We start from the raw sequence: 72,089 nt of genomic DNA on the forward strand, positions 1-72,089 counted from the left end.
GGGTCCCTATAGAATCGGGTTCCTGCTTGCCCTCTGAGCACAGCACCCGGCCAGCCCTTTCTCCTCACAGCCCTGGCCTCCACCCTCCCAGACCCCCCCGATTTGCACTCCCTCCCTCAGTGCGGTCCCCCATCTAACCGCCACAGCCCTTGCCTTGTTCCATAGCACTTACCTGGCACTTACAGCCATTCCTGGTTCATGATCAGTGTCTCCATGAAAACGTAAGCTCCACAAGGCAGGGCTTCTTGTTCACTGCCAATTTGTTAATGGCTTACAATAGTGACTGCTAGATGGTAAGAAATATGTGTTGATTGAACGAGCAAACCGAGAAAATGATTTTTTTTTTTAAAAACGACACTCCAGGGCTTCCCTGATGGCACAGTGGTTGGGAGTCCGCCTGCTGATGCAGGGGACGCGGGTTCGTGCCCCGGTCGGGGAGGATCCCACGTGCCGCGGAGTGGCTGGGCCCGTGAGCCATGGCCGCTGAGCCTGCGCGTCCGGAGCCTGTGCTCCGCAACGGGAGAGGCCATAACGGTGAGAGGCCGGCGTACCGCAAAAAAAAAAAAAAAAAAAACCGACACTCCAGCCCAGTCATTCTTACATCAAGTATTTGGAGAATGCTTTGTATGCACCCAGAAAGACACACTTGCTGGCCTGGAAGCCTGACATCTAAGGGTGAGGCCAGCAAGATGTTTCACTCATTAAAACAATTGAGACTACAGTGTGGCCGGTGATGTCCAAGGGTGCAGAAAAGGCGGGGGGCAGGGGGGGCCAGTGAGGGCAGGTCATGAAGAGTCAGGCCAGCTTCCCCTGCCCCTTCCACACCCCACCCCCAAAAGGTGGCACTCCAAAGAAGCAGAAAGGACACAGTTAGTGAGTCTGCTCCATGGGTCAAGCACTCAATCTTTTTTTTTTTTTTTTAGCTATCATTATTAATGTAAATTTACAAGTAAGGCAACTGAAACATAAAGAAGTTTTATCATACGGTTGGGAAATGGCAGAGGTGGGGTTTCAGTCTAAGATGATTACCAAAGCTCTCTTAAACATTACAATCTGCGGACTCCCGTTCATTCGGTTTATTGAGTGCTTACTATGTGCCTAACGTGAAGGATCCATCAGTGAATGAAACAGACTAAATCCATGCCCACCTGGAGCTGACAGTCTAGAGGGAGGAGAAAGACAAAGACAAACATAATGGATGATGAAATTATACAGTAAGTTCGAAGGTGAAAGTGGTCTGGAGAAAAAGAAAGGAGGGTAAAGTGGTTTGGAGATGCTGCGGGGAGGAGGGTGCTGCAATTTAAGTGGATGGTCAAGGAAGGCATTTCAGCAAAGACTTGTAGGAGGCGAGGGAGGGAGCCACGTGGATCTGGGAGAAAGACACGCGCAGCTGAGAGGGGAGCTGGACAAGCCTGGCATTTCTAAAGACACGAAGGCAGTGAGGTGACTGGAGGGGAAGGAGGAAGGTCAGGGAGGGAGGAGGGCTTGCAAAAGCTCAGTCTTTACAATCCCCAAGCAACCCTGTGCAGCAGGTGTTATCCACGTTTGCTAGAGAACAGTCTAAAGCCCGCTGTCCTTTGGACAGTGGCAGAGCTGATGCAAACCGGTCCGACTCCAGAGCCCAGGTCCTGTCCATCACATGACCCTCGGCGGTGCCACCACAGAGAGGCAGTGAAACCTCATCTCTCAGGGAGCTGCACGTGGTGGGGGTGAGGAATGAGAAATAAGGTGGGATGGAGAAGTTAAGACTGGAATCAAGGCAGAGGGCGTGGAAGTTCTGGATCAGGGCAGTAGGTGATGAGAGCAAAACCGTAGGAAGTTGCTCTGGATATTGACGCCGAAAGCTCAGCTTCTCTGTATACGAATCGGTGCCAAATCAAACCTCAGAAACCGTTTTGGGTGAAGCAGAAAAGGATAGCTTTATTGCTTTGCCAGGCAAAGGGGGACACAGAAGGCTACTGCCTCAGAAAACCGTATGTCCCAACCCGGGAGGATGTGATGAGGAGTTTTATAACAATACTTCCCAAGGGCGGGGTTGCTGACAAGATGGGGGTGTGTGCAGGGTCTCAGGTGGTCCATCTCCTAATCTTGATGAGCTTCTCTGGTCCCTTTAATCTTGCTCAGGTGGTTTCTTGGCTGCTCCTCCCTTGATTAGCAACTGTTCGAATCTGCCCTTTGGAACTCAGGGAAGGTCATGGAGGCTGGAGTCTTGCCTACAAGAAACGGGGGACAAAATGGCCTCCAGGGCCGGGAGCCCCACAGGGCCCCGCTCGGTTTCAGTATCGCATGCATTGGACCGAGGAGGGATGGGGCCTGGGAGATCAGTTGATTAGCTGGCTAAGCAAACCATCAAGGGAAAGGAAGGCTTAGACTAAGGATATTAATAGTTGGTTTTACCCTGTGGAGAGCACGAAGAAGTGAAGGGCAGGAGAGAGGAACTCCCTTAAGTGTGGTTCGGAGAGCAGCCTGGAGCCCAGCTGCCTGGCTTCATGCTTTGCCTCTGCCACTTCCTTGTGAGTTCTGTGACCGGGTTACCTAACTGCAAGTCAAGTTACTTAACATCGCTATGCCTCAGTTCTTCCCTCTCTAAAATGGGGTGATAGCAGTACCTGTATCACATGGCTGTTTGTGAGATAAATGAATAACCTAAACATTTAAAACTGCCTTTAAACTTGACCTGTATGTATCTTTGTAGAATCTCTCCCACACCAGCCACTGGAGGATTCTCTGAGTTGATTTGATTAGTTAGAAAATCCATTTATGTATCTGAAGAGACTATTTCCTTTCTTCTCTGAAGAAAATAAGACAAAACCTGTGATGTAGAAGAGGCAGACACTGTGAGTGGTCCACCCAACTCTCTTCTCCTTTCTTCCTTTCTGGGAGAATCCCAGCTTCGTTCAGCCCCTCCACCCTTCCCCACACAGGAGTAAGCTTCCCTCAGGTAATCATGGAGCCCCCATGGCCCTGCAACGGATCGGTCTAGGTTTCCTCCATGGTAGAGACCAAACAAGAGATTTTCCTTTTCACCCACTAGATGTTGCCAAATCTGGCTGTGATGTCTGCAACTGTGACACCCATGTTGTGACCGTGAGGTCAACTGGTCCCTAAGGGCAAACCGAACCTGCTAAGAATTGCAAAGCAGAAAGATAGAAAGTTGGTTAGGATTAACCAACTCCAGGGTCACTCAACACTTCTTGTTATGTGAAATAGTAAATCTTTATTGCTTCAGCTATATTGAGGCAGGTTTTTAGGCTTCTTGAAGCTGGAAGCATTCTGATACTTGCAATATCAGAATGATACTGATCCTTGCAAAATCTGATACTTGCCAATAAAAATTTGGTAGCAATCGAGATGGAGCCATTCATCTTTTTCTATGTACAACATAAGAAGTGAAGCTCTAAATTCAAAACCATGGCTTTTGGTTTTAACAAAGAAACAAAACTTTAAGAGAAACACATACCAGCGTGTTGCAGGGAAGTTTGCATCATCTTTTTATATAAAAGGCAACAGCTGTTTTCTAAAATAATTTGGGGGCAAAACTTTCTAGTTGAACAACCCCAAACCAGTCAGATGCATAAAATCCTTCTGAATGATTGTTATCTAATTCTAATTCTAGAAATGAATAATTTCTGAAATAATTTTAAGTCTAGTGTGAATTAGCAGGCTAAATGGTCTAGAACATTAAAACCCAAAGGCAGTTATTTAGTAAGAAGTATATGTGGGACGAGTATTGAGACTAGAACAATTTGGTCTCAATCTTCCTCACAATCCCTTTTGCTACAACACTTGAGCCTACATCCATCTTAATCCACAAAAAGTTGCCTGTTAGAGAACAAACGTATGGACACCAAGAGGGGAAAGGCGGGGTAGGATGCACTGGGAGATTGGGATTGACATATATACACTAATACGTATAAAATCGACAACTAATGAGAACCTGCTGTATAGCACAGGGAACTCTACTCAATGCTCTGTGGTGACCTAAATGGGAAGGAAACCCCCAAAAGAGGGGATATATGTATTCATAGAGCTGATTCACTTCTCTGTACAGCAGAAACTAACACAACATTGTAAAGCAACTGTACTCCAGTAAAAACAAACAAAAAATGTTGCCTGATCATTCATTTTGGAGAGTTGAGCTTCTTAGACTTGCCCCAGTTTCATTCGATTTTTAATCTCACACCCCTCTCCCACACAACGAGGAAGAATATTAATATCGTGTGTTAGTGGGTGAAACTCTGCCTTAAAGATCCAGCGTATGGATGTGTCTTCATCCAAGTGGGGAAACCGATCTAGCCCGGTTTGGACTGAGTCATCTCGCTTGCTTCAATGGAAGGAAGTGGGATAAGATCAAAGAATGGGCAACCAAGGAGGGTAAGATAAAGCAGGCGGGCTCACGGGCTGCTTCAGTTTGACACCCAGCTTACCGGAATTCACTCCTTTGGGACCATGGGTAGATGGCCCAGCTGACAGCAAAGTACTATTTTTACCTCCTTTGTCACTGGCCTTTGTGCTCTGAGAATGTTATAGGGGAGAGTTTGGGAACGTTGACAGTGATTGGCCAGAAATAAGGGGTTTCTGGCTTCCTTGGCTCAAAGCTGTCCTAAGATCACCAAGATCTACCACAACATCTGACAACGTTCCTGTATCTTCAACCACAAGTTGAAGTTTCCCATTCTTCAGATATTTTCCCTGATCTTCTGATCTACGTTCAATATCCTTAACATTTATGGAGTCCATCAGATACGTTTGGCTGATGTCGCTAATTTTTCTGGATTCATGGGTGTATGGGGTGCCATGCCAAATACGCAGCAGGCTCCTCACCTTTCCATACCCCTCCGTCAGGTCTTACTATGATGCTTTGAAAATGGTAAAAGGTTAGTACAGTAAGTCCCCCACTACGAACCTTCAAGTTGCGAACTTTCAAAGATGCGAACGTGCGTTTCATCAGCGTCAGGCGTGAGTGAAATGGCAGCTTGCCCTCCTCCGTCTCCTGTTGCTGACGATCCTTCAGCTCTTCCATCTCCCACCTCCTCCCCCTCCTGCAGTCAGTAACTCTTCTGCCTGTTCACTCGATGCCAGCCCCTGTGTGCCAGCTGTTGTACTGTACTATTGTACTTTTCAAGGTACTGTACTGTAAGGTTAAAAATATTTTCTTTGTTGTTTGCGTTTGTTTTTTATGTACTGTGTGAAAGTATTATAAACCTATTACAGTGCAGTACTATATAGCTGATTGTGTTAGCTGGGTACCTAGGCTAACTTTGTTGGACTTACGAACAAAGTGGACTTAACAAACACGCTCTCGGAACAGAACTCGTTCGTATGTAGGGGACTTACTGTAACATTTTAAACAACTCCAAATGTAAAGTTTGCTTAGTAATTTAAATGTACAGGAAGACATGGCAGAGAAATACGTCACTGCCTTCCTGCCCCAGGCAACCAAAGAAAGACAATGACAGGCGATTGTATATTTTGTTTAATACTTGCATTGTTTCTATAGCGCGATTATAGCAATCTTTAAATTTACTTTTCATTACAAATATTTGTCAAGTTTTGTTTCAGAAACATTTTTCCTACTCTCTTGCACATGCACCCAGACACACTACAAAAAACTCATTCATAACACAGTAAGGGCAAACATTATTCATGTAAACATCTTTCATTAATTTCCCATAATTTAAAAAAATCATAGAATTATAGATATTGAATAAGGCTCATAGATTTAGTTCAAATTCCACAAAAGACCAATCAAAGATGCTCGTTAACTGTGATGAGGTTAACTTTTGGTTGCAATAAATGCCGAAAGCATTCCCCTGGCTTCCAATCCTTAAACATACGTCACAACCTAATCAATGCATTTCAGGATATAAAGAGAACACAGAAAACCCAGGAGGAAAAACTTTTGAAGTAGGGAGCTCAGAACCATGAACCCAACTTTCCTCTATGATAAGCAGACATCATGTAGTCCCTGTAGTTTCCCAGTACATGACTTGAGATGAATGACAGTCATCCAAAACGTAACCAAGTTGTATGTTAAGATACATTGGTATGTGTGTACATATTGCTAGTATACACAGTGAAAATTTGTCATCATATTTATCATTTCATTATATCCAGGACTAAAGCGGAAAAAAAAACCCCACTCAAGTTGAATATCATTATAAAGGAGCATCCTAGTAAGAGTCAGGGGAGTTGGGAGGTATGTCCTATAGGGAGGTGATTGGTCTTGATGTTAAAACGACTTCTAACAACGGTGTGTAAAGTCACAGACAGAGGAAGCAAGGATCTGCATTATCCGAGGATGTCTCTCTCTGGTTGGAAGTTTGGTGCTTGGGTGCATAGTTTCCCAGAGCTGAGACGGGAAGTGTACTGTGCTGAGAAATGGGCCCCTTGCCAGCAGGACCCTCCTCCGTCCTCTCTCGAGGCGGAGGCTCAGAGGCAGGGACTGCTGGCAAAACCGTGAGGTCCCACCCGGGGGTCTGAACCCCAGCTCCACTGAGGGCAGCCTCCCTGACGTGTGTGACTAGGCAGTAAGGAAAGCGGTGGATGGCGGCCAGAAAACCCGGTTCCGAGGTTCCCATGGCCACGTCTGGCTTCTGATTCTGCTGCCCTGCAAAGAAATTGTGCTCCGGATAACTGCACCGGTGTCTCTAATGCCTCTGAGTCACTCACGGGCCCCCAAAGGCCCGCAGTGATGTCACTAAGGGTGGACATACCTCCACGAGCACCTAACTTCCACCAGGAAGCGGCTGAGGCACTGGGGACGCCTACGAGCTCTCTCCACGTCAGATGCAACAACGCCGGGAAGTTGCCATGAGTCAGAGTTTTTGTAGGCTTTTTAATTTTGTAAAAATCAAAACTGATCTGCATTATATCTCAATAGACTCAGAATTCTCACCAAAAATTTTTGCAATTTGTTTAAATAGCACTGGAATAATTCAACTTCACTTAAATATATTCATTCTACCATGAAAATAGTTCATACAAACATCTATTTACATACAAACACGTTAAAATTTGTGAAAAGGGTTTCCATCCCTGTGGTTGTATGGCTTGAAATAGTTTTCATTGCTTTGAGTATGTCTGCACCCATTTGGCAAAATAAAACGATTACAATTTAGTATTTTAAAAATCAAACTGGACACTGAGGCTCCAAATTCCTGAAGGGAAAGATCAAAGACCAAAAAAAAAAAACCAGTCTATCAAGGTACCTCAAGTAGATGTAAATTCAATATATTTTGTGAACCTTTGATCTGCGGCAAATAAACATTACGACTATCAGTCTTGCAACATGGTTTTGCTTGTTTTTCTAAAACAAAAGATGTCTGGATTCTAAATCACTACTCTTAAGACAGAAACTTGAGGCAACTGTTTTAAAACAAAGCACAACAGAAAACAATACCTTCCTGGAAGATCTTAAATGCATTTTGCAGTGAGTGATTTAAAATTTCATATAGTAAAGGAAATTTACTAAAGTGCCACATACGACTCACTGAGAAGACAACCCTTGAACTCACTGTTCACAGTTACTGCAATTTTACCATTACAATTAAATGTTGTCAATGGTTACACCCGGCCTTCACTTTGGCCTTTTCAGGTTGTTGGTGATAAGGAAATTGTTTTTCAAGTGTGAAGAACCCCCAGAAGGCAAATAAGTTTAACGACAGCCCCAGACGGGTTCAAAGGGGTCTTGAACAACAAATTTCCTTCTCAGTTTCTCAGGTAGACCAGGGGTGAAGCCGGTTAAAATAAGAATAGGTACTGCAAAACTCAAGTCTTCCTTGCCTGTAGCTTTAAAATCTCATCATTCCTTTGTGTCAGAAATTCAGTCCTTACGGTTGTTTTTTGTGAGTCCTTTCAAATGCCCATTTGGGGACATACTCCTACAGATTAGTTCCTATTCCTAACTCTAACACAAGATAATATTTTGTCACAGAAAAGCCGCTAAGGAAAGATCTAGTCATGCAGGAGTTGGACTGAGACGGCTCTGAGTGAATCTGATGGGAACCACGGCATCAGGCACCTTCCTTGGCACTGGCCCTTTTGGAGGAGAGCAGAAAGTTCCTCCTTTATCCCCACCACCTGGACTCTTCCACATTTCTGTTACGATGCTGATGAAACTACCTGCTTCCTGACATATTTCCTTCCACAGCGGACGTCAAGATTCAGTAGAAAAATACATCCCAAGGCTTCCCCCTCAGCTTTGGCTCAAACAGGGAACAAACCCTATTCCCTCACCAGTTAATTCCTCACGGGACCCCAACCCCCTGGACTGTTGTATCTACCTACAGAACACAGTGAATCTCAAGGCCCCCTACGACCCCACCGTGTGGACAAAGCCTTCCATTGGGGTGGGGTGGGGTGTCAGGGGGACAACAGGAGCAGCAGAACCAGACGTGGACACAGAGTGATGGAGAGAGGTACTCCCAGAAGGAAAGACAGACAGACAGGGTCCAATGGGCCAGAGAGACTGGAGGAGAGAAGGGAGAGAGGGAGCCGGCCGGAGGGATCAGCTGGCACGTAATTATGTACAAACACCAGCCATTCTCACAGACAACAGAGAGAGAGAGAGGAAAGGGTAGGGCAGGAGAAAGAAGAGCCAGAGAACAAGGGAGACAGGAGAGAGGACGTGGAGAGGCTCAGCTTGGATGTACTGCTTCCTCTGATTTGTCTGAATGTCACACACAGACACACTGCTGGGCTTTAAACTCAGAGAGTTATTCACTATCTTATTTGAAAAATGGATTCGCTGGTTAATCACTATTTCCCACTCTTCAGCCACTTTTGTCAAAAGAAAAGAAAAATTCCACTGGAATGGGGTAGCCCATTGGGACAGAAATTACACCCCATGGCAGCCGGCAGCCTCAAGTCCTTGCTTTGGAGTCCTGCGCCATCCTCCCCCCGACTGCACTCCCTGATCTCGCTCCACAACCCAACTCACTGGGGTTGATTAAAGCCATCTTTCTCCTGAAGACAGTCACTTACTTTGGGACGCGCTTGAATGAAAGCACCTATCGGAATACAAGTCCCAAGGCTCTGCCCATCTGCCAGTTTATGGAACGGTCTCTTTCTACAGAATAGAAGCGATCCTATCCTGGTGCCTTTTAATCTAAAAACTCTATTCAGTTCACTTCGTGGAAGATCTTCCTGGCAGCCTCAGAACTTCTCACGAGTGAACCAGCAGCTTAGCTCCCTGAAACCATGGCCACCTAGCTGCACTGCTGGGGACAGGGGAGCTCTGGAAAGTCTGGACTTACCAAGGGAAAGGGCCACTTCTGTCACTGTCTAGAAGGCTGAATCCTGCGCCCAGGAGCTGCCAGAACTGAAAGTTGTGAGCAGCCTTGGATGAAGCACTTTTGTTAAATTCTTCCCAAGAGCAATGTGTAACTGACATGAAATAGCAAACTTCCTCCCACCTGTTTCTTTTCTCTTTTCCTGCTCCCAGCAAGCCTTCCCTACTAGCCAGAGCTACAGTGTGGAAGGCTTCAGCTTTCAAGACCAAACTGACTCGGTGACAGGTGCCCCAGCTGACAGTTGCAACTTGTAGCAACTGCTGCTTTCCAGACCTCCCAGCTCCTCAGCTGGGCATCTGAGGAGGACACAGCTATGGCATGTGGTGAGGGCACTTACAAAAACCCAAACTCCCAGAATTCCCCCAGAGTAATCCCAGTCAGGTTACATACCTAATTAGCTAAACTAAAAAAACAGGGGCTTTTCTCCTTATTTCTGCAGTTGTGATTGCACAAGGCTAGCAAAAATGGCTGAAATGCTATTGATACCGTTGCTTCTAAACTATACAGGTGTTAGTCTTAATTCACAAGGCTGTGAAGCAGGTAAGTGCTTTGAAATTACAATGATGAAGAGTTTTAGCATTAAGGTTTGATTTGTACCTAGTGATCAGTACGTCTCTCTTAACAGTAGCGATTAAAAAAAAAAAACCAAAAAACAAAAAAGCCTTTTGAATTCTGTGTTATAATTCAAGTTTGCTATTAGACTTTTGAATTCAATGCACTGTGCCACAAGCCAGACTGCTCTGTTATGTACATTTAATGTGTACCCAAGGAGAAAAAAAATTACTAGCACTATTGAAGATATTGCAAAATTGCCACGTCTACTGCTTAGAAATACTAATTTCCCTCTCCTCTTTCTTAAAGTATATGTTACAACTCTTCCATAACTTAATGCAAACAAAGTAAATTCATTTCTTCTCACATCTTAAAGCAAAGATATCTTTGTTTACATGCGAGAATAATAATTCTATAATAATAGCCTGGCCCTAGGAGCCAGGTCTTTATATTAGGACATAATAATGAAACAGTGATATAGAGAGAGCCAGAGAGACCTACACACTGGCACTGAAACGAAATCCATTTGGAAGTTTTCTCTTGTGAAGGATACCTAAGAGAAGAGGACTAAGGGGTGAAGTGACTCAAAAAGTGGGCTTCTGTTCGCTAGGGAGAAAACAAAGCCATTCTATTGCAAGAACAGATCAAAGGTTAAAAGGCAAATGATACTACATTTAGAGAATAAAAATGTAGTAATTCTCTGTCCTCCATATGGCGCATATGCAAGTGTGATAACGCAATTTGCACTGGCCATAGAAATAAACCTCATGGAAAAGCCACTGACTAAAAATGACTGAAAAACCCCCTTTTTCCCTTTTTTCAGTCTAATCGTTTGGCATCTCTGAATGTGGTACAGATTTAGTCTCGAACCACCCAAGAACATCACGCTGTCTTCTGTCAAGTGCTCAACAGTACCTCTCAGGAGGGCGTTGTTGCTAGCTAATTTTAAATCTGGTATGAGTAATACAGTCAGACCTAGTTAGTATTCGAGAAAGTTGTAGCGAACGCAGAGTGAGAGGATGTGATGTCACAGCATGAGCAGTCCCTGGTTGTCCCGTTGTCGGATAAACGTAGTGCATAGATCCAAGTTTCTATTCCAGGTCTCTGAAGCCCAGAGCCAGGCCTTTCACTTCTGCTGGGTGGCCTGGAAGGCCTTCAGCTCCACCTGGTACCACTCGGGGGCTTCAGGCCCGCTCTTCCCCGGGGGGCTGTGGTCGTAGCCATAGGCAACGGTGAGTTCCTCGTCGGCCTCCACGGCTCGGAGCGTGCGAATGCACTTGATGGGTCCAAAACGGGGGTGGACAAACCTAGACATCAAGATGCACATGGTCATTCCCGGGCCGGACCGGGAGGTCAGATGCAAAGGCTACAAGAGCTGAGGCAGGAATCACCCGTGTGCTCGCCGCGCCCTGGACACCACCGGCAGGTCCTGAGTGTGCGGGCCACAGAGGAGCCGGCATCAGCTTCCCCTGGGAGCCTGGGTGCTTCCCCTGGGTGCTCACGGGGATACTCGGGGCTTCCCCACCCAGACCTGGTAGTGGGATCTGCATTCTAACACCCGGCCACCCTCCCCCTCCCAGGTGACTCCTACGTACATTAAGGTTTAAAAAGCACGGCCCTATCTTCCTTGCTGAGCCTATTTGCCACTCTGTATTTGTAAATCAACAATCAGGATCTTCAACTAAAGTCTGTCTTTAATGAGAAATCAGATGCAATGCGGCCTGCCAGCATTTCGGCTCCTCTGGCCTGTTGCAACAGGTTAACCTGGCTGTACCTCGGGGAAAGGCTTTGCCAGGGCACTTCTGGAGTTGTAAGAGAGAGCCCTGTGGATTTTCAAAAGCAGAAAACTCTGTTTTCCATCCTGTACCTATAGAGGAAGAGTCATTTTCTAGCATAAAAGTAAATGAAGATTTTTTTTCCCCCGAGAGGGAAGCGCAGACCGCTCTGCCATCCTGCTTCTTGCAGATTTCCCTCTGATGCACCCGGTGATGGGAGAGGCCGGGCTAAAGCTAGGATTATGCTCCTCTGCCACAGGCTCCCAGCCTGGCTCCCTGCAGGGGAACGGGAGCTAAATAAGTACTAAGAGACTCATCTCCAACAGCTGCTGAAACCCAACACGGATACCTGGAACGCAGGCCAGCAAGAAATTAACTTTGTTCTCCTATGCATCTGGTCAAATGCATTCATTTATAGTTAACGTTTTGAACAAACACCAAAGGAGGAGGTTCCAGGCCCGAAGGCAGAGGTACACGGGGCTTGATGGCAAGCGCTTGGTGGGAGAGGAGTGTGTCTGCAGTGTATGGACATATTTTGTGGGGAGTAAAAAGGAACAACCGCACCCTCACTCCAAGTGGGCCTCTATGTCCACCCCCTTTGGCTGCCCTGTTTCTTGGAAAGCACGCTTGATTTGGGCCCGAAGACTTTGGTGTAAGTCCTGGTGCCACACGTTATTACTGCCTCCTTCTGGAAAGCTCACCTCTGTGTCTCTGAATCTCACTTTCCTCACCTGCCAAATCATGATAACACCAGTAATCCTTATCCTTCAAGAGTCATTGTGGTGACAAAATAGGGTCACATAAATAAAGCACCACATGCAGTGCCTGGCACAACTGAAGACTCGTATCAGTTGTGACATGTGTAAGCGAGCACGTGGGTATATGAGAGCACGCACGTGCACAGAAGTCTCAGACTGTGCTCCAGTATGGAGGACATCCCTGGATCAGGGATTGGGGAATTCCTTATTAAAATCACAACTCTTTGTCTCTAAATTAAAATATTTCATTAAAAAATAGGGCTTCCCTGGTGGCGCAGTGGTTGAGAGTCCGCCTGCCGATGCAGGGGACGCGGGTTCGTTCCCCGGTCCGGGAAGATCCCACATGCCGCAGAGCGGCTGGGCCCGTGAGCCATGGCTGCTGGGCCTGTGCGTCCGGAGCCTGTGCTCCGCAACGGGAGAGGCCACAACAGTGAGAGGCCCGCGTACCGCAAAAAAAAAAAAAAAAAAAAAAAAAGAATGAAATAATGCCATTTGCAGCAACATGGATGGACCTAAAGATTGTCATACTAAGAGAAGTCAGACAAAGAAAAATATCATATGATATCACATGGGGAATCTTAAAAAAATGATACAAATGAATTTATTTACAAAACAAACAGACTCGCAGACATAGAAAGCAAAGATGTTTAAGGGGAAAGGGGAAAGGTGGGAGAGGGGGAGGGATAAATTAAGAGTATGGGATTAACAGATACACAATACTATATATAAAATAGATAAACAACAAGGACCTACTGTATAGCACAGGGAACTATATTCAATATCTTGTAATAACCTATGACAGAAGAGCATCTGAAAATGAATATATGTATATCCAAATCACTTTGCTGTACACCTGAAACTAACACAGTATCGTAAATCAGTGATACTTCAATAAAAAAAAATACTCCTGAAATGGAGCTCTAGTTAACCTTCTGGTACACCGAAAAAAATCGCACAAGAAGCCTAAGATTTCTCTTATCGTCCTCTTGTATTTTAATTTTCTTGCTCATCATCGTTCTTCTCAGGGAGTAGAAAATGGACACACTGAAAAGACAGAACTCAATCTCAGGTGCTGATTCTTCAAAGCAGCCCTAAGGCACGATGGTTAAGAGCACTTCTCCACTTTGACAAGAGCCCTGCATTTCTTGTCGCTGATCTGCGATCAGCAGTAATTACTAGGGGCCCCACGAAGTTACTGGGAGGATCGAATGACAACGTGCACAGAAGGCTTTAGCACAGCCCCGACCTAAAGGAAGTGCTCAGGAAACACTGGCTGCACGATTGGCACTCAGACCCAACCTCGGGGCCACACTCTTCAGTCCCTTGTCGACAAATAACCTATGTTTACAACGAGAAAAGTAGTTCCTGCCTATCTGTCCATTTGGCATGCTGTACCAGACTACAGTTAAAACAGCTTACGGAAGTGCTGTTCTGTTTTAAGTTACAGTGTGCATAACAGCACCAATGACTTTAGAAACAAATGAATGCCATGGATTGGTATCTGAATGTTATATTTGATTATTATTCAGCTAGTCTCCCCATGACCCCAAATAATTCATCATTCACATTGGGCTTGGAAAAAAAAGACTCTGAGGAGGGACTTGATTTTGCACAAATGGTTCCTTCTCTTGTCTCCTGTGCTCTCTTCTTTTTGATGAGAAAAATCATGTTCTTGCCATGAAATCACAGGACTCATTTGTTTTAAGGGGCAGCCTAAGTAGCATTTGTTATCCTTAGTTACCACTGCTTCAAAGGGTTGTTGTTCAGCTGTGTGCAGCCTGCAACGTTGCTTTGGCCTAATTCACACTGGCCGTGAAAGCCTTCGAGTTAATAACAGTGTCAGTTTCATTTCACATGACACATGTCCTTTGCCATTTCCACCCGCCCTTTAAACAGAAGTTGTAGCTTCAGTACTTGGTACTGGCTGCCAAGGAGAGAGCAAGTCAGTGCCGGAACAAATTTAAAGCCATCTCAGGGATGCAAGAAGGGACATTCAAATCCTGGCAATTTTCCTACAGATTTAAATGCACATGATCAGATCCTGCTTACGTTAACAAGCTAGAGGACTAAGTGACAGCAAACTACAGCTGAGCAGAAAAGGTTGCACACAGCTGCCTAACTCCTAGACTCCTAGCCTGTCCTCAGGCTGAGTTAAGGACAGCAGCAACATGGAATCTCAGCTGTATCCTTTAAGGCACAGTCGGAGATGCTGGCCTTTTGGAAGAGAGGGTTCAGGGGGCACATGAAAACTACTAAGATATTTGTAGGACTACTATGTAGAAGAGAGATTGACACTGTACACAAGAAGAAAAGGGAGGTGATTAAGGGTCAAGGGCTGAATATTACAGAGAAACCCATATGGGCTCAACAGAAGGAACTTTCTAATCATCAGAGCCCAACAGCTATTCCATGATATGTATTTGTTTGTGCAGACAGCTGCCTTTGTGGATAATGGTAAGGTTCTCATCAATGGAGGTTTCCAAGAGGTTCAATGCACCGTTGGAAGGGGAAGTAGGATTATTTGATTTTTTAAAATAATGATTTTGTTGAGATATAATTCATGTCTCATAAAATTCATCCATTTCAAGTGTACAATTCGGTGGTTTTCAGTTGTGCAACCATCGCCACTAATTTTGGAAGCTTTCATCAGCCTCAAAAGGAACCTCCACGCTCATTAGCCATCAACTTCTACTCCGCCCACCCCCGGCCCCAGCTCCAGGCAACCACTGGTCTGCATTCTGTCTCTGTGGCTATAGTGGACTGTTCATATACATGGAAATCATACACTACATGCTCTTGTGACTGGCTTCTTTTTAAATATTTATTTATTTATTTTGGCTACACTGGGTCTTCGTTGCAGCACGTGGGGTCTTTAGTTGCGGCATGCGGGATCTTTAGTTGCGGCATGCAAGCTGTTAGTTGCGGCATGCATGCGGGATCTAGTTCCTCCACCAGGGCTCGAACCCAGGCCCCTTGCACTGGGAGCGTGGAGTCTTAACCACTGGACCACCAGGGAAGTCCCCATGACTGGCTTCTTGCACTTAGCATGTCTTCAAGGCTCATCCATGTTGTAGCATGTGTTCAGTATTTCATTCCTCTTGATTGTTAAATGATAGGGACTCTGATTTTACAGGGTTTTTTTTCCAATACTGAGAGCTCATGCCCTAGGCTTAGGATCTTTTGGTTCTCCTTGCTTTCACATAATAAAAGGATTCCCTAATCTCCACTGTGCAGAGTCATTTCAATTTGTACTATTACTTCAAATGACACTACCCTTAATTTTCCAGAATGAGACAACTAAAGGACAAAAAAGCCACAATAAAACAGCAACCACTAAGTACAGCATTTCCACAGCATTTCTACTCTTCGAAGCACTTTTCCATTTCTGAGTTTCAAGTTATAACCATGAGGCCCCTGGCCAGAGGACCCTCGAATATTCTGAGGAAGCCACCTTCCTTGAGGCAGGATGACACCTTTGAGGTGCCCTCCTCATTCTCAGGGCCCCAGCCACTGGCCGCTTGGTATCCTACTCACATGTCGTAGATGCAGTTCGGAGTGAAGGAGTGATTTGCCTTGTGTCCCAAGGAGGCACAGTACTTGGATACACGGTTGTAGGGCTCAGGCACATCAATGACCGTTTCTTCATCGAGGGAGAGGGTGTTCCCATTCAGAGCCCAGTCCCTGCTGTCAACCTGCAGAAAACAAGAAAGCGAACATTAGAAAGGCCCCTCCTCCCAGGAGTTCAAAGGACACCGGAGATATTAACTCATTTATCCTTAAACTTCACAGTTTGAGTGCCACATACATGGAAAGAGCCTAAGGCATCCCTTGCTCCTCGATGGTGCAAACGCTGCACACTGATGGTGCAAAAGGTGTATGTGGGCAGCCGGGCGGCTCAACTTAGCATTTATTGATTTCCCCCTATCTTATATGAAAAAAAGGATTTAAAGTCCCTTTACAAAGACACACACACAAAACAGATTTTTTTAACATCTTTATTGGAGTATAATTGCTTTACAATGGTGTGTTCGTTTCTGCTTTATAACAAAGTGAATCAGCTATACATATACACATATCCCCATATCTCTTCCCTCTCGCATCTCCCTCCCTCCCACCCGCCCTATCCCACCCCTCTAGCTGGTCACAAAGCACCGAGCTGATCTCCCCGTGCTATGCGGCTGCTTCCCACTAGTTATCTATTTTACATTTGGTAGTGCATATACGTCCATGCTACTCTCTCACTTCGTCCCAGCTTACCCTTCCCCCTCCCCATGTGCTCAAGTCCATTCTCTACGTCTGCATCTTTACTCCTGTCTTGCCCCTAGGTTCTTCAGAACCTTTTTTTTTTTTTGATTCCATATATATGTGTTAGCATACGGTATTTGTTTTTCTCTTTCCGACTTACTTCACTCTGTATGACAGACTCTAGGTCCATCCACCTCACTACAAATAACTCAATTTTGTTTCTTTTTATGGCTGAGTAATATTCCATTGTATATATGTGCCACATCTTCTTTATCCATTCATCTGTCGATGGACACTTAGGTTGCCTACATGTCCTGGCTATTGTAAATAGAGCTGCAATGAACATCGTGGTAAGTGACTCTTTTTGAATTATGGTTTTCTCAGGGTATATGCCCAGTAGTGGGATTGCTGGGTCCTATGGTAGTTCTATTTTTAGTTTTTTAAGGAACCTCCATACTGTTCTCCATAGTGGCTGTATCAATTTACATTCGCACCAAGAGTGCAAGAGGGTTCCCTTTTCTCCACACCCTCTCCAGCATTTATTATTTGTAGACTTTTTGATGATGGCCATTCTGACCGGTGTGAGATGATATCTCATTGTAGTTTTGATTTGCATTTCTTTAATGATTAGTGATGTTGCATCCTTTCATGTGTTTGTTGGCAATCTGTATATCTTCTTTGGAGAAATGTCTATTTAGGTCTTCTGCCCATTTTTGGACTGGGTTGTTTGTTTGTTTTTAATATATATATATATTTATTCATTTATTTATTTTTGGCTGTGTTGGGTCTTCGTTGCTGTGCACGGGCTTTCTCTAATTGCGGCGTGAGTGGGGGCTACTCCTCATTGCAGTGAGCGGGATTTTCATTGCAGTGGCTTCTCTTGTTGCAGAGCACGGGCTCTAGGCACGGAGGCTTCAGTAGTTGTGGCGCACGGGCTTAGTTGCTCTGCGGCATGTGGGATCCTCCCGGACCAGGGCTCAAACCCGTGTCTCCTGCACTGGCAGGCAGATTTTTTGTTTGTTTGTTTGTTTGCGGTATGCGGGCCTCTCACTGCTGTGGCCTCTCCCGTTGCGGAGCACAGGCTCCGGACGCTCAGGCTCAGCGGCCATGGCTCACAGGCCCAGCAGCTCCACAGCACGTGGTATCTTCCCGGACCGGGGCACGAACCTGCGTCCCCTGCATCGGCAGGCGGACTCTCAACCACTGCGCCACCAGGGAAGCCCGGGCAGGCAGATTCTTAACTACTGTGCCACCAGGTAAGTCTCTGGTTGTTTGTTTTTTTGATATTGAGCTGCATGAGCTGCTTGTAAACTTTGGAGATTAATCCTTTGTCAGTTGCTTCATTTGCAAATATTTTCTCCCATTCTGAGGGTTGTCTTTTCATCTTGTTTATGGTTTCCTTTCCCGTGCAAAAGCTTTTAAGTTTCATTAGGTCCCATTTGTTTATTTTTGTTTTTATTTCCATTTCTCTAGGAGGTGGGTCAATAAGGATCTTGCTGTGATTGATGTCATAAGGTGTTCTGCCTATGTTTTCCTCTAAGAGTTTGATAGTGTCGGGCCTGACATTTTAAACCAGCTGTCTTGAATTAAAAGCAGGTAAGTGTTATGTCAACGAGTCAAAGATGGCCTCTGTGTATGGGCCCCTAGGTTGTTTATTTCTTCACTGCTGGCTGAGACCTGTTACCTTAAAAACCCATCACCACCAACCTTAAATTTTTATATACCCCACTGTTATTTTAAATAGCCCAAACAGAGCAGAGTTTTAGCCATTCAGAGTTTGCTTTATCCACAAAACCTCACCCCACATCTGCTAGGAGCAGATAGATAAACCCAGGACCATAAAGACGCCAGACTGTAGCTGTCCTTTGGAGTTCTTTGGCCCAGAGACCCTCCCAGGCTACACATCACCTAGACATGTCAACCCCCTCTCCAGTCCCTCTCTTTCCCAGGGAGTTCCCTTGCCCTGCTCCCCTCTGGACCTTGGCCCCTGTGCCATAAGCCTCTGAACGGCCTCATGCTGGGAGGACACCCCCTCTCCCGCAGCCCCGCCCAATCACCACCCAATATCTATAAAGCTTGTTGTGTGCTGCTGTCTCTTGTGGTCTTTTTCTTTAATCAGCCCTCAAATCCCTTGAACCTCTACAGAGAGAAGGATGAAGCCAAAGAAAAATGAAAGTGAGAACATCAAACAGAACCAGAAACCTAAGGAATGCAAAACTGAGCGCCAGAAAAGTCCTACACCTGTGCTGCAGGTGGGCAATCGCTGTGACCAGCAGAGTCACAGACAACCACCTGCCGTGGGTGTGCTTTCTCACCCACAGCAGGACTCACTATCCGCTATGCAAGCAGCAGGCATCCCTTCTCCCACCCCGTCCTGACCGACATGCCCCAGCATCCGTGCATGCCAGCAAGGACAGCATTTTGGAACCAACAGCATCACACTTTCATTCATTCAAGAACTGTGGACACTCAGAGGTATACCACCTTTCCTGTCTGTAAGCTACAATTATGCTTTTATTTGTATCTGATATTCATTCAACAGATACTGACTGAGCATCTACCATATGGTAGGCACTGTTCTAGGTGCAGGGGATCCAGCAGTGATGAAAGTGAAAAAATCTTCATGGATCTTTTTTTTTTTTTTTTTTTTTGTGATACACGGGCCTCTCACTGTTGTGGCCTCTCCCGTTGCGGAGCACAGGCTCCGGACGCGCAGGCTCAGCGGCCATGGCTCACCGGCCCAGCCGCTCCGCGGCATGTGGGATCCTCCCGGACCGGGGTACGAACCCGTGTCCCCTGCATCGGCAGGCGGACTCTCAACCACTGCGCCACCACGGAAGCCCTTCATGGATCTTAATATTCCAGACCTGTTATGTGATTTGATATATGACACTCAGTACCATCTTCCTTATGTTGCCACTAGTTGTGTATTTTTCTCATCTAAACTTCATGAAGGCAAGGAGGCACCCTCATTCGTTTATATAGTGAGTTTCAGCACAGAGCCAGATTCTGCTGTTTGAAACCTTGCTTGAATTCTGCAGTTACTATATTTGTGACCTTAGGCAAATTGCTTAACCTCTCTTCGCTTCAGTTTCCTTAGATGTAAAACGTTTGAATAAATTATGTATCAATATCCTGAGCCACCGTCCATAGGCTGAATTTCTTGGACTTTCTGGATTGACCATCACAAGGGGACACTGCAAGGCAGATCACAGCTCGGTTTGTGGACTGACATCTTTGTCTGGGTAGCTACTTTGAATGTACAGCGACTTGATTATTTCTCGGCCTTTCGTTTTTTTATCATTCCATAGGAACAAATGAAAAATGAGGAGGTGAAGGTGGGATGTGAGTGATCGGCTTAAGTCCCACCCAGCTTCACACAAGTGAGACCGGGATGGACAGAGCCCTAGCTGTGCTCAAAGCAACAAGCTTTCGCCCTTAAGCAGACACTTAAGGAAGCTAGTTGTGAAGTAAAGAAACAAAACCAAAAAAACATATATGAAATCTGAGAAGTGTATCAAAGATTGTGGCTTAAAGGCAAGAGGTGATTCAACTCTTTAACTTTTAATTTTTAATTTTTGGGGGCAATAGAACCCTTCCAGGTAAGACGTAGGCTATTGCATGGCTTTTGCACCAACAGAAGTAGGGGCCCTTCCTGTAAAGCACCCCACCCAAGGTCATAAATTAATTATTGACAGAGTCCAGTTGGATCTCAATTTTTCAGATACTGGGTGTAGTCCAATACAAAGCAATTACTGTCTCCCTGATGGCACCAGCCCACTTTCTATAAAATAGCTGTGGAATGTAAAAAAAAAAAAAATCATACTAAGGCTCAAAATAAAGAGGAAAATTGGTACTTCCCTGGCCGTCCAGTGGTTAAGATTCCACGTTTCCACTGCAGGGGCTGTGGGTTCAAATCCCTGGTCGGGGAACTAAGATCCCACATGCCGTGCAGTGTGGCCAAATAAATAAAAATAAATTTTTAAAAAAAGATGAATAGACTTGATTTCACAACAATTTTTTTTTTTTTTTTTTTTTTTTTGCGGTACGCGGGCCTCTCACTGTTGTGGCCTCTCCCGTTGCGGAGCACAGGCTCCGGACGTGCAGGCCCAGCGGCCATGGCTCACGGGCTTAGTTGCTCCGCGGCACGTGGGATCTTCCCGGACCGGGGCACGAACCCGTGTCTCCTGCATCGGCAGGCGGATTCTCAACCACTGCGCCACCAAGGAAGCCCCACAACAACTTTTTTTTAAAAAGAGGAAAATATCTGCTATAGACTGAATGTTAATGTCCCCGCTTCAAACATATGTTGAAATCTCATCCCCAAGGTCCGGGTATCCGGAGGTGGAGTCTTTGGGAGGCGTTTAGGTCATGACAGCAAGCAGAGCCCTCATGAATGGGATTAGTGTCTTATAAAAGAGGCCCCAGAGAGCTCCCGCATCCCTCCTGCCATATGAAGTTACAGCAAAAAGGGGGACATCTATGAACCAGGAAGCAGGCTCTCACCAGACACTGAATCTGTTGGCACCTTGATCTTGGACTTCCCAGCCTCCAGAACTGTGAGAAATCAATTTCTGTTGTTCATAAGCTACAAAATCTATGGTGTCTTTGCTAAAGCAGTCTGAGGCTGGCTATAAGACAATATACAAGCATTTTACAAAAATCCCTAGTTTTAGGCTTCCCTGGTGGCGCAGTGATTGAGAGTCCGCCTGCCAATGCAGGGGACACGGGTTTGTGCCCCAGTCCGGAAGGATCACGCGTGCCGCGGAGCGGCTGGGCCCGTGAGCCACGGCCAGTGAGCCTGCGCGTCCGGAGCCTGTGCTCCGCAACGGGAGAGGCGACAGCAGTGAGAGGCCCATGTACCGCAAAAAAGAGAAACAACCCTAGCTTTTTGTTCCTTTATATTCCTAGTGAATATTAAAGTAAAAGGACTAATGAGAAAATTAATAAGGGTGTTTGAAACAAAACCCTTTAACCAATCACGCTGATTTTCCACTTCTACCCCGCTCACCTCTTGGTGTGTAATTCGGACTCCATTATAAAAAGACATAACAGTATTGGGTCCCACTGCTACCTTTGAAAACAGTCCTTCTCCAGCACTGGAAATGAGAGATTCCGCAACATAAACCCTAAACAGAAAAAAGGGGCAAATAATGATTTATTTTTAGTTTGATATGTCATCCCTTATACATCAACCACCAAAACATTCTTATAGCTACGGAATCCAAAATGTCAGTTCATAATAATCCAATGAGGAAGTAAGAAACAGTGAAACCACGTATTTTGGCATTAGAAACTGGTTACTTATTTCTCTCACTGCTCTCTAATAAAGGGATTATTAGTATATATTCACAAGGTAACTCAGTGCTTGATATAAGGTTTTAAAAAATTTGTCTGTTTTAATTAATGACAATGTCCACTGTCTTCCTAGACAAGGCAAACATTTCCCAAAGCTAATTAAAGCTATACCTAAGTTTCCCAGTGCCAAATAGGAGGGAAAGACTGTTTTAATGGCGCCCCAAGATGAATCTTTTACATGAAAGAGTGATAAATAGTTAATAAAATATATCCAATAAGCACTTCCCAACAAAGGAATTTATAGCAGATCGGCTCAAAGACCAAATCTGGCTCTGTCCATTTTTGTAAATAAAGTTTTATTGGGACCCAGCCACGCCTATTTGTTCACTATTATCTATGACTGCTTTAGCATTACAAAGGTAGACTTAAGTAGTTGCCGTAGAGACCCACAAAGCCTAAAATACTGACCACATGGCCCTTTATAGGACAAGTTTGCCAACCACTGGTTTATAAGAAAACAGCACTCATGATTACTGGATTTAGTAACTGGATTTAGTAAGTAAGTACATGCCCCATCCACACTATTTCAGTTCTTCTGTCCCCTGTGATGTAATGACTCTGGTGGAACTGGTCATCTGGGATTTTTGTTATGTAGATCTTCTGCTTACTTGATGGGCTGGAAGGCTGAATGACTGCTTTTACCTCTTGACTCTCTCCCTGGGACAGAATTATACATCCTGCTGCTTGGCCGCATGACTGCCCTTCAGCTTGGGCTGAGGATACGTCCCTGCCTGACTGACTTTGGTCTTGGCCATGTGATCGGCTTTGCGACTAGGCAGAAGTGACCGCAAAGCTAGGTCTTGGATGTTAAGAAGCATGGCAAGTTTCTGCCAGCTTCCTTGAGTTTCCACTCATCTCCACAAGAAGAAGATGCCCCGGGGGGGCTGTTGCTCCCTTAGCCTGAGTCTTGGAATGAAGGCATGTGAAACAGACTGGAACCCAACTTGAAACCTGGAGTGTAGCCTAGTCCAGCTGAGCCGAGTTGAGCCCAGTCGAAAGTGGCTGGACGTCAGCCAATCTACAGAAGCATAAGCGTAAAAGAAAATGTTTGCTTTCATAAATCACTGATAGTCTCAGGGTGTTGTTACGTGGCATCATCACAATGACAGTAACAAAAAATGACTGATGCATACGGTTATGGTACTGTTGTGTTTTGGGGGCTAACAAGAGACCAAACCTTTCTCCCTGCAAACAGGCCAGAGCCTCGTGTCAAGAAAGAGGCCATTCATTCATTGTGACATTGTGGTGTCGGCCCTGTCAGTTAAACCAGGGAAGAGGCCTTTTCTCAGATGGGGACGGAACAGAAACTGAATAGAAGCCACGCTTACAGAATGAGGCCAAGAGAAAGCCAACTGCAGATGGCACCCTTACCCACAAACAGGCCAGTCGCTGGGGAATAAGAACCCCAGGCAGGGGACCAGAGAAAACCATACCAGGAATCAAGGCTTAGAGTTTAGATAGGGTATGAAATGGACACTCTGGGAGGGAGCTTATAGAATCAGAAACTTGTAATTTATAAGCTGGAATGTTTTTATGCTTCTTGTATTTTCTTTGTTTCACTCCTGTCTTCCCTTAGTGAATCAAGAAATTATCTCACATTCCAGACCCCCTCAGCTGGGCTAAGTAGAAAAGGAGGCATTTGGTCCCTGCCTCGGCTAGAGCTTTCAAGAGTGTGAAATGCTGCCTAGGGGCCAGCAGGGGCTAAGGCACAAACTGTGGCACCAGAGCCCCAAGAAAGGGGACACTTGAGCAGGGCATAGCTGGCTGCCTGGCCCAACTGCTGTCTTTGTAGAAGTTTCATTTCTGGGACTGACACACAAGCTGTTCTGTGCTTTATGGGTGGAAAAACTTCCTTACAGGGGCAGATTCTATATGACAATAAAAACACTCTTCCTCAGAATATATGAATATTTTTTTCTGCTCAAGAACTCGGCCTGAGCAGAGGGCCACCGAGGAGCAGTAATTCCTACCACAAGGGTTATTTAAACTCACATAAACGGTGCCGTTTAAACCACATGGAAAAAATTACCTCTCTGATTCATATGGATCTGGAAGAAGAGCATTGGTAGAAATGCAAGATGAAGTTGACTTATCAAAGTGGTACACCGAACCTAAAAAGCAAACAAAAATCTCAGTACAAGGCCCAGAGTTAGGGAAGAGCGTTCTCTCTATTCACAGGACCAGAAAGAGTTAAATAATGAAAAATGTTATTCAAGTTAGACCAAGCTAGAATGAAATTCTTCCATATAAATGGATAGTTTTTTTTAATGATAATAGGGTTTTATGGTAAGAAAGTTTACTGAAGCGGGTTAGGGAAAAAAAAGTTTACTTATGCTGAGTAAATGTGCAAACATAAATTTCTTAGCTTCATTCTCCATCATATTCATCATGAATCTCTTGGTGATTAAAATAACATTCATTATATTTAAGAGAATTTATGATTGTGAATAGATAAACCCCAACTCCTCATCATTTTGTTACCTAGTAAAAGATACACATATGGGTTTTATTTCTTTTCCCAAATATCTAAGTGGAAAAAATACATACAGATAATCAGGAAAAAGTTAATCTAAAGAAATAATTTTTATATTACTCCTGAAATGCTTTCACTTTACTCAAGAATATAATAATGAAGATGGATACCATGTTATACAGCATAATTTACTTTCTCTCTTTCATTCTACAAATATCTGGAATTACCTGGGTGGTCTACATCTAAGCATCATCCACACCATTTGGTACAACTGATGTTATACCTCTAAGATCATTTATGATTGGAGAATCATAAGTATAACAAATATTGCCATAACATCAAATATTCTTATACAAGGGGATTAAAATTTGCTGTTTTGTTTGTTGAACTTTGTGATGTTGAAATGAGTTGCTAAAAGATATTTTTAGGTTATTATTGAATACAGCAATTGGATGCTTAGTAGATGGGAATGGTAACATGTGGTAATATTAGTTCTAATTAAAATATGTGATAGAGGGACTTCCTTGGTGGCACAGTAGTTAAGAATCCGCCTGCCAATGCAGGGGACATGGGTTTGATCCCTGGTCCGGGAAGAACCCACATGCCGTGGACCATGCACCACAACTGCTGAGACTGCATGCTGCAACTACTGAAGCCCGTGTGCCTAGAGCCTGTGCTCTGCAACCAGAGAAGCCACCGCAATGAGAAGCCCGCGCACCGCAATGAAGAGTAGACCCCGCTCGCCGCAACTAGAGAAAGCCCGCGCGCAGCAACAAAGACTCAATGCAGCCAAAAATAAAAAAATTAAATGTAATTTAATTTTAAAATGTTTAATGCCGAGGGAATATTGTGTAAAAAAAAATATGTGATAGAATGAAAGAGTCGCTGACTGGCTAGATAACATACTTCCTATAGGCAGGTTTACACCAGTAATTACAGATTGCTGTGCAAGATATAAACGGATAGTTTTTAGGTTTGTTCTGGAGTTTCGCTCTCAGGTCTTAATAAACAGCCATCAGAAGTAGCTCTTAAAATCCCATTTTTGCTTTGGAATTTTCTTTATTCATACGGTTTAAAAGCTGCTTGTGTAATTACAATTTTTAATCAAGAAAAAGCTTTGTCATGAAAATTTGAGATCTCTCTGGTCAGATCAGATTGGATAATAGTTTTAAATTTTTCTTGTGGTTTTCTTCATACTAGACACAGTCTATAGAATCCAACCACCCACCCTTGGCAATTGTCTCCTTCACTAAAAATAAATTCAGCCTCAGCAGAATTACGGAGAACAGACTGCTTTTGATAAAGCATTAACAAAGTCATCTTATTTCTATTAAAGTGGTTCAGAAGTCAATTAGTAATTTATTCCAGAAACAAAGGTACACAACCGTCCTAGAATTAACGTTCGTTCTCTGCAAAGAATTAGCTTCATAGCATTCTCCCAGAGCACAAGGAAGACATACGGTGTTCCAAAGGCTAATAAGTAAAGAAACAAGTTTTGGAACTGGAGGGCTTACTCCAGCAAAGTCAATTATTTTAGGTACTAAGGCAACACAAATTATTCCATTAAGCAATTCCTAAGTGGTTACCAATGGCTACCAGGTCCTCTTTCTGTTTCCTTTTTTTATACAGTCAAAACCCAAATTAACGGGCTTCCCTAGTGGCACAGTGGTTAAGAATCCACCTGCCACTGCAGGGGACACGGGTTCGAGCCCTGGTCCGGGAAGATTCCCACGTGCCGCGGAGCAACTAAGCCCGTGCGCCACAACTACTGAGCCTGCCCTCTAGGGCCCATGAGCCACAACTACTGAGCCTGCATGCCACAACTACTGAAGCCCACACTCCTGGAGCCCCTGCTCCGCAACAAGAGAAGCCACCGCAATGAGAAGCCTGCACACCGCAACAACGAGTAGCCCCCTGCTCACTGCAACTAGAGAAAGCCCACGTGCAGCAACGAAGACCCAACGCAGCCAAAACTAAAATAAATAAATAAAATAAAACCCAAATTAATGTCTCAAACTAAAAGTCAGAAAACAATCCAGAACAGTCAGTGTCTAACCAGGAAACAGACCATTTGAGTGTTTCAGAGAGAGAGAATTTAATACAGGGAATTGGTTACACAGAGGATGGAAGAGCTGGGAAGCCAAACAGGGGAGTGAAGAGCCCAGAAACTGGCAAGAGCAGGAGGCCAAAACCCTGAGCTACAGGGACAGAGGTAGAGGCATTCCTGGAGCTCTAGAGCTCGGGGAGTCCAGGGAAGCTGGACTGGTGGGGGACTGTCCTGCTGGGAGATGGAATCAGGAGACAGGCCACTGCTGGGGACTCTGCTGGACACAGAGAGGGCTTCTCCCTAATCCTGTCCCTCTCTGTGTCCCCAGCTTGTGGCCAAACCCAGACAGAAGCCAGAGGCACGAGAGCCTGGGACATGCAGCCTGCAAGGGGCAGAAACCCCATGCAGTTAAGCAGGGCAGGGAAAGGCTGAAGAATGCATCTGGACCAGCACACAGCCCATTCAAGGAAGTCAGTTCAAAAAATGAAGAAAAAACCACTTTCGAACCAAACAGTTCTGTGGAATACACATTCTATTGTGCAGAAATTCTCCTGTGAATGTCCATCTCCCTTCCTGAGACTAATACTTTCCTCACAAATGTACTATGTGCCAACCACACGCAAAGCACTGCGTTAGGGGCTGTGCAGATACAAGTGGGAGTCACATCTCTTCTTGCCCTCAAGGAGCTGATGCATCTTCTTCAACGCATACTGTCCCTCCCTCTACTCCCTTAGACAGGCCTGTGCTCCAGGCAAACAGAAGCCACCCTTTCCTTTTCCTTCTTTCCCCTATCGTTGGTACTATGACCTGTGATTAGAATTCATCCATTCACTTGACAAATGTTACTTCTAAGAGGTGAGCCAAGCTGTAAAGATGGAACAGGCAGGGATTATGTGGTTGGGACTCCTCCCTTTCACTGCTAGGGCCCAGGTTCAATCCCTGGTCGGGGAACTAAGATCCCACAAAAAAAACAAAACTAATAAGGACCTACTGTATAGCACAGGGAACTCTACTCAGTGCTCTGTAAAGGCCTATATGGGAAAAGAATCTAAAAAAGAGTAGATATATGTATATGTATAACTGATTCACTTTGCTGTACACCTGAAACTAACACAATATTGTAGATCAACTATACTCCAATAAAAAAACTTTTTTAATCAAATTTTAAAATATGGGAATTCTGATTTAATAGTGCCAAAGTGGGCCTGACAGCCTGCATTTCTAAGAAACACCCAGGTGATGCTGATAATTGTGTTTAAAAAAAAAAAAGATGGAATAGACATTAGCCAGGGAATGGAATTCCTATGGAAAGAGGCAAAGAGAGGAGAAAAGAAATTCCAGGCAGAGGCACAAGGAGAAGCTCAGCAAGAAGTAAGCAGAGACAGAGAAGCAGTTTGTGGATCTAAAAGCACAGAGAAAAAGGAGGAGAAGGCAGTTGTAGGAGGATTTTAGGTGAGACACTCGATTTCTGTTTCCCTCCTCCCCTCCGTCAACCACTGCACCAGAGGCCACATGACCCGAAAGCCCTCATCTGTCAGCCACTCAGTGGTTCAATCACTGTAACTGGAAGAGGAAGGAGAGAGAAAGAAAAGGCGCAGAACAGAGTAAAGACTGTGCCTGGTGCCTCCCAGTCACCCAGAGCAGCTATGGTTCCTGACCCTTCTGAGACCCAAATTGTTCACCCTATCCTTAAAAGAACTGAGGCCTGCAGCAATCTTGCCGATAAAGCCACCCCCCTCCTTTTCTTGGCCTTGAGTTTGTCTGAAGAGGGTGTTTGCTATTTGCAACCAGGAGTTCTAAGAAAAAACATCATTCCTCTGGGAATGATCACTCTCACTTCCCAAAATGTGTTTCGTACTTATACCAAGAAGAATGTAATAACCACAGTCACTTTCCCGATGGGGGCTTTATGGTGGGTGCCACTATCTGTATTTTATCCTGAAAAAAACGGGCTCTGAAAGGATAACTAGCCTGCCCCAAACCCTAATACAGTAAATGTTGGCACCGAGACTCAAACGAGGTGAGTCTTAAGTCCAAGACGCTTGCCACTTCCAAAGGCTGCCACTTTAAAAATCTGCATCACCAAGTGCGATCCTCCCCTAGCTGGAGTCTCCTCATTTCTAAACATTATAACACTGTCTCCTTTGGGAATGGATGTGAAGAGTGCAGATATTAGAGTTTGAAGTTCAAAGATGACTGTTACACTTAAAAAACCCTTCGTTTTGGAATGATTTTCAATTTACAGAAAAGTTGCAAACGTAGTACAGAGAGCTCCCAATGCCCTCACTGCTTCTCCTAATGTTAATTTCTTGTGTTACATGGTACATTTGTCCAAATTAAGAAACCAACATAGCTGCGTTAGTATTGACTGAACTCCAGACTTTATTCAGATTTCACCAGTTTTTCCACGAATGTCCTTTTTCTGTTCCAGGATCCAATCCAGAATCCCATATTGCATTTAAAATGCCTCAATTTTTAACTTAAAAAAACAAAACCGGAGACATTTATAACAACCCAAGTTGGACCTAAATGTAAAGTGCTAGGCTTCCTATTTTTGGACTACCACCCTTTGGAGAATCTCCTTCCAATCCAAACAGCTAAATATTAGTTAGGCCTACCAATGCCTAGATATATTATCTTTTCTTTTTTTTAAAAAAATATTTATTTATTTATCTGGCTGCGCCAGGTCTTAGTTGCGGCATGCAGGATCTTTAGCTGAGGCACTCGGGATCTTTAGTTGCAGCGCTTGGGATCTTTAGTTGCGGCATGTGGGATCTAGTTCCCGGACCAGAGATTGAACCCAGGCCCCTTGCATTGACAGTGTGGAGTCTTAACCACTAGACCACCAGGGAAGTTCCTGTATTATCTTTTCTACTTTATTCTCCTTATACCTTAACTTGGATTGGAAATACATATACACATATTTCAAGGAATCAGACCAATTTAGCTTTCTTAATATTGTGCCACTGAAAATACAAAATCTTGATTTTTTTTCTCTGTATATTTTCCAGATTTTCTACAAGAAATAATTTTATACTCAGAAAAAAGGTTTGGTGTGCCATCCTGTACTTCTAAAAGGAAATAGGATTTTTTTCTATCATTGATTCCAATAGGCACATTCATGTATGGAATATGTCCTCCAAGAAGATGCTAGACTTTGAAGAGGGCCTGGGTGCCAATGTACATTTATCTTTCCCAGTCAGAGCTCAGGCTGAATCAGCATTACAATCTGTACCAACTTGGAGATCTACCTAATTTGATTCTTTATCAGTTAAATCATTAAACTGTAAGTTTTTTCCCTGAGATATAATATTTAAAACTGATTAAATTACTGCTGTCATCTCTTCACTCCTTCTGTGCGTTAGAATTATACAGCTATGCCCTTGTCAGATGACGTTTTAGCATCTGCCACTAAAGTGCACGGTGTATATTACCCTGTCTCACTGATATCCGCCTTGGCCATGTGACTTGCTTTGACCAATGAAGAGTGGGTGAAAGGGACTTTGTGTCAGTTCCAAGCTGAGGCTTGAAGAGGCATCAAGGTGTCAGCTCATGCTCTGTCTTCCTGTGACCACCTGAGAAAACTGACCCAGGCCAACACTGTCCCTTTAGATTGGCCCCAGAATTAAGACATAGAACAGACTCAGAGCTGACTAGAAGCCTCAGGTCCAGCCTGGCCTGGCCACGCCCCACCTGGACCAGTTGAGTACAGTTGCTTAGCAGACCTGTGTTTGCTGTTGTAAACCACTGAGATGCTGAGGTATCTGCTATGCAGCCAAGCTAACACACCAGACTTAACAAAGAAATTAACTTCTCTTAAGCTACAACAACCTGTTTTGGAATTAGAGCAACCCTTCTGAAGCAGATTCAACTTACTTCCAGGCATCAGTTCAAAGTGAGGCCTTCCTTCTTCAGTGGACAGAAGAACAGCCAGTTTCCCTTCTATCATCTCTCCATCAATGAATTTTCCATACAGGGCAGTCCTCTCATCAGGGTACAAATATGCTATCTTCTCTCCAGTCATCTCCCCATCTTCATTTACTTCTCCTACAAGGCTGCCTCCATCCTGATGGGAGAAACCCAAAACCAGAAAATATTATATATAGTATTTATCTATATGACGTGAGTTCAAGACATTTCTCTTGTGCACTGCCTTTGTTAACAGCACTAATATGGATCATAACAGTTTCAGAACAGAGCTTTTCACATAAGCATGAAAAGCATGATGCACCTCTCCCCTCCCCATCCAGTCCCCTGTAAATTATATGCACAGGGGGCATACAGCCTGGTTTAGAGAGTCAAAGACGGAGCTGTACTTTATAATCCTTGGACAAGCTACTGGTACTCTAACTTGGCTTGTTATCTAAGAAACAAACATGTTGTATTTGTGATATAAGTTACAATCATTGAAAGGAAAGGTAACTACGGATTACTTTGGAGCAATATCAAATGTGATGAGGAACTGTAGCAGGACAGTCTTACTATTCCTATGATTTCACTTCTGAAATATTGAATTCTGGATTTCTGGTCTATTAAGAAAATCTTTAGTTCAAAGGTACTTAAGAATAAGTTCAGTATACATGAGTAATGAGAGTTATCTGCACTTTTTAAGGGATAAACTAAAGGAGTTCTGGATACTGCCTTTCTGAGAATTCTATACCATCACTGTTTTTGGAGTTAGAAGGAAAAGTGAAAAAAGATCAACTAAATTCTACTCCCTTCCCCATCACTTCTTTCTTCCCACTTGTCTTTATTTACTTCTCCGTTCTCCCTCCTTCCAGGAGAGGAGTCAGCTGTGCTTCCTCTTTAACTGTCATTTGCTTTATTCCAAAGGGTCATTAAATGCTTTAGGGCAGAGGCCATCAGAGAATTCTGTATCCTGGTACCAGTGCTAGGGATACAGTAGGTGATATAAATATTTTTAATACTGAATTGGGATACTAAAACCAATAAATAATTAAAAAAATCTAATCTAGGGTGCAAGAGATGTTCCCCCCCCCCTTTTTTTCCCCATCCAGAAGGTCCTTATGGTATAACTGAAAAATCTAAGACCTTTGTGGGTTTGACACAAGACTAGTAAGCCCATGACATCTTCTAAAAGCTTGGATATTCCCCCAACTGAAAGGTTCTAGAAGCAGCTACTCAAAGTCAGTGACGTGGGACGACTTTTAAGTGATTCCAAATGCTGTTTACAGAGAGACAGCAGGAAGAAATACCACCAGGTACAGGATTTCTACAGTTCATCGTAGTCCAATTGCTCTTTGGAGAAAAAAGGTTATCAATTAAAACACGAATCACAGCACTTCCATAGAAAGAAAAATACTTGGAAGCATTTTTCACGCATAGAAAGTGCATTAGGGACGTATGATTGCCCTTTCTCCCCCCCTCCCCCGAGTTAATTCTTAATAACCCAGCCTGAACGGGGATGATACTTTTTGCAAGATCTGCCTTCAGGCTTTCAGTGACTGAGCTGAATGGTGTTAGAGTATTTATGCTTCTTATATGCCGTAACTAACATAAGCCATCAACATGACTATTTCTTCAGAACAGGATTCTGTTTTTCTAGGGTCTCACGTTTTTCTTCCCCCTTACATGCTTTAAACTTCCAGGTTTGGGGGCAAATGATTTTATCTGTCTAGAATGATAAAGCAGAGATTCTTTCTTTTTTTTTTCCAAAAGGAGTTATGGGTTTTTAATTAAAAACTTTCCATCCCTGTTTCAAGGTCAGATTTTGAAAGAAATAAACTGTCCTTAGAGTGAGCTTACACATCCTGTAGGAGGATCATTAGTTTGGCCTCCCCTTGTTCCTGCTTTGACTTCCTGTCACAAACACTTCCTTGTTGGCTGTGTCAGGGGTGCTGGGGAAGAAACGGCTCCTTTTTCTCCTCTGCTCAGTGGCTCCCCCTCATGGGAGGAGAAATCGTTCACTTGATTAGTGAAAGGCAGGATCTGACACCCACTGACACCCAACTCTACTGGGTAGGGGTTAACAGCCTAAAGCTGCTGCTCTCATGTGTTCTGCATTTTCGCTCACCTGTCCTGGGAACTGGCGGTGCCCACAGGCTGCACCTGCTCGCCTCTCAGTCCTCTCCTCTCCTTGGGGAAGCTCGCCCAGGCAGCCCTACTGCCCAAGGGAAACCTGCAGCTTTCTAGCTGCTCTGTGGGCAGCTGGCCCGTCCGTTTAGTTCAGAGGGGCAAGAGTAGAAGCCTACACCACATCTCCAGTCCAACTCCGCCATAATGAAACCAACATCCCGATCCCTGACACCTATGTCTATTTCTTAATTGATTCCCAATCCAGAGAGCACAGGAGTGGGGTGTGATTACCAGCCTCGCCCAGCCCTGATCCCAAATGCCAACAGATACTATAGACAACGTTTTATCAACCAGGTTGGTTTTTAAAGCTTGTAACTCCCGAGTGCTTCTTCCTTCCTAAGGCAGAGTCTTCTCTTGGTGCTTTAAAAGACAGTGATTAAGGCTAAATGCAGCTGCGCATTTTAGTTTTCAAAATGCAACTACATTGAACCAATTGGATCCATTCACCTTAGTTCATCGTTGATCTCCTCTAGGGACTTAATTGATCATACTCACAAGTAAAATGACAGGTCGTGCGAGAATCGGGTAATCCATTACCTCTTTCCTAGACCCACCCTCATGAGGAATTCCACTTTCTCAGGCTTCAAGATTCACTGTCGGGCTTCCCTGGTGGCGCAGTGGTTGAGAGTCCGCCTGCCGATGCAGGGGACACGGGTTCGTGCCCTGGTCTGGGAGGATCCCACATGCCGCGGAGCGGCTGGGCCCGTGAGCCATGGCCGCTGAGCCTGCGCGTCCGGAGCCTGTGCTCCGCAACGGGAGAGGCCACAACAGTGAGAGGCCCGTGTACCACAAAAAAAAAAAAAAAAAAAATTCACTGTCATATCGGCAGCTCCCCAGCATTGGGCTGCAGGAAGCTTATCCTGCCTACTGATGCAGCAACAAAAGTTTCAGGCTTCCTAACTGGTAAGTACCTCCATCTCTCTTCTCCCTCTGTAACTGAAAGGACTTGTGAGCTATTGCAGATCCTACCAAAAGAATGTGTAAATGCTTTAGGAATTATTTTTTTAAATGTTTTACAATATTTTTTTCTTATGCCTAGAGTATAACTTATTTTTTAGGAACAATAACGTGTAAATAGATTAGCTGGGACTACTTTTCTTGTTATACATGTTTTTATTAATACTTTTAAATCATAAGAGGATACGGTTAAGAGTTAAAGAGAAAACATTTTGACTTAAGCTCTGGACAAAATAAAATATTAGATAAGATATTTCCTCAGGTTTATTTTCTGAAACATTTTCTGGAAATTCACTACAAACAAATGGGGTATTTGAAATGCAAACAAAAACTACAGCATTAATTCCCAGCCATGGGTTTTGCCATGTCTTTTTGCTCTAGTCAGCTCCAGAAAAGATCATAAAATGTTATCATCAAATACTCAAAGGCAAGTTAATTTTAATCACCTTGATTTAAGCAAGATAAACCAGAAAGCAGGGAGCAGGATTGTAAAATCAGGTAACAATAGTGTAGTAAGTCCAAAAAGATGGGAAATTGCTGGATTCGTTCTTACATATGAGAAAGAATAACATTAATTGCAACGATGAGACATTCCGCCATCTCCTTCTATATCCCAAAGGAATATTTTTAAAAAGCAATATATCTTTGTCTTTATTAGTGGTACAATCAAACCAGTTTGTCCCAGTTTGTTTTCATCATGACTAATCATTCCTTTCCAAAGCCACCCTGAGGAGGAATTCATAGTAGATCGGAGCACAACAATCTAAGTCAATAGTGAAACAGTGAGCGGATATCCCCCTAAGTTGTTGGCTTCAGCTACTGACTCTCAAGTTTCACAGCCTCACATTTTCTGAGATAGAGAATACATTTTGTTATTCATTGGGAAGACTCGAAGCATTGTCTTAAAACTTGTTACTTTCCAGCAAAATGAACAGTCGTGAGGCTTACTGGGTAATATATCCAGCACACTCCATGCCGAATGTTATCTTTATATTGTCCCTTGAAGATCAGTCTTCCATCGGTGTCGTACTCCTGGGCGGGTCCATTCAGCTCTCCGTCTACATATGTGCCCTGGAGAACTCCTCCATCCTCATAAGTGTAAACTCCCTGGCCCTGCAGGGCATCATCCACATAATATCCCTCCAGGGTGCTGTGAGAGAAGGGAGAACAAAAGAGAAGAGTCAGACAGTGACTCAACTCTCTAAAAAGAAAGGATCACACCACGCCCAGCTCTGTTCCAATGCTGGCCTGTATTCAGTACATCCTCCTGAAATCTCCGAGATGGCTAGGAAAAATACTCCCAAGATATGGGTAGGATTAGAAACTGAGAGGGAGATTTAATTCCTAATCTCCTGGTTCCTATTAATCCAATTTCTCTACTGGAGGAAATACAGAAGAAAGAAGCCACAGGTGGGAAAGAACAAGCCTCATCTAAGTGTGTTTCCAAGGCTAGGTGCCAGCCAATACCGGGCAATAGAAATTCTGGTGTTACCCTTTCCACACATAAACCACTCATGTTTAATTTCCCTCAAGAGTGGTCCAGAATTCACTGGGAGTTCTCAAGGGTCTTTCAGATGGCTTGTATATAGTGGTCTCTCATAATACAAATGTGGCTTAGAACGTGCAGATGTCTGCCTATCTGTCTTAAGCCCTTAAGGCATTACTTATCGGTGACAACCATAACTGATATCCAATCAAAAGTATCCCCATCCATCTCTTTGGAAGATATATGGGGATTTACTTGTGTGTGCGTGTGATCACGGGAAATAGGGGCAAGTAAGGAAGACGGCCCGCTAAAACCTTGCTAATATCATTAGCAGCCTGATAAAGTCTGAGGCCCATCGTCCTAGAACAGAAGACAGCTCACAACAAGGGTGTTCATGGTGATTTTACAAGAACCTTTTTCTCTCCTCATCAAACACTTTTGGAATTTCAATACATGTTTTCAGTGTCAGCCTCGCAAAGGCCATTATGCAATGAAACTAACTTTATCCAAAAATTCCCTTCATGAACTGAAATCTGGAATGAGGGGAAAGACCAGCTCAAATTATTTTTTACAACTAAAAAGTAAGATGTTTAGCAACAAAGACAGTTTGATTATTTTAACATGTGCAGATAACACTCATTCATTAATTCAACTAACAGACATTTACAGGGCGCCTTCAAGTAGTGAGCGTCGTGTGAGGCTCTAGAACGCATGATGAACAAGACGAACACAAAACCAGGAGACAGGTACTGGGGACAGGTGGGACCCAAAGGGGGCCATGGGGACCGAGATGGCCGCACCTGAGTCTGCCTGGAAAAGTGTTGTCTTGCTCTAATGAATGACAGAATGATCTGTAATTATTAAATGGAAAACACAGTCTAAATAACAATAGCCTCTGATTACACTGTAATTATACTATTTGTAGTCTCCCAAGGAGATAAATCGTTCTCTTTCCGTTTTGTTTGTACTATCAATGATAAACAGGCCTAGTAAATTCATGAAGAGAAAAAGGTGCACTTTAGCACAGCCCTTGCATCAATAATCAAAATTCTATGTCAGTGAGGTCGGAATTAAGGGGATTCGACTGTCATTAGACTCCCGCCATGAAAAAAAAGAACCTTGGTAAAAGATGAGTAATCAACGGACGTAATGATGCAAGAGACAGGGCAAAAAACTATTTAATCATCTGTCTTCAGTTCGCGGATTGCCAGATAAAACAGAATATGCTCAGTTAAGTTTGAATTTCAGATAAACAACAAATAATTTTTTAGCATAAGTATGTCCCAAATATTGAACTGGATATAGTTTTACTAAAATATTTTTCGTTGCTTATCTGAACCATTATAACCGGGTGCCCTGGATTTTTATTTGCTAAACCTGGTGACCCTATTGACTTTGAGTTCTCAGTAGCATTCAAAATGTTACTGTGTATGTTTGGGCAGAATTATCCCCTGACAGACTATCTGCCAATGTTTCTTAGGTTTATGATGAAATCTACAAGGCATGGGTCTCACGAATCAGTTAACCAGTCATGTGGGTTTGCACGTATTTCCCCCAGGTCATGTCCAGTAGTTTGTCCCGCCCTCCCTCAGAGCAGAACCTACCCTTATTAGTATCATAATCCTAAGAACAAACTGCTCTTTCCCTTAGCTCAACGAACATAAGATTCCCAAATGCAAATTCTTAGGTATTGGAGAGCAAAACTTGCTGCATTGTTTTCCAGCCCCTGCCTGAGGAAACAGCTTAGCTTCCTTGGTACATTTTTTTGGTAGCTTGGATGGAACCTGATAACAAAAAGGGGGCACGTTATCACATGAACTGGGGTCTCCAGGGCAATAAAAAATGATAAGGCTTTGAAATCCTTTTATTTCAAAGGAAATAAAAGCTTCTTAGTCTGGTGTTAAAGGCACCACCTTTCTTTCTAACTTTTTCCTCCAGAGGAGGCTGGCAAACCATGGCCGGCTGCCTGTTTTTGTAAATACAGTTTTACTGGAACACAGCCATGAACATTCCTTTCCGGATCCTCTGTGGCTGCTTTCATATGACAACAGCAGAGTTGAATAGTTGCAACAGAGGCCGAATGTGGCCCAAGAAGCCTAAAATATTTACTATCTCACCCCAGGCAGAAAAAGTTTGCTGACTCCCGCTCTAGAATCCTCTGCTCACATTAGTTTATTCACTGGCCCCAAGCACACATCTATGTATCTCAGCTCCTATACTCTGTTTTCCCTGCCTCTTCCCTTACAACATATGTAACCAACCTTTTAAAATCCCTGAGGACACACTCAGGAAAAAAAAGTTATGGGTCACATTTTCCTTTTTTAAAATTCAAAACAAAAATGACTTTGGGAAAAGAATGAATATTCTCCAACCTCTGGTCTTTTTCTATTTCAGAAAGAAATCGACTATGAGAAAATGGCACTATTTTGTAGCAACTCAATCATTAATATCTGGTCATATCTGAGAAGTAGCTATGGAGGAATAACTTTCTAATCTTTCTTGCTGAAACTGGATTGGGAGCTGTGTTGTGGAGGAAGGTGTGCTCATCACTGGCCTCCCCAGAGCCTACCCATCCTCCATATGGAGCCCTACTTCCCACAGAGTCTACCTTGACCTCTGCAACCACAGTCACTAAAGCCTAGTCATGGACTAGTACAGGATGTCCACGTGCTTTATCCATGATCAGCTTACGGGTCCTATTTCTCTAAATAGACTGTAAGCCCTTTACGGGAACAAATTAGGCATTATGTATTCCTCCCTAACATATAAACACAGCATATCTTCAAGTGATATTTCCTAAATGAAAGAGTAGAACTGGGATAATCTTGCTTCAAGAAGAGAAAATTGAGAGGGAGCATAAGCATGTTAAGAGTATTTCTCAAGTGCAGGGAGGATTCTTTATATGAAGTGTATGTGCATACAGTCTGCAAGTTAGGAAAGTTTCTTAAACGCTATGCTTTATTTCTCTATTTGTAAACTGCAGCTCCTAATAGGGTTATTAAAAATTACATGGGTTAATACCTATTAAGTGCTTAGAAGATGATCTGGGACATAATGATTGCTTGAATAAATAACAGCTATTATTATTAAGCATTCACTTTCATGTACATGATGGTGAGCTTTCTACTGAAAAACTTGGCTTAACAGCAGCATCAGGGAAATAGTTATGAGACACTGGAATAGATAGTCAAAGAAACTGACAACACTGCTCTAGATCTACTTTAAAAACAAAAAAAACAAGTAAGGCCTTTCGTGGTGGTGCAGTGGTTAAGAATCCACCTGCCAATGCAGGGGACAAGGGTTTGAGCCCTGGCCCGGGAAGATCCCACATGCCGCAGAGCAACTAAGACCATGACCCACAACTACTGAGGCCTGCGTTCCTAGAGCCCATGAGCCACAACTACTGTGCCCTTGTGCCACAACTACTGAAGCCCACGCACCTAGAGCCTGTGCTCCGCAAAAAGAGAAGCCACTGCAATGAGAAGCCTGCGCACCGCAATGAAGAGTAGCCCCCGCTCACCGCAACTAGAGAAAGCCTGCGCACAGCAACAAAGACCCAACGTAGCCAATAATAAATAATAAAAATATATATATATATATAAAACTTTAAAAAAACCCCACACAAGTAAGAAAGATCCCTCTCTGTCTGAGGGAAAGAAGGAATAAATGCTTCTTTAAGTGAAAAAAGTAATATGTATTCATTGTAAAATGAACAAACAAACAAATCAAACACTACAAAGATGTAGAAACTCCCAGTACTCTTACCCAATTTGGCATTTACCATTTAAGACTTTTTTCCATTTATATACTAAGCATTTTCCCACCTGTGTGGTGGTTTTTTTTTTTTTTTTTTAACAAAAATGGGATCATATCATACACAATGTTCTTGACTTGTATTTTCTTAAAATTTCTTTCAACATCCTGGCAGATTTTTTAGTATGTTAAGAAGCTGCAAAAATGGTTTGATTTTTCTGGTACCAGCATCTGAATCAAATAACTCGAAAACATGGAGAAAATTTAAAAATCAATTTTAATTAGATTTTTCTCTTTCCATATACACAGACAATTTTCATCTGTTTTATCAAAGCTCTCATACTTAAATTTCCAGTATTAAATTAAATGAGAAAATCTAACTTACAAAGAAATGAAAATTTTTTATAATTGTTTACCTAGACTGATACAGCTGCAAACTATTCAACTATTTTCATTTTAAAATTCTCTTTAATATCTGAACACACAAAAGTGTTCTTAGGAGACTAGACAGCTTTGGCTTTTCCTTCATATTTTGGACTCTAGAAGGTTTGGGGCTTTCCAGCTCCTGAGGCATAAACTCTGTTCCCTCCCCGCCACTGTGTTCCCTTTCTTTTGTCTGGTATAGAAGAATCAAGAGGGAAATTTTGAATGAATGATAATTTTACTTTAAATTCCGGTCTCTAACCAAATTAAATTGTGACTCTTAGTATTAAAACATTGTCTTAAGAACTAGTTATATGACAATATATATTATCTCTTTTTTAAAAATTGAGATATTACTGACATATAACATTATACTACATATTATCTCTTAAAATCTTGAAAACTAAGTAAAGAAGAACATCAATAATAGACCCAAATCATCTGCTGGGGCTATACGCAATGAGAAACTTTAACTTCTTCCAAAGTTACTTATCCTTTAATAGAGGATCTATGAGTCCGTAGGTTCTGATTGTTATAAAGGCTCAAGATAACGGTAAAATATTTGAAGAGCAATTAGTGAAATTTAGTTTTGTTCTCTAAAAATAAACCCTGCTGGCCATTGTTATCAACGGATAATAAGAGTAACAGCAGTAATAAAATATAATAGTAATAATGATAACAATAATAATCCATCCTTGATCTTGAGGACATTATGCTAGGTGAAATGTCAGACAAGGACAAATACTGTCTGTCCCCACTAATATGTGGAATCTAAAAAAGCCTAACTCATAGAAAGAGTAGAGCAGTGGCTGCCGGCGGCTGGAGGATGGGGAAATGGGGAGATGTTGGTCAAAGGGTACAAACTTCCAGTTCAACTTGGCTTGAATCTCAGCTCCAGCTCCTACCAACGAGGTCACCTGGGGCAAGTTATTTCATCGCTCTATGCCTTAGTTTCTTCATAAGTACAACAAAATAGGATTACAAAATCTACTTCACAGACAGTTGTGAAGGCTACATGTCCAGCGTTTGAGCAGGTGGTAGGTATTCAAAGTTATTCACCTCATTCCCTCTCCCTTTCTTATACATCACAAAAGTCTTTGCCTCGATCAGAACTGTTCCTTAGAATACAGATGAATGTATTTGTTGAGCCTGGTTCCAACAAAAGCGATACAGAAGGGACTTTTGCCTTGTGTGGGAGGTTGGCATACATAAGTTCCAGCTCCAATTTCTCTAAAATGTGACCAAGCACTTTCTAAAAACCAAACAAAAGAACTCCTGCATGGACCTGTCACCTGGAAAACATCAGCCTTCTCAGTGGCTCATCAGATGGGCAGCTTCTCTTAGGTTACCTGGTCAATGATCAACTACAGGGAGCCCACTTAGCTGGATTCATTAGTGGAGCAAATCAACATCAGAAGATGACTTGGGCAGAGGAGGATGAAGTCATGGAGTAGCAAATAATATCTTGAAATCTAATTGGCATGTCAGGAGGAAGCATCAATAATGTAAAAAAAAAAAAAAAACTTGAATGAATTCACTTATCTCTATCTCATAATCAGGCTAAAAACCACATGATGCCCTAATATCTCACAGCCCAAAGCCAATCTGCATTGAAATATCTCTTTCTTGTAACCATCCTAAGATTTTGAGAAGTCCTGCTAAATTGTCTTTACATCCACAAATGTTGTTTGAGATGACAACAATTCAGGAAAAAAATACGTTAACATGAACACCCAGAATCTGGGATTAGTATAAAAAGTAGAGATGTGTAAATCAAAGTATTCTGCATACTAAACATTTTGTAATACCCCACAGTACTCCAGCAAATCACTGGTGCCAGAGGACTCCAGGAACCACACCAACAAAGCCTCAAGATTCCTTTCTCCTCGCTGCATAAATGCCTTTATCTCAGGACCAGAGCCGATGTTAGGAAGTCCCATTACCTAATCTGAGGACAATCTTCTTCTTTCCTTTAAAAAGGGGGGAGGGCTTCCCTGGTGGCGCAGCGGTTAAGAATCCACCTGCCAATTCAGGGGACACGGGTTCGAGCTGTGGTCCAGGAAGATCCCACATACCACAGAGCAACTAAGCCCGTGAGCCACAACTACTGAAGCCCGTGCTCCACAGCAAGAGAAGCCACCGCCATGAGAAGCCCATGCACTGCAACCAAGAGCAGCCCCCACTCGCCACAACTAGAGAAAGCCCGCATGCAGCAACGAAGACCCGACGCAGCCACAAATAAATAAATAAATAAATTTATAAAAAAACAAACAAACAAAAAGATCTCAAAACTAGTGAACATTCTGAAGATTCTGAAGCTGGCACAGTAGTAAAAAGGTACAAATGTACATTTTGGCTATTTAAACTGGTTTAGAAATAGACAGCTAGTTTCTTATTTTACCTCGAGTATTCTCTGCCAACAGTGGTTTACCTCTGTGACCTGAGGATGGGGGTAAAAAAAGGGGGGGAGCATGTTCACTTTTTATGTTTCTATATTTCTTGAAGTTCTTTTTTCTACCAAGTATTTGCTACCTATATAATTTAAAAAAATAAAATATTCTGCTTCTGTTTTTCCAGGCCATCTTTCCTAGTGATCTGAATATTTAAAATTCTTATTCAGGTTTATCATATTCTATGTAAAGGGGAAAACTGATTCCAGAACTTCCTTTCTTTTTTTTCCCTAACATCTTTATTGCACTATAATTGCTTTATAATGGTGTGTTAGTTTCTGCTTTACAACAAAGTGAATCAGTTATACATATACATATGTTCCCATATCTCTTCCCTCGTGTCTCCCTCCCTCCCACCCTCCCAATCCCACCCCTCCAGGTGGTCACAAACCACCTAGCTGGTCTCCCTGTGCTATGCGGCTGCTTCCCACTAGCTATCCACCCTACGTTTGGTAGTGTATATATGTCCATGCCACTCTCTCACTTTGTCACAGCTTACCCTTCCCCCTCCCCATATCCTCAAGTCCATGCTCTAGTAGGTCTGTGTTTTATTCCCGTCCTATCTCTAGTCTCTCCATGACATTTATTTTTCTTAGATTCCATATATATGTGTTAGCATACGGTATTTGTTTTTCTCCTTCTGACTTACTTCACTCTGTATGACAGACTCTAGGTCCATCTACCTCACTACAAATAACTCAGCTTCATTTGTTTTTATGGCTGAGTAATATTCCATTGTATATATGTGCCACATCTTCTTTATCCATTCATCTGTTGATGGACACTTAGTTTGCTTCCATGTCCTGGCTATTGTAAGTAGAGCTGCAATGAACATTTTGGTACTTGACTCTTTTTGAATTTTGGTTTTCTCAGGGTATATGCCCAGTAGTGGGATTTCTGGGTCATATGGCAGTTCTGTTTGTAGTTTTTTAAGGAACCTCCATACTGTTCTCCATAGTGGCTGTATCCATTTACATTCCCACCAGCAGTGCAAGAGTGTTCCCTTTTCTCCTCACCTTCTCCAGCATTTATTGTTTCTAGATTTTTTGATGATGGCCATTCTGACCGGTGTGAGATGATATCTCATTGTAGTTTTTTTTTAGTTGTTGTTGTTTTTATTTTTTCGTTAGGCGGGCCTCTCACTGTTGTGGCCTCTCCCATTGCGGAGCACAGGCTCCGGATGCACAGGCTCAGCAGCCATGGCTCACGGGCCCAGCCGCTCTGCGGCATGTGGGATCTTCCCGGACCGGGGCACGAACCCGTGTCCCCTGCATCGGCAGGCGGACTCTCAACCACTGCGCCACCAGGGAAGCACCTCTCATTGTAGTTTTGATTTGCATTTCTCTAATGATTGATGATGTTGAGCATTCTTTCATGTGTTTGTTGGCAATCTGTATATCTTCTTTGGAGAAATGTCTATTAGGTCTTCTGCCCATTTTTGGATTGGGTTGTTTGTTTTTCTCTTATTGAGCTGCATGAGTTGCTTATAAATTTTGGAGATTAATCCTTTGTCAGTTGCTTCATTTGCAACTATTTTCTCCCATTCTGAGGGTTGTCTTTTGGTCTTGTTTATGGTATTCTTTGCTGTGCAAAAGCTTTTAAGTTTCATTAGGTCCCATTTGTTTATTTTTATTTTTATTTCCATTTCTCTAGGAGGTGGGTCAAAAAGGATCTTGCTGTGATTTATGTCAGAGTGTTCTGCCTATGTTTTCCTCTAAGAGTTTGATAGTGTCTGGCCTTACATGTAGGTCTTTATCCCATTTTGAGTTTATTTTTGTGTATGGTGTTAGGGAGTGTTCTAACGTCATACTTTTACATGTAGCAGTCCAGTTTTCCCAGCACCACTTCTTGAAGAGGCTGTCTTTTCTCCACTGTATATTCTTGCCTCCTTTATCAAAGATAAGGTGACCATATGTGCGTGGGTGTATCTCTGGGCTTTCTATCCTGTTCCATTGATCTATATTTCTGTTTTTATGCCAGTACCATACTGTCTTGATTACTGTAGCTTTGTGGTATAGTCTGAAGTCAGGGAGCCTGACTCCTCCAGCTCCATTTTTCGTTCTCAAGATTGCTTTGGCTATTCGGGCTCCATACAAATTGTGAAATTTTTTGTTCTAGTTCTGTAAAAAATGCCAGTGGTAGTTTGATAGGGATTGCATTGAATCTGTAGATTGCTTTGGGTAGTAGAGTCATTTTCATAATGTTGATTCTTCCAATCCAAGAACATGGTTTATCTCTCCATCTATTTGTATCATCTTTCATTTCTTTCATCAGTGTCTTATAATTTTCTGCATACGGGTCTTTTGTCTCCTTAGGTAGGTTTATTCCTAGATATTTTATTCTTTTCGTTGCAATGGTAAATGGGAGTGTTTTCTTAATTTCACTCTCAGATTTTTCATCATTAGTGTATAAGAATGCCAGAGATTTCTGTGCATTAATTTTGTATCCTGCTACTTTACCAAATTCATTGATTAGTTCTAGTAGTTTTCTGGTAGCATCCTTAGTATTCTCTATGTATACTATCATGTCATCTGCAAACAGTGACAGCTTTACTTCTTCTTTTCCTATTTGGATTCCTTTTATTTCTTTATTTTCTCTGATTGCTGTGGCTATAACTTCCAAAACTAGGTTGAATAAGAGTGGTGAGAGTGGGCAACCTTGTCTTGTTCCTGATCTTAGTGGAAATGGTTTCAGTTTTTCACCATTGAGAACAATGCTGGCTGTGGGTTTGTCATATATGGCCTTTATTATGTTGAGGAAAGTTCCCTCTATGCCTACTTTCTGCAGGGTTTTTATCATAAATGGGTGTTGAATTTTGTCAAAAGCTTTCTCTGTATCTATTGAGATGATCATATGGTTTTTCTCCTTCAGTTTGTTGATATGGTGTATCACGTTGATTGATTTGAGTATATTGAAGAATCCTTGCATTCCTGGAATAAACCCCACTTGATCATGGTGTATGATCCTTTTAATGTGCTGTTGGATTCTGTTTGCTAATATTTTGTTGAGGATTTTTGCATCTATGTTCATCAGTGATATTGGCCTGTAGTTTTCTTTCTTTGTGACGTCTTTGTCTGGTTTTGGTATCAGGGTGATGGTGGCCTCATAGAATGAGTTTGGGAGTGTTCCTCCCTCTGCTATCTTTTTGAAGAGTTTGAGAAGGATAGGTGTTAGCTCTTCTCTAAATGTTTGAAAACTGATTCCAGAACTTTCTTGATATAAATTTTTATTTTGTTTGAAACGTTCTCATAAACCACACACCCAGTCTATGGCATAGATTGTGGTGACAGTTTCATGAAATGTATACTTAACTCCAAACTCATGAAGTTGTATATGTTAAATATGTAGAGCCTTTTGTATATGAATCATGTCTCTAGTTAAAAAAAAATCGCCATCAGGTTTTATATAAGATTAGAATGCATCAGGCCAAATCTTCTGTCACTACACTAGAATTTTCCAAACAGAGCCTCCTGTAACTGCAAATAAAGCCTCTGATGGGAACATAAGCGAGTACTACAGGTTTGAACAACTTTTAAAAACTCTATCATAAACCTTTTGTTTCCTCGACTGCTATTTCAAAACCTTGATGTCACCCTTTTGGGAGGAATTTTTCCAGACTAAAGCCTCCTGACTGGCAGTAAAAGCACTGAGTGCCCACTTTGTTTTAGCCAATAAATCAGACCCTAAAAATCGGGAGCAGTAATAGGGAGAAAAATTAAGAGCAGAGTGTAAACTAAGGTGCTGCTTCATTAGAGGTGACTGACTTCTCCACGATCACTTCCTGCATCCCCCTTAGAAAGATCTAATAGATTCCACAGCCTTTATTTCAGTCATAAGACTCACTCACTAACTTTTCCGCCAATCCTTTTAGCAGATGTCTCATAACATGATCATCATTGGGCTTATGAATGAAGGTGACGAGGACCTTTTGAGAAACTGTCACCACGCTGCTTCATACCATGTCATAAAAGCAGTGATACTGACCTTCTCCCCTCAAGGTATTACCTCCATCTATCTGCAGAAGGCTAACAAGGGTAAACTCTTTAGGTCCTTGCTAATACCACCACTCTTTGAGTCTACATTGGCCCCAAGTCTCTCCAGGTGTTTGAGTGGTAGGTATAAAAAGCAGTGAATTCGTGCCTCTAAAAGAAAAAAGAAAGGCAATGAATTTCTTTCTATTCCATAGATAGTTACTGGCCTAGTGCTTCAGCCTCAGCCAGTGCTCCAGCTTTCCCTGGTCATGACTCCCATGCAGATCACTGCATTTGTACAGCACACTGGGGGAACTGGATGAAGCTGGTCAGAGCCAGACGTGACTGGCTTGACACAGGGAGGGAGGGAGGGAGGGAGGCGGGTGCTTGGGAAGTCTCAGGCCCCAGTCAGCCCCGCAGGGCTCATTCCTGACACACTGGTTGGGAAGCTCAGCCTAGTGCTTCAGCTCGCTGAGTCTTAGGTCTGTGTAGCAAGCCAGTAACCAATGCTAAATTCAACGAAGCCTGCTGGACTGTTTTCCCAGAGTCAGTCAGTTACTGGGTACCACCTTCAAACTACGAGATTTAAAACATCAGTGTGCACACGTGCGTGTGCGTGTGTGTGAATTCTACCCTCTTTTTCGTCTCCCATCCTCATTCAGCAAGAATTTTTTTTTTTAAACCAAATTAACAGAAAGTGCTATGAAGCACAGAAGATGGAACAGATATAGATTGTGCCTTCAAAGAAACCTCTCTCCTGTAGGGGAAATAAGACATTTATATAAATATATATTTGCTGAATGAATAAAAGAATAATTGCATGAGATAAACAGTGACACTTTCCAGAAAAGAGTTATAAATAAACTTCTATGGAAGTGAGGCAGGAAAAGTTTCCTTCTGGACAGGTTAAAGGAATCATGAGAGAAGAAAGCACTGATACCAAACCGAGTAAGGGGCTGCTACGGGACTCAGTTATCCACCAGGGCAGAAGAAAGGAAGCAGAATATTCGACCATTTCACATGAACAGTTTGGAAACCAATTTCTGCTAAAAAGAGGTGGGGTGTGGAGTTGAGGACAATGGGAAAGAGAAGGTTGGAATTAAAATAAAAATTTACAAAAGTTCTCTGATAGGTTTTTATTGCTTTCCTCACCCCTCCTTATGTCAGATGATTGAGAGCTTGAGGACCTGTGAATATTTTTTAAAAGCAACTCACCCCACCTACAGAAAAGGGATTCTGGGCTACAAGCCAGTCCCTGTGACCACCCTTCAACTATCAGCTTAGACGTTTTCTTTCCTGAAGGAATTCCAAGGAATAAGGAAGCTTTAGCTTATCACCAATGTCAAGAGTTTACAGCAAGCGGTGCCGTGTCCCACAGAATCCTATACCCTGCTTTAGCTAAATCCATTTCGGAATTACCCACTCAAGTGGTATGAAAAGAGCCAGTCCTTCCGTGGCTCTGAATTCCTCTAAATGCTGGAGAAATTCACACGACCGCTTTTCATTTCTCAAGCTGACACGGCTTAAAAGTCACTGTTGGAAAGCTGGGCCCGTGCAAGCCTATCTCTTCTTGAAAGAGAAAAGTCCTAGTTATTTCCACCTTTCTCAAGAGGGTGAGAAGCTTCTGCCCCATAGCGTCCTCATACAGGGAGAGAAAGCAGGGTAAAAGAAGCCTGCTGTGAAAAATATTTTAACTAGTGGTAGAACACAGGAAATACTAGTTACGACATCAGCATTGAGGTATCACACACAATGTCCAGTCATCCCAAAGACAAGCATTTAGAACACTGGGAGTCTGGAGCTGCACCCCTCCTATATCTACCCATCTTACTGCTTGGACCGTGATGATGTGACATTGAAGAACTCTGCTAAATAGTCTCTTGACTAATCTCAGGAGGAAAGAGAATATGCTGAGGAAATTATGAAGCTGCAGAACCAATGAGGTGGCTGAATCTTCTTTCAAAAGGAGATTAAGAAACCGGACCATGATGTCTGAGAGTGTGCTGAACACAGAGTGAGTGTGCGTTACACTTGGAAAAGAGCGTGAATCAGTCACTACTGGAACTAGACGCAGTGGTCCCTGACAAAAACGATCCCCACTTGTGTGACTTTATGGCGACTCATTATCTGAACGAGGAGGTGAAATCCATCAAAGACCTGGGTGACCACCTAACCAACCTGTGCAAGATGGGGGTCCCTGAATCTGGCACGGCAGAGGCTCTCTTTGACAAGCACACCCTTAGAGGCAATGATGGCAGAGCTGAGTCTTAGGCCATAGCCACGGGGGTGTAACTAAGCAGGACGCTATGGGACCTTCCCGGGACAGACCCCTCCCCCATATCCTCTGCTGGAGCTCCTCTCTGAAGTACCCAGATAACAGGAGCTGATGCACATTTCCGGAGTTGTTTTGCAAATGCTAAAACCACCACCAAATGGAAGAAATTAACTACTTGAGGTCATACATGGTCATGACTATGTAGCCCACAGACCGACGGGTAATGTTAACTCCTGTGACATCGCCCTGTTCCCTCACCATCAACCAAGCAGAGAAATGTGTGCAAGCTGATCACATACTCTGGGGCTCCCCTCCCTCACCTGGTGTTTAAAAATGCTCTCCCGAAACCCATCTGGGAGTTCGGGTGTTTTGAGCACTAATTGCCCTGGGTTCATTGCTTGGCGCCTGCACTAAACGCTGCACTTCCCTTCACCACAGCCAGATGTCAGACTGGCTTTACTGCACATGGGTGAGCAGACCCAAGTTTGGTTCCGTAACAGAGGGCGACTGACATCCCTGGTCCCCAAAGCAGTACATGCATGTTGGGGTTACTTTGACTTTTTCTATAAATTGTACTAAAACATTCACTTCAATTGTCTCGTTCACATCATTCCTCCAAATAAAGTAATTTCTTTGACTTTTTCTATAAATCGTACTAAAACATTCACTTCAATTGTCTCGTTCACATCATTCCTCCAAATAAAGTAATTTCTTTGACTTTTTCTATAAATTGTACTAAAACATTCACTTCAATTGTCTCGTTCACATCATTCCTCCAAATAAAGTAATTTCTTTGACTTTTTCTATAAATTGTACTAAAACATTCACTTCAATTCTCTCATTCACAGCATTCCTCCAAATAAAGTAATTTGGTACCTACTCCCCACCCCCCCAAAAAAACAAAATAAAAACAGCGAGTGCTACCTGCCATCAAAGAAGAAGAACTTCCCCCGTCCGTTCTTTTCTCCGTGAATGAAGTTGCCCTCAAACCTGTCTGTGGAGGAGTAGGTGACCGTGCAGAAGCCGTGCGGTAATCCATCGTCATCCAGGTGCCCTGGAGAAAGGGAACCACAAGGCAAACCTTAACATCGTCCACGCTCACCCACCATCATCTGTGCTCAGATGCTGCCAACAAGTGCCCGTACGGCTCAAGGGTCCCTTCCCTGCCTGAGAGGGGAGAGCTAACACCCAGGTTCCTCTGCCCGCATCAGCACCACCAACTCCGCTCTTAGGTATACTTTAGAAAGGACGGGTCCACAATCGGGGGCCTTAGACACGTGTGAGGTTAGGAACCAAAACCACGCTCATATTTCACTGGGTACTGAGAGTTATTCTCAGTAATAACACCTGCAGCGTGAGTTTCAGTTGAGCCAGTACTTCCCCCCTCACAGGGTACTTGCTCACATTTGGAATTAACGCCCCTGAACTCTCATGCTTAACGGAGACATAGTTGAGATGACACAGTGTCTTGGCAATAAGTTATCTGGTTCTAGAACTAAGTATACACTACGACTTCGTACATCATTATAGAGTATGATGTGGGGCGCTGCTAGCCAGGTGCCCTCTGAAAAGGACAGAGCCGCGTCTTCAAGACTGCCCTGCTATCTCTACACCTCATCGTACTAACACACGAACTCGGGGTCCCTCTAAGCTTAAACTTAAGCTTAACGTTGAACCTACTGCTTTACTTCACAAAATCTTTCAGCTTTCAATGTTCAGTAATCCACTTGTCATACACCCTATACCCACTGTGTTCTGAGGGTTTGTGCTTTAAATGTAGCTAGAAGGATCCACATGACCATTTAAGCAGTGATTTTGAACATCAGCAGCAATTATCACACTGTGATCTTTAAACTGCTGGTTCTTCTTGGGTCACGGATCGGTGTACTCTTATATTTACGTTTACAGTCAATGTTTAGGTTTTTTATTATTATTTACATATTTCACAAAACCCAGGAGTCACCTCACTGGTGTCTCCCCAGTCATTCTGGTGAACTAATTTTGCAGAGGTGGGTGAAAATGAAGGCAGCAGTTAATCTACTGGCTTTCTCCTGGGTTAATGACCTGAGTCATGGATGAAAAAGGTATAAAAGCGTTAAATACTGTGTGCAATGCAGGGACATTAAACACTTAAATGTGGCTTCCAGTTGGCTCACGGATATAAAAGAAAACACAAACCATATCACCGCAATGAATGCTTTACTCTCCTAAAAGAATTTATTCTAAAGTGATAAATATCACCCCTCAGAAAAGATAGTAAGTAAGCTCTCTTATAAAGAATGAAAAAGCTCTTTATTTGTATTATTGATTACATAAACATAAAATAAAAATGAACAAATGCACTGTTTTATTGCTACATCTGATTCTGCATAGAATAAATCACCTAGAATATATTACATTAAAACATGGCTACTTAAATAAATCACAATCAATAAGGTTCCTTTCCTCTTAACCCCAATTTTTTTCTAACAAGGGCCAGGAAATTAATGGTTAGGAGGGGAGAAGGCCACAATTGCTTCCTTCTTGCTCAAAAACCAAAAACTGTACCTGACATAATTCAATGACACTTGAGTCATATGAAGTAATTTGGACCATTATTTTCTAAATATCTACTGATGGCGTTTCTCTCATTGAAATAAATTATATCTACTTTTTCTCTTTTCATTAAAATAAGCCCACTCAGTGTATAGTTAAAAGCTTTCTTTTATGAAATGTTGCTCGGCTCAAATTAAATTTAGCTATTTGCATTCCTACCAATTTAGTATTCCACTTCTGATTTAGGTGTAACTATCAGAATAATCATTTTAGCCTTATATTGAGGTACTTACTAATTTATTGAAAACGCTTTCCCCATAGAAAACAGTTCACATATTTCAGACTTCTTAAAGTTAATGTTTGATAAAATTAGTTATTCTACTTTAGATCAAGACAAATATTATGATAAACATGAACACTAAGGGGAAAAAAATCCAATGTTAATTTATTTCCACCTTTGCTCAGTTGCAATAGTCCTATCCTATTTCTGAATAAAACACTGCAGATGCACCGTCCACAATGGCATTTAGATATTAGAGAAACTTGGAAGCATCATAGAACACACTAAAAGCACTTGAAGCACAGTACTGAACCCCACTGAGATGAAAGCAAAAAAATCAACCCTCCTTCATGAAGGATGCTTATGCCCATGCCTCCTTCCACAGGCCAGTGAACAAAAGTCCCATCACCTTGTTAGGCTCTAGGGAGAGAACAGAAAAGCTGCTGAATGATGGCTGTTTGTCTGGTGACACTGTGTGTTTAGAAAGAAGGCTCAGACTTGTGACGATTCCCTGATTTTCTAAAGGTGTTTAGCTGCTTGCTGTGAGAAATCTCCCTCTATCAGATCACAGCAGAATCCTCTGGTTGGCTCATTTGTTTTGTTTTCTTCTCATCCTTCCGAAAGGAGGACGATGTGATCAATGACCAGGATGTGATCAATGACCAGGATCAATGAAAAGGAGCGAAAAGTTAAGGCTTGTGATAATTCAAGACTTCCACCCTGAATATGTAACAGCCGGGGGTGGTGTTCCTAGCAGTAGAACTTTATGTTTAAAACAACAGCCACAACCAAAACAATAACAACAACTAAGGGACCTTCCAAGGAAAGAAACGTCAGGAAGAAAAGACATTAGGTTGGGACTTCCCTGGTGGCGCAGTGGTTAAGAATCCGCCTGCCAGTGCAGGGGACACAGGTTTGAGCCCTGGTCCGGGAAGATCCCACATGCCGCAGAGCAACTAAGCCCGTGCACCACAACGACTGAGCCTGTGCTCTAGAGCCCACGAGCCACAACTACTGAGCCTGTGTGCCACAACTACTGCAGCCTGCACGCCTAGAACCCATGCTCTGCAACAAGAGAAGCCACCACAATGAGAAGCCCGTGCACCGCAACGAAGAGTAGCCCCTGCTCGCTGCAGCTAGAGAAAGCCCCCGCGCGGCAACGAAGAACCAATGCAGCCAAAAATAAATAAATAAAATTTAAAAAGAAAAATAAAGAAAAAAAAGAGAAGAGATTAGGTTGCTGAGACCTCATATCTCCTATCAATGTTAGCGCTAGAGGAGCTTCTGGTACAACTCTTGTTCCACTGCCATTTGGACAATAAGATCATGTAATATTTGTCTTGCCAGCAACAGTCAATTTAATGGAGAGGGAGACTGCTATACAGAGAAGAAAAAAATCTGTATACCTACTGTATATCAGGCACTGGGTTATGTAATTTCCTGTTATCTAAATTAAACCTCACAACTATCCCTCAAATTCCAATCTTATAGATGAGGAAGCCACTGCTAATGTGCTCAAGAAACACATTGACTGCTACCCTGAATGCGCTCATGGATGCTGAAGGCCCCTTCCCCCAATCCCCCAATCCCTTTTCTCTCTGGTCAAGGGCAAACTGGCTGAACACCCTTTCTTCCCTGCTGATGGTGGAAGCAGCGACCTCTAAAGAGGGAGGTGTCCTCAGGCCCCAGGCAGAGAAGTGGAAGACGCCTTCGTAGTTACGATAGTTCTCACAGAACCACCAGGATCCTCACCAGCATATCCTGGTGGCAAATGCCTGTCTCTTCCGAGTGTTACCCAATGCAAAGAGAAACACTAGTCCAGCTTGCTCTGATTGAGATCAATCTGTGCAACGCGCCAAGTCAGCCAACAGCCTTCCGGGCCAATTCCCACTCAACAGAGGTTGAACGCCAACCCAAACAACAAGGAAAACCCACTTGAACAACTGCTCTGTGTTGGGAATGCAGTCCCAGCTTATGGGCCATATATCTGTCTGCAGCACAGTTTTAAATATTGACTGAAGTTAGAAGAAGAGGGAATAAAACATAACCATCTCACAAGTCTAGGTTTTCACTTTGTTCTAAAGATCATTATCTACTGAACAGAGAGAAAGTTCAATTTTTTCCCCACGGGTTCCCTCAGAGCTTTTTCCTGAACCTGATGAGAGCCAGGCCTGTATTCTATGCAGTGAGGGTACCTCTCAGCACAGGAAATTCCCTCTGGATGGGACACCTGGCTGCTTACTGCCTCAGGCTTACTCACAGGAGATCTGAGTGTGTGTGTATATATGTGTGTGTGTATATATGTGTGTGTGTTTCCCTCAGAACCAGAGGCCCTTACATGCATTGTTGGTTTTGTATAATAGGACTACTTTTTTAAAAAAAGTAATAATCATAAAAAGGCAAACTTATTCTGATTAGTGCAAAGAATGTGCCCTCATGATGATACACTTACGCCGGTGGTTAAAAACATAATTTGAGTTTTGATAGTAATCCCTTGCAAGAGCTCAATGATGAGTTGTGAGGGTCTTAATTTTTTTTTTTTTTTTTTTGCGGTACGCGGGCCTCTCACCGCTGTGGCCTCTCCCGTCGTGGAGCACAGGCTCCGGACGCGCAGGCTCAGCGGCCATGGCTCACGGGCCCAGCCGCTCCGCGGCAAGTGGGATCTTCCCGGACCGGGGCACGAACCCGTGTCCCCTGCATCGGCAGGCGGACTCTCAACCACTGCGCCACCAGGGAAGCCCAAGGGTCTTAATTTTAATGTGAGGCCTTCACATAGAGGGTGCTACCAGGACACCTAGGCTATATTTTTGCTAAGTACAGAGCATGAGCGGTCTTATTAGAGACAGCCAGGATGAGATGTTAGGGGGACTGCTAGAAATGCTCTTAATGTTGGAGGGGTTGGGACAGTGAAACACGGAGATGCTTGTTTTCATTCTGGCTCCTTAGTTCTGGAGACTCTGCTATTTCCCATTTTTGAGGATTCTTCCTCGATGTCTCCTTTACGTTTCGAGGCCTTTCTGTTTTTTCCTACCCTCGTAAACCGCTACCGCAAAGAGCCTTTTAAGTGATCGCCTCACCCGCTCCCCATTACCTGTTTATCCCATCCTCCGGCCTTCCCAGAGCAGAGCCTTCATCCTCCATTCCCAGCTCTAAAGAGCCCTCACATGGCCCACGGCCTCCAGGACGGAGTCCACGATCTCGGCCTGTGACGAGCCTCCTTTCCCGGTCTCACCCTCCACTTTTCTCCTCCTAGGCCCTCTGTTACAGCAGAACCCAGGGATTCATCTCTGAATGTGCCTGCATAATTCCACTGCTCTCTCTCTCTCTCTTTTTTCCCCCTTTCTTTTTCAAGTCTTTGTGCTCCTGGGTTAGTATTCAATTAGCTGAAATTCCTTGATGATATTAATGAATCACATATAAAGGTGTCCCTCCCTTTCCTTGTAGGATGATATCCATCTCATTGAATTTTGCCAGTCTAATTAGAGAAAACTTTTATCTCAACATTTTCCTTTGTATTTATTTAATGAAACTGTGTCTTTTCAAATGTTTATTAGTCATCTGTGTTTCTCTTGTGAGTTATTGTTTCATCCCACACCTCTCTTTACTCCCAAAGTTCCCCTCTGGACTGGACTCAACTCCATGCCACCTCTTCCGGGAAATCCTTCCCCATCTATTTCCCCGAGCTAGATGCAATTTTTACTTCCTCTCAACCACCATCATTCCTCAGTTTAAATGTGATATATTTATTTCAAATTATATTAGGGATCACATTGTATTCATCTTTGTGTCTATGGGTAAACAAAGAAATAGAGGTAATGACGATTTCTATTCCCAAAGCTAAACATCACTCCCTGAAGAGCCAATGAGCCTCAAAGAGTTTTTTTTAAAAACCACAGCAGGAGCTCAGGTGATGTTTGCAGGCCTGCTGAGGCCCAGGGCTACCTTCCCAAGGGAGCATAGCCAGCACTGTACACAGACACCCACCTGCCCTCGGGGATTCATGCACCGTGAGCTTGGAACTCCACCCAAGCTACAGATCCACCTGCCAGAGAATCAAAATGTACATGAGATGACAAAAGACTCAAGTCCTGAAGGGACCACTGTCTTCCCCAGAGTATGTTTCTAAGGAGGAAGAAAAAGAAGAAAAAGGGTATCTGTTGCAGAGGCTGTAAGTTAAATTCTCTTTCCCCAAATACATTTTTCTTAAAGTCACCGAACTCTTTCAGAACCAACCTCTAAAGAGTGACATTGATAAAGAATGACACTGACGCAACATTTAACTGTGGCTTCCAAACTCAGTTACCAACTATTTCATATATTTGACTGACTCGTTAAAAAAAAAAAAAAGAAAGATGTAGAGAGACAGTTTGGTATGGCACAGGGGGGTTCTGGAGGTCCAAGCCTGTCTCCTACCTGGCTGAGTGTCTCAGATTAGTTCTTAACTTCTCTAAGCCTCAGTTCCCTCCTTTGTAAAATTAGGATAATATTAGCACGCATGTGATAAGACTGAATGGGTAATGTGTGTGTGAAACACTTAGCACTGAGCCTGCAAATAGTAAGGACTAAACAATTACAGCAATGATAATGTCAGTTAAGACAAATGAACTACCGAGAGCACAGGCTCTGTATGTGGAGAGAGGTAGGTTAGTTGGTACTTCAACACCAAGATATTCAGAATGGCCTTTTACCAGTCCCCCATGCATGTGTTAGATGTTAAGTAAAGACTATTACAGACAGCCTACTTTTTACTATTACAGAAAAGCCTACTTTTACACATGCATGCTCTAGACACTGTATGAGTTTGAGCCTTGGGTGCGTCTAAGGAGTTTTAAAATTTCTGAGTTACTCTAATTGTTTACTGTTAGGTATAACTGAGTCACCATGTGTCCCGGATTGCCCCAGACATTCAAGGTTTAAGCCAGTTGTCCCAGCATAAGTATTAAACAGTGACCCTTCTCAAGTATGTTCTGATTTTGGACAACAATGCATATGGTCACCCTATATAACAGAACCTTCCTTGCTACTATGAAGAAATTTCTCTGCTTTCACCCATTAAGCAATCTCAAAAACAACATCGGTACATTTCTAAAGCTGCTTGTTCACATTCTGCAAGGAGCCTGGGACCGTGGACAAGTGGGCCTTGTGTTTCCAAACAGCTTCAAAGGGGAAGATGGGTTAACCTCGGGAGCACTGCCTGTGATCACGGGTTTGCATTAAATTTTTATGAGTAAAAGTAAACTTTGAAGAATGAGAGCCAGTCCCAACAATTTGAGAAGAGCATTTTTCAATTATCTTTCAGATTATGAAGGCACACGTAGTCAATAATTTACATTTAAAGAAGGCTTCCAAGTAACATCTTTGGGCCCCAGTAAGTCCCAGCATTGGCTTCTTTACTCATTGGAGATAAACAGTTCAGGACACTGTGAAATTAAAACACCACCATCAACACTCCTCGAAGCTGGATAAAGAAATACGAAGTTTCAATAGTTACATTAAGACAGTTAGCTTTTATAGAATTCATAAATATTATTCTACTTAATCTCTCCTTAAGACCTCGGGAGCACTACAAAAGGAGTCAATTATGTTGACATAAAAACTGATTTTTTTTTTCTCCCAAAGTAGCAGTAAGTATGCATCCTCATGTATCTGTAAGGGTCGCCACTTTGTCTTTCTTTACTATTTCTGAGAGCTTGTTTATACAAATTAGATAGAAACCATATTCAACCAAAAGCTTAAAAAATATTTACCTAGATATCTGGTTAAAATATTCCGGAATAATATCACGCAACACTGCAAAACATCACGACGTTCTGTGTACAGTAGAATCAAATAAATAAATACGCTAAAGAGTATTTTCCAGTATTCACTGTTACAAAATCATAACATCTCCTGACACAAACAACTAGATTGTATAACGTCCCCACCTCGCTTTTTAGAACCAGCAAAAAAAAAAAAAAAAAAAAAAGGTGGAGAAACTCAGCAAAACAAAGTGGCGAGAAAAGTCGGGGGAGGGGCGCTGGAAGCGAAGGGGCGGAGAAACACGACACCAAGGCGGTGATATCACCCACAGCCAACTGCATGGAATTCAGAAAGTTAAGTGTCACCCAGCAATTTCAGTACGGGCTTGCGGCGCGCCTGCACAGCGTGGCGGCGGCGGCACCCGCCTGGGAAGCAGGAGGGGGGAAGGGCGGTTTGACTGAGTTCGCTCGGGGGCAGCAGAGGCCAGGGCCACCCGCCTCCCCGCCGGCGTGCGTTCAAGCCCCGGGTCGGGAGCGTTGTCCATGGCTCTGCAATGATTTCATCGTTTCGGAGAAGCGACCGCCCGGACCGCGGCTGCCACGTGCCTGGTCCGACCCCTTGCGCTGCGCCGGGGGACGGACCCGGACGCGGACGCGGTCACCGCGGGTCGCAGCGGCGAGCGGAAGGAAAGGGCTGGCGCCCGGAGAGGGGCTCGGGCTTGCCAAAACCGGGCGGGGGGACTGCTCCACGGAGACGGCCGGCCGCGGGGGGCTGAACTCCTGCGCACCGCCACCTCCCATCCCCGAGAGGGGGAAGGCCAGAGTGCCCGGCAGGTTTCGCAACTCCAAACGCGGATGCAGGCGGTGACCGGGCGGGATGAAGCAGCAGCGCTCTCCCGGAGACCCCGGCCCAGCCGAGACCCGTTCCCGGCCTGCGCCCCGCCGCGCAGTGCGCGCTCCCAGTGGCGTGGTCGTGGCGGTCCGGCCCCTGCCCAAGCAGCGGGCCCCCCGCGTAGGGGACAGTGGCGGCCGCGGGGCCCGGCGCCGCGCAGGTCGCAGCCCACCACTCCTTCCGCGTTCCGTGCCCTCGGCGCCTCCTCCCCGGGCCCCAGAGAAATGCTTGTACCTTCTACAGCCTCCTCCACCATCTCGTCGTCGCTATCCATGGCGGCTGGGGACCCTGCCCAGCTCGGGGCCGCGCGGCTGCCTCCCGTCCCTCCGGGTGCTCCCGGCGGCTGAGCGAGCGCTGGGGCTGAACCCTGCGAGTTTGGAGGAGGAGGAAGAGGAGGAGCAGTCGGGGCTGGCTCGCACTGCCTCCCCCTAGAGCCCTTTCAATTCCTTGGCCTTAAGCTGCTCCCGCAGCAGCCGTCCCTCCTCCTTCGCCCACTTGCCCCTCGCTTCCGAGGCTCCGGGGTGCCGCCGTGGCCGCCGCCGCCGCTGCAACTTTCTCCTGTAATACCCCCTCTTTGTTATCGAGCAGCTGATCCGCTGACATCACCCAGCGCCGGTGCGCTCCCTCCCTCGCTGATTGACAGTTCCCCGTCCCTTCCCAGAAGTGAGGCTCCTTAAAACGAAAGACGCTCGGGGTCCGCGCTGACGCTACGCCCCAGCCCACCAGCCCCCGGGCCCATCAGGGTTTAGCTTTTGCTTCTGCGAGGCTTGGTGCGCTCCGAGCGCCAAGCCTGGTCCTGGGCGCCGCGGGCTCCTCGCGGGCACTTGGGACCTCCGGGTATCCACCCTCTGGGGCTCAGAACTCCGACCTCCAACTGTGCCGGGGATCACTTGGAAGTCCGCGTGCAGTGCCCGCCAGTCCCCCCTCGGGACAGCCTCCAAAGAGCAAGGCGAGCTAAGACAGCGTTCCTAAAGCTCCAGCGTCTCAACTTCCTCTCGCCCTCGCCCCCACTTCACCCCGTTTGCCACCCGGAGCTGCACGAGTGCGGCACGCACTGGAGAGCAGGTGTCTCCGCGTTGCCGCATCACATCCGCGAGCAGGTTTCCCAAACTCAAGGGGGTGACATCCAGCCCAGATGCGGGTCTGCGGCTCCCACCCGTGCGCGCTGCGTCCCCACCCTCCTCGGGACCGTCAGGCGTCTCGGGTGATTCAGAAATTCAGCAGATCCAAATGGCAGCGGGCTCTTTATCAGGCAGGAAACAAGCGGCGCGGAAGGCCTGGCAGTTCCCTCCTCGCGCTTGTGGTAACAGAAAAGGAGCCACCGAGCGGAGCTACTGAGGAGGGACCCTCCGTCTGGCGCGCCTCCCCCCCCCCCCGTACGTGTGATGTCCCCAGCCGTCTCCCTGTTTCTCCAAGTGCCAACCTTCCACAGATTCGGGCTCTTTAAGTGGAGAACATCACGGGGCGCCCGCTTCCCAGCCCAGCCACTTAGCGTCATTATGGCGTTGCCTCTTACAGGTGGCGGCAAAGGGCGGCTGTAAATAGCTGGTTAAATGGATGCAAATGTACACAATGTGCCGTGGAATTACCGGGTGCCGCTTTGGCTGTCTGCCAAGAACAGCTACTGCACGGAGGGGGCGGGGGGGGGGGAGGATAGGAGGGAGCCGAGAAAGTTGTTCCATTTTGTTTTCTGAACCACGAATGAGACTTTGTGGATTTCAAAGTACTTCCAGTACCCGGGAGACCACGCCTTGCCTTTGGCTTTGTGCTTAAATGCAAGGTATTTTTATCGAGTATTGTGAGTTTCTTATTAAATTCAGTTTTTCCTCTGCGAAAAAAGAGAACAATGCTAGGGACATTTGTCCCATACACTGCCAGAAATTTCAACCCCTTTTGACTGTTTCAGAAAGAGAGGGAAGGGCCCTGGACCAGGAGTTAGGAAACTTGGGTTCTGGTTACCTGTCTAAGGGCCCTGGGAAGCCACTCCTCCCAGCCTGAATTCCTCCCCTAGGAGATCACTGGCTTCGGCTGGCTACACTGGTATCAGGCCCCCCAGCTTAGACTAGAGGCTCTGAGGTCCCCCAGCTTAGGCTAAATTGATCAGAGGTCCTTCCGGCTTAGTCGATACCTTTCTGAAGTCTTCTGGCTTAAATTTAACCCCCTTAAAGTCCTCCAGAGCAGACACCTGGGCTCCAAAGCTGCAAAGAGAAGGGGTTCCTGCAGTGGAAGATGAAAGCTCCACTTTGGATTACATCATTTTCAAACGTGACCCACAGAAACAGGATTTTATTTCTGATTTAAAAAAAAAAAAAAACAGCCATCATGTACTGAGCTTGGTCACTCACTGGTTTTGAGTTATAAGATATTTTTTCTCATTTTCCCCTTTTAAACATATCATCTCCTCCCTTACATGTTACACTGATGCACAAAAACCCACCAGATAATCATCTTCTCCAGTTTCCAGTTTATTTTCCAGGACAAAAAAAAAAAAGATGCCGAGGGACTTCCCTGGTGACGCAGTGGTTAAGAATCTGCCTGCCAATGCAGGGGACACTGGTATGAGCCCTGGTCCGGGAAGATCCCACAGGCTGCAGAGCAACTAAGCCCGTGCGCCACCACTGTGCTCTAGAGCCTGTGAACCACAACCACTGAGCCCACGTGCCACAACTACTGAAGGCCCCGCATGTGGAGCCCGTTCTCCGCAACAGAGAAGCCACCACAACGAGAAGCCCGCGCACCACAACAAAGAGTAGCCCCCTCTCGCCGCAACTAGAGAAAGCCCGTGTGCAGCAACAAAGACCCAGTGCAGCCAAAAATAAATAAATTAATTTTTTTAAAAAAGATGCTGAAAGCTAAAGAAAACACAGATAATTTATTTCTTTACTCAAAGGGGGCTGAGGCAGGGGCACGGTAGATTGGAAGAAATTTCCCCTCAAAACACATAGGTGGAGTCACAGAGACACGAGGTCACGGTGGGTGGGTAAGTGCAGGGAGGGGAGATAATCATGTCACAAGTGTCCTGCCCTAACTTTAGGCTTAGAGGAGGATGTCCAACCCTCCCCTTAGTGCTGTGAGGTTTTCCCAGCCTGAACAACTGGAACCCTGTACACAGCCCCCGTCACTTCAGCAGACCTCCTCTGGACATAAGGGAGGGGTGGGAAGCGACCAGGGTCTTCCTGCCAGAACATTCCTCAGATTTGCACATAAGAGGGCTCCCCTGGTGGCGCAGTGGTTGAGAATCCGCCTGCCAATGCAGGGGACACGGGTTCGAGCCCTGGTACGGGAAGATCCCACAGGCTACGGAGCAACTAAGCCCGTGGGCCACAACTACTGAGCCCTCGTGCTGCAACTCCTGAAGCCTGTGCACCTAGAGCCCGTGCTCTGCAACAAGAGAAGCCACCACAGTGAGAAGGCCACGCAACACAATGAAGAGTAGCCCCCGCTCGCCGCAACTAGAGGAAGACCGCACGCAGCAACCAAGACCCAACGCAGCCAAAAATAAATAAATTAAATAAATAAATTTTTTTAAAAAAGGTTTGCACATGAGGCAGGCAACACCCGGGACACTGCCCCAGCCCCCTCCCCCCACCACTCATGCCTGCTGGCTCTGGGTCCAAAGTTTAGGCAAAATGTTTTGATGACTCCCTTAAGAGCCATTTGCATTTTTACACATCATTTTGTGTGTTTTCAATCCCCTTCTCTAGACTGACTGACTGATTCTTCTTTATAGCCCCAGAACCCAGCACAGTGCCTGGTACAGAAGGAAGGGTGAAGCTTTGTCAGTGATGATTGTGCAGAGAGGAATATTCTGTTTTATATAAACAGTGCTGAGTCTTTCTCACACACTGCATCCTCTTCCTGTGTTTGGCAAAATGCTTTGTTTCAGTTCAAGTCTGAAGAGCATTTTTGAGTTCTATTTTCCCGCATCTACTGGCCCCAAATCTGCTTCCATTGCATTCTTTCCCACAGTTTTCTTCATTGAGAGCTCATTTCATAAACCCTCTTTCCACCTGGCTTCCCGCCAGTCTCCTCTGTCGTACTCTGTCCCCACCAGTGTGGTCATGGGCTAGAAAATCAATCATTGAGCTCTTAATCACAGTGTGGGGTGGCGGCAGCAGAGCTCAGCTCCTAACTCAGCAGATCCCAGTGCGCCAGAACAAGCCCTACCAGGGAGGAAAGGGGTGGCTCAGGACATCCAACAGCCAGGCTCTGGGGTGGGACTTGCTTCCACGCTCACACCAAGAAGTGGCTCTTCTAAGCTGCCCTGCCCTGCTTCCTCTGCATCCAAGGATAAATCCTTCTCTTCCCACTCGGCTTGGGAAACAGAAGTCCCTCTTCCACTGCAGGAAGCAGTCAAAATACTGAGTTATTTTATTCATTTTACCACCCATGTCTTTCCCCAGAGAAGGCTGGCGCTTACTTAGAAGACTGATATAACTTTTGCAATAAATATATTTTCATAGGCATCATGTATTTTATGCATCTTTTTACACTGAGGGGGGAAGATTCTGTCAATTCACCACTATGTGTGCTGGCAAATAGTGAAAAGCCTAGTGGATGTGGGACTTGTGTGGAATTCATTAGTCTGGCTGTCACTGAGCCCTCATCCTGTCCTGCTGGTAGGGGCTGGAGGGGCCCAGGCGGTCTTCAGGGTCTTCATGCTCCTACGAGGCAGAGCCTCGCCAGGTGTCCTGGTGGATCTATGACTGGCGGGCCTGCTCTGCTTTGATCTTTTGCTTACACTGCGGGCAGGGAGATGAGGACAGAATGAGTGAAGGAACTCTTAAATAATCATCAGTACTCATCTGAGCACTGCTCACCCCTTAACAAGACTTTTTCCCACCAAATCTGCCAATGTGACTGAGTTTTCACCCTATTTGTTTTGGTTCCTCCAAGGGCTAGCCATGCAACTGGTCGATTAAGCTCTCTGGACCTCAGTATTCCCATCTGTAAATGAGGAGGTTGGGCTACCAAAATGCTAAGCTCAAACCTTCTCGGTCCACCTTGCCTGGGGAAAAGCTACATAGAGCATGAAGAGCTCCAGGGACGTGCACAGAAAAAGAAAGGGGAAGAAGCAGGGGCAACCCTGGCAAATGGAACATTCAAGCCCCCCGTGTCATCTCAACTTAAGGGCACTGAGATCTGGGGGTGAGGGAGGAACTTTATCTGGCTCTAGGAAGAGAAGCACGGGCCTTTCAGAAGAACCAAGGTTCTTGGCTTCTGAATCACCGAGTTGCTAATCAAGTGGCTAACTGTTAGTGACAACTGCAGAAGCTGAAGGGAGGGGCGGGGAGAGGAGCACTGAGGAGAAGGGTGTGGGGCAAGAGATGTGGATGAAAGGGAAGCATTTACAGCATGTGGAGCCCAGCGAAGAGCAACTGGCAACATCAAGGGCACCAAATAAAGGTCCGGGAGCAAAGGAAGAGATGGAAAAAATTCATTCTGCTGGAAATAGACACGGCTGCAGTCATGAAGAGGACTCACAAATTCAGGGTGACCTGATTTGATTACAGCAACAGGAAGTGCAGGGGAGAGAGGGCAGGATGACCTGACCTGAGGAAGTGAATTAAATAATAGAGAAGACATCAGAGTTGCCATGGCATTTAAATATCTTGCACCACATTAAGCTTATTTTTCTCTCTTTGGCTCGATTCTTGTTCTTGCAACGTGTTAATGTCATTGCAGTATATCCTGTAAACTAAATTTAGCCCTTTGGGGGCATGGAGGAAGGGAAGGCACAGCCCAGGTCTCCCTATTTGGGTCCACTCTGGACAAATATTCTTCCTCCGCGGTGTGCCCGCTTCTTGTGGTCTTTCCATTATGGGATATGAAAACCCTTGTCAGGCTTGGGTCTGGTGAAGCTGCTGAATGACATGATTTGAAAAAAAAAAAAAACAAAGAAGAAGAAAAAATTGGAAACGATTTCAAAGAGGTGATTGCTTTAGAAAGTACTTCAGAAAAATCAATAGGATGCAGGAATTTGAAAAATACAATGGCCATCAAAATCAAATGTGTTTTCTTAAGTATCAGTTTATTTTATTGCTTTTTAAAAAAAGTATTTTACTGGGCTATAATTAAAGTTACTGGGTCCTGTAATCAGTCATGTGCAAATGCTAACATTGCAGGGGTGGGTACATTGTGTATCTTTTAACATTACTGTCCACAGAGTGAATGGAAGGGCATTTCCAGCTGTCTTATTTATCCCAAATGTCACAACATTCATGACGGCCGAGATCCTGACCTTCCTCAAATAAACTCACATTAACCAGACCCCAGAGACTGATGGACATACCCAAATTATGACCAACAGACCAGAATACTCACGTTGCCATGCAAGATCAGTCTCTATAGATAAATGTACTTGAGAAGACAAATTCCATCCAGATGTTTGCCTAGCCTGGAGTTAGAATAAATGAAATTTGTTGTATGGTCCACAGAGAAATTCCCCTGACACAATGCCCTGAAAGAATGAGGCACCCACCCACCCCCATCCATCCTTGCTTAGATGGCCCTGCCAGCTTCTGAGAGTTTGGGTGTCCTTTCTGTATGCACTAGTCTCTTCAAACCAGTTTCTCCACACAGCATCCTATACACCTAACTAGGCAGACTTACACTTTTAACGTCATAATCACATTCCATATCTACCTTCCTGATATTGCAGTCAAGTCACTTTGATGGGAATTTGGGGTATTTCCAAATTCTTCGGTCACAGATTCTGTCACTGTCTTGGTCTACTCCCGCTGAATTCTAGTCCAATCCATCATATGCGCAGATTTTAGTCTAACTTTCTGAGGGTGATCTGGTTTCCAAATTCTTGGAGAAGCAGCTCATTTTGCTTCATGGGCTACCAACAGTGACCTAACCTTCCTTTGGCCACCATGCACTTTGAATAAAGTGGGGACTTCCTTGGTGGCTCAGTGGTTAAGAATCTTCCTGCCAATGCAGGGGACACGGGTTCGAGCCCTGGTCCAGGAAGATCCCACATGCTGCGGAGCAACTAAGCCCGTGAGCCACAACTAATGAGCCCATGTGCCTAGAGCCTGTGCTCCCTAACAAGAGAAGCCATTGCAATGAGAAGCCCGCGCACTGCAACAAAGACCCAACGCAGCCAAAAATAAAAAATAAATAAATTAAAAAAAAAAAGAGAGATCAGGCTTATTAAGGTCCATAGGTCCTGTGATGTGATACAGTTGTCCATCTTTTCCTGGGCACCCAACTCAAGGATATCTTTTCTCTGCATGAGAAGAGAGGCTGGCCTTTTGCTTTGATGACTTAGGCTGTGGCATTTCACCTTGAGGGTACAGGTACTATCTACTCCAACATAGATGGAGAGCAAACAGGACTCTGATTTTGAACTCAATCCAGAAATGAAAATATTCACATGGCCTTGTTAACTCAAGTTACCAACAAGGACACATTGACAGAGTGTTTCTGGAACCCCTGACATTGAAATGACACCCTTGACACATAGGTAACCCCCACCCAGAGGGGCTTGTTGCTAAGCCACCCCTTCCCCAGATGGACTTTGTTGGGGACCAGCAGTCTTTTTAAATGTAGAGTGTCCTTTCAGGTCATTTAAGGTCCTATTGATCCTCCTTGCTTAGTCCATAGATCAGTTCCCAGGAAAAAATGCTGCGGCCATCTTTGGATCTTTCAGCCCAATTTAAAGAACCCAGCTCAGATGCTCCTGTGCTCAAGATAGAGGAACACAAAGAAGCAGCCCCATGGCAGGGCCTTGGAGAACAAAGCTAGTTGAGCAGCCATGTTATGCAGGCAGGTCTTCTACAAGCCCTGAGCATCCTTTCCCAACCTGACATCTGGGCAGTTCCTCAAGCATGGGCTGAGCATGGGTTTTCTATGGGTGTGGGCAGCCTAGTTATTGCTCAGCTGGGAAGACAGGACACGTTCTCCATGCTGCCTATGCGCCCCCCCCTCTGGACTAGCCTCCCCTGGGATTCCCTACCCATTCAGGTGTGACAAAAGATTGTGATTTGAAGCAGGCTAGTTCATTCTAAGTTGTAGATAAGAAAGAGGGGCAAGTCAATTTTCTCTTACCTCCCACCAATCCTATATAAGAGTTGGGTATTTTGCAATTATCTTTCCTATTTCAAAATAGTCCTTCTGAAAATGCTTACTGAAAAATTTGGGGTTATACAGTGGATGTATCTCATTTATAGATTCATTTTTTTCCAAGGGCCTAGTTCTCTTGTTACCATACTCTTCTAGTATTTGGAGAGCTGTCTTGAATAGAAAGCAATTTGGTGTCTATTATCTCATTAGTATCTCAAAGTAATCCTCAAGACCATGATGGTTTAAAGACTTGCCCAGGATCCCACATCAAAAACATGGCTGAATGGAGCTCAAATCAAGCCCCATTGGGCCTTCACATACCACACATCTCATGCAGAGTGATGAGATCCTTTAGATGGTGGGTATAGGAGGGCAGGAGACAAGTGAGAAGAAAATGATGCTTAGAGAGAGTCTACTGTATCCCAGGACTTTGATCCATGTGATTTCATTTAATCCTGAAAATGACCTTATAGAGTATTATCTCTATTTATAGATGAGGAAACCTGAGACTATAAATTTAAATAACTCATCTGCGGTCGTATCAGTAGTGGTATTGGGATTGGAGCCATAGCTGTCCAGACCATGAAAAGCCACATACAGAGGAAAGGGGAATGACAGGACGGTGGTGGAGAAACAATTCTAGAAGCTGGCTGGGTAAAGGAAAAGTACTTGAGGAAGCCCTACATCAGTTTCCATGGTGTCATGCAAAATGGAATTATGGGGGATGAAACCACAAGAGCATATATATAGATGGCTGGCCTCAAACTGCAGAGAAAAACTTTGACTTTATCTCTGAAGGTATGCTCACCCCCTGCCCCTCCCAGTTTTATTGAGATATAATTGACTTACATCACTCTGTAAGTTTAAGGTGTACAGGATAGTGGTTTGACTTAGATATACTGTGAAATGATTACCACAATATGGTTAGCTGGCATCCATCATCTCATATAGATACAATAAAAAGAAAAAGCAAAAACAATTTTCTGTTCTTGTGATGAGAACTCTCAGGATTTACTCTAACTATATTCCTATAGATCCTACAGCAGTGTTAAGTGTAGACACCACGGTGTACGTGACATCCTTAGTGCTTATTTACGTGGTAACTGGAAGTTGGTACCTTTTGACCACCTTTGAAGGTGTGCTTTTATGGGGGTGTCCCAGGTGACCTTCTCGTGTTTGAGATGACATACTACTTGGCCGCACATTGTTTGGTTTGTTTTTCTGGTGATGGTTACTGAGGTGGAGAGCAGAAGTTACATTTGCTGCTGCGCTAGGCACTCGGGGTGCCTAGTACAGTCTGGCCACGTGGGTGTCTAGGAGATGTGTGGACGCTTGTTGCCAGGAGGTGTTCGTTGGTGTTCATTGGTCCATTGAGGGACCAATCCGAACAAGCCCATCAGGAGCAGCTTGCTGAGAATAGCCATCTTGGGAGCGATTTATGTCTGACAGATGACTTGTGAGCTATGGACATGGAATAGGACAGAAAAATGTTTTTTGAAGAACTTCATTACATTAAAAACAATCCAGTCTTTTTGCGCGGGGGGGGGGGCAGGGGAGGGGGAGGGCGGTGCCGCATGGCTTGCGGGATCTTAATTCCCTGACCAGGGATGGAACCTGGGGTCCTGGAAGTGAAAGCACCGAGTCCTAACCAGTGGACTTCCAGGGAATGCCCCAAAACAATCCAGTCTTTTTTTAAAAAAAATTATTTTAATTTATTTATTTTTGGCTGCATTGGGTCTTCGTTGCTGTGTGCGGGCTTTCTCTAGTTATGGCAAGCGGGGGTTGCTCAGCAATTGTGGCTCACGGGCTCTAGAGCACAGGCTCAGCAGTTGTGGCGCACGGGCTTGGCTGCTCCGTGGAATGTGGGATCTTCCCGGATCAGGGCTCGAACGCATGTTCCCTGCATTGGCAGGCGGATTCTTAACCACTGTGCCACCAGGGAAGTCCCAACAATCCACTCTTAATCTATAATTTTAAATCACCATTTACTTTATTACTTTTAGAAGAAAAACACTATTTGTAGAGATATTAGAAAAGTAGAATATCGAAAAGAAGAAAGTAAGACTCGAAATCCTAGCAACCAATAGTAACCTCTATCAACAATGTGGTATGGGGCTTCCCTGGCGGCACAGTGGTTAAGAATCCTCCTGCCAATGCAGGGGACACAGGTTAGAGCCCTGGTCCGGGAAGATCCCACATGCCACGGAGCAACTAAGCCCATGTGCCACGACTACTGAGCCTGCCCTCTGGAGGCCGCGAGCCACAACTACTGAGCCCGCGTGCCACAACCACTGAAGCCTGTGTGCCTAGAGCCCGTGCTCCACAACAAGAGAAGCCACCACAATAAGAAGCCCGCATACCCCAACGAAGAGTACCCCCTGCTCGCCGCAACTAGAGAAAGCCTGCGCAGAGCAAAAAAGACCCAACACAGCCAAAAATAAATTAATTAATTAAAAATTTTTTTTCATACTGGTTAACTATCCAATAGTATACTTGATTCTGTGTATTACGATTTAACATTTTTTTCATACCATCATTCAAAATGGATTTGTGGGCAGTATTCTTAAAAGTAATAATAAAAATGTAAAATAAATCTGTAATCTAGGAATTATGTCACGTATAGAAGTAAGTGGTCCTATGCTTTTGAGAACAGTAGATAATGTATTTGCATAGCACAATGACTGGAAAAACATAAGCTAAAATGTTAACGTTATCTCAGGACAATGTGATCTCAAGTGCTTTAGTTTTTTTCTTTTTGTTCATTTAAAACAGTTTTCTTGGGACTTCCCTGGAGGTCCAGTGGTTAAGACTCTGCCCTGTCAGTGCAGGGATCGTGGGCTCAGTCTCTGGTCGGAGAACTAAGATCCCACATGCTACACAGCGCAGCCAAAAGATTTAAAAAAAACCCAAGAAACAGTTTTCATATAATGACTATTATTAACTTATATAATTATAAAAGGATATTAAAAAAACCCCTACCAGCTGGAGATATGTTTCTTTACTTTTTAGGCTTTCTTTTCTTTATGTGTAATATGGAAATTCTAATAATTTCTACTCCACAGAGCGGTCATGAGGATTCGTCAAAGTAATGCAGGTAAAGCACTTTAAAGAATCCCCAGCACGTGGTACGTACACAGTACCTGCTGGCCACAATCATCTCTGCTGTCGTTAATTAAAACTTCGGCTTCTACTCTTGCCTTCTCACGGAGTAGGAGAGAGGCCTTTCAAGCCAGTTCACTTAAGACATTGCCCTGCTTAAAACCTCCCAGTGTTGCCCATGTACTTAGGATCAGATCTAAAAGTCTACCCTGGTTGCAAGGCCCTGTAGGATGTGGTCCCTGACCAGCTCTGCAAGCAGCTCTCACATTACCCTCCTTCCTTCTCAGTTGCTACACTCCAGCCACACTGACCCTTTTGTTCTTGGGATAAAATCAAGTTCTCTCCTACCTCAAGGCCTTTGCACTCCCTGTTCCCTTTGCCTGGAATTCTCTTCCCTATAGCTTCTCATAGCTGGGTTTTGGTGTTAGTGTAAAAGGCCTTCCTCAGGGAGGCCTTCCTGGCCACCCAATCAAAAGGAGCTACCTGAGCACACCTCTCCGCTTTAATTCTTCCTAATTCTTTAATTTTCATCATAGCATTTGTGACATGTTGTTGATTTGTATTATTCTCTTATGGAGTGTCAGTCACCCCACAGACCTTGTCTTTTCAGTCAGAATTTCTGCTGGGACACCTAGAACAGTGACCAGCTGGTTGTAACACTCAGTATATAGTTGCTGGATGATTTCATTAATTAAGTAAATTATCTTTGTCAAGTGAATGAACAGTTCAATCGCTTCCCTTCCCACCACTTTCTCCTCAGAGGGCTGGTGTTTTCCTAAAGAGGAAGAAGGCAGTCATATCACTTTATTTCTAACCCTCTCTGCCAGTTAGAAAACGGATGATACAAACATCAAAACCGTTTATTTCTTAGGATCTCCCACATGTGGCCAGATTCATAGCTTTCCGACCCAGATTGAGACATTTAAAAAAAAGGGGCTGACTAGGTTTCAAAAGAGAACCCTTGGAGGCTTTCACTCAGATACATGAGGCTGGACAGGCAGTCCCCACTCTACAAAGAGGTGGTGTTCACCACGTTTCTCTGTGTATGTTGTTTGTTTCCAACACAGAATGCATTTTTTTTTACTGGAAACAATGTTCCCAGACCAGCCCACAAAAGCCTATTTAACCTACCATGCTCAGTAGGAAAAAAAAAAAAAAACACCTTGGAAATCTAGGAAACAAAACAGGGAAAATGGGGCTTCCCTGGTGGCGCAGTGGTTGAGTGTCCTCCTGCCGATGCGGGGGACACGGGTTTGTGCCCCGGTCCGGAAGGATCACGCGTGCCGCAGAGCGGCTGGGCCCGTGAGCCATGGCTGCTGAGCCTGCGCGTCCGGAGCCTGTGCTCCGCAAGGGGAGAGAAATACAATTGAAATGTTTATCTTGAATACTAGTGCTTGAGGAAAAGCGCTTCCAACAAAGGAGGATGGGGCAGTAGGGTGAAGGGTGTGGAGGATTCAGAGGGCAGGGAGATACCCAGCTGTCATGGCCATGCCTCACTCCTGCATCTGATGGACCGAGGCCTTTGACAAAAGCCACATCTCCTAGGCGCGGGCATGTCTGAGCCTGTCTGAGGGAGCATTCCTGCAGATCTGTGTGCCAACAGAGGGCAGGCAGGGCTGACACCAACTCTTCACACGCTTAATTCTAGAGGCTAGAATCAACATGTGAGAATTCTTCCATAAGTTCAAGCTTGAAGTATGTCATACTGGTGACCCATGAGCTTTCTCAGGAAAGTTCTGCTTGAGTTATCTACGTATAAACATGACAACACGGCTTAAAAAAAGAATAGGTTCAGTTTTGGTGTCATCCTTGAAAATCATCATTTCATCCTTGAAAATACCGCAAGGTAATTTCAGTCATGTTTTCCCTGTATCTGATCTTTGTGTTGCCACTTTGAGGCCAAAGCTTTTATTGCCTTAACGTTTGTTAAGCTTCAGAAAGCAGGGGAGCTCCTTTGATGGGAGCTTCTAAAATTTCTTATATTATATTGCATAAGAAAGTGTTCCGTTTGGGAAAGACCCATTATCCTGAAACAACTCCAATCAACCCTAATTCTGGAAGTTTGTACAGAGCATCTCTAAGATAAAAACTTCACTCTCTGAAGTGGCTCCGTTTCATCAACTGCAAAATAAAAACAGTCACACTTCTTATGTCGCTGTTTTTGTCACCTCTATTATAAATACGTAGACTCAATCATTGATTAGCTTATATTAATAGAAGCAGGGTCCTATCCCTGCTTATTTGATTTAAATCTCAGATGACTTAACTTAAAATCATTTTACACTTTACTTAACGTGCTTTGGTGTTTACCTAATCGTAGGCATCAGGGCTGCAGTTTTACTTTAAACAAAATAATGACACTAGGCCATAAATATTGGCATCGGTAGTTGAGGAATTGCTTAGGTTTACTTTTCTAGGTTTAGTTCTTCCACGGAGGCTACTCTAGGGTCAGCAGCAGTAAGGCTTTGGGGTCAGATAGCCCGAGATCAAGTTCAAGTCCCATTCCTTTTTAGAGCTGTCTAATCTTCAGCAAATTTCTTAATCTTACTTGGTCACACCCACCTTTTTTAAAAAAATGGAGATGACAATAAAATAAAAGTAGGGATGATAAACCCATGTCATGGTTATCGAGAGGGTTAAATGAGACCATGCATGTAAAACCAAGCAATAATAGCCACTATTGTTGTTGTTATTATTTTAAAGTCTGGGTTGGTAACTGTATTCGTTTCCCAGGGTTTCTGTAGCAAAGTACCATAAACTGAGTGGCTTAAAAGAACAGAAATGTATTGTCTCACAATTCTAGAGGCTAAGTCCAAAATCAGGATGTCAGCAGGGCCCATGCTCCCTCTGAAACAAGTAGAGGAATCATTTGTCTTTTCCCAGCTTCTCGTGTTTGCCAGCAATCCTTGGCTTATAGGTGTATCACTCCAGGCACATGGCATTTTCTCCATGTGTGTCTTTACATGGTCTTCCCGGAGTGCATGTCTATCTCTGTGTATTATTTTCCTCCTTTTATAAGGACTCAGCCACACTGGATTACGGCCCACACTCATGACCTCATTTTAACTTGACTTCTGCAAAGATCCTGTTTCCAAATGATGTCACATTCTAAGGTCCTGGAATTCAGACTTCAGCATATCTTTTTTTTTTTTTTCTTTGGTGGGGCGGGGGGTTGGAGATACAATTCAACACATAACAGTAATAGAAGTTTTAAAAAAAAGCCTCCAGGGACTTCTGTGGTGGCCCAGCGGTTAAGACTCTGTGCTCCCAATGCAGGGGGCCTGGGTTCAATTCCTGGTTAGGGAACTAGATCCCGTATGCCACAAATAAGAATCTGCGCAGCCAAATACATTAAAAAAAAAAAAAAGTTCTCCAAAGTGAGAACTAGCATCTCACATTTTGCTGTCTAAAATCTCTTCCCCACCAGATGTTATTATCAGTGAAATTTTTCTCATCAAGGATATTTAGGTACAAAACATAAACTCTTAAGATGGCTGTGTTTGTCAATAAACTTGGAAGCAAGGCATTTGCTTTGTTTAAAGGAGTCCTCTTTCCATCAGGAT

The 72,089-nt window shown here is 44.2% G+C and overlaps 1 protein-coding gene and 1 long non-coding RNA gene across 12 annotated transcripts; both read right to left on the bottom strand.

The window, feature by feature from the left end:
- Positions 1-5,458: 5,458 nt before the first annotated feature.
- Positions 5,459-58,933, bottom strand: SETD7 (SET domain containing 7, histone lysine methyltransferase). Of its 11 annotated transcripts, none has more exons than XM_059067550.2 (10): positions 58,781-58,883; positions 57,592-57,724; positions 56,475-56,537; positions 48,837-48,966; positions 34,503-34,704; positions 30,378-30,567; positions 24,011-24,092; positions 21,635-21,752; positions 15,913-16,070; positions 5,459-11,152 (listed from the first exon to the last, which is right to left on the bottom strand). In XM_059067550.2, the coding sequence occupies exons 1-10, from the start codon at positions 58,853-58,855 to the stop codon at positions 10,972-10,974; spliced, it is 1,332 nt and encodes a 443-aa protein (XP_058923533.1). In that variant the 5' UTR covers positions 58,856-58,883; the 3' UTR covers positions 5,459-10,971. The 11 variants fall into 11 exon arrangements, with proteins under 11 accessions (XP_058923533.1, XP_066891669.1, XP_058923534.1 ...); XM_067035568.1 differs by having other exon boundaries at positions 58,738-58,790; XM_059067551.2 differs by lacking the exon at positions 58,781-58,883 and adding an exon at positions 58,413-58,777.
- Positions 41,160-45,808, bottom strand: LOC136794349 (uncharacterized). The gene is made up of 3 exons (XR_010840984.1): positions 45,651-45,808; positions 41,618-41,656; positions 41,160-41,237 (listed from the first exon to the last, which is right to left on the bottom strand). It is a non-coding gene; the product is annotated as an uncharacterized lncRNA (long non-coding RNA).
- Positions 58,934-72,089: the final 13,156 nt, after the last annotated feature.

The sequence above is a fragment of the Kogia breviceps genome, chromosome 6 (genome assembly GCF_026419965.1).
Source record: "Kogia breviceps isolate mKogBre1 chromosome 6, mKogBre1 haplotype 1, whole genome shotgun sequence".
Taxonomy (NCBI): Eukaryota; Metazoa; Chordata; class Mammalia; order Artiodactyla; family Physeteridae; genus Kogia; species Kogia breviceps.

Excerpts from the sequence above, each read along its gene's own strand:
- SETD7 (XM_059067550.2), bottom strand. The coding sequence starts at position 58,855 with ATGACGCTAAGTGGCTGGGCTGGGAAGCGGGCGCCCCGTGATGTTCTC. Across the intron at positions 34,705-48,836 it reads TTCTTCTTCTTTGATGGCAG|CACCCTGGAGGGATATTATG; the intron begins GTAGCACTCGCT and ends CTTCTCTCACAG. Across the intron at positions 16,071-21,634 it reads TCCGAATTACACACCAAGAG|GTTGACAGCAGGGACTGGGC; the intron begins GTGAGCGGGGTA and ends TGTTTTCTGCAG.